Here is a 72,089-nt window from a genome sequence, read left to right on the forward strand (position 1 = left end):
TGCTTATATGGGCCTCACTACTGTATTCCTTATGAAAAGTCACCCAAAATAGACCCAAATTTCGTCCAATTTGGAGTTCGGGAGCCCAAGATATCTCAAGTTGAAGTTGGACTGCTCCAGAGCCTTCCAAATGGAATCTTTCGGCTGACAGAAAGATAACTTTTGATAATTATGATAAGGCCCTTAAAATCCGAACTTCCGCTTTACTTTATATCCGGCTAATTATCAATAATTATAAATAAACCCCTTATCCACGGAAACGGCCGTAACTTCTTCGTTCCAACTCGAAATCAAGTGTCGTTTGAACCGTTGCAAAGCTGACTCGATGGGCTACGCATTTATACTATTAACACCTCAAAATTATGCTAAGGGGTCATTGTATTCACATTCAAATTTGATTGATTGGCATGATTCTTTCAGTGCTCAATCCAAACTTGATTTTCTCGACTCCTGGGCACTTCCGTCTATTCTTAGCATCTTTTGCTCCATTTTCATAAGAATTCACCTAAAACCTGAAAAGCACAAGAAAGCATCGAAGTAACTCTGTCCAATGTGGTAAAATGTATGCTTTATGCCCTAAGATTTCACACATAAATGTGCTCATCATGCCTCTACCGTTCATTTTGTCCTCGGAAACCTTATTCCCCCTATACATTTGCTTTTAGTGTTGGTTGTTCTGTTGCTGCCTTTATTTACTGTTCCTTTACTTCGTGGTGCTTTGGGTTCTTTCTTTTATTTACTCTTGGTGTCTCATCCATGATTTTCTTTTCCTGGAATGCCAGGGGGACCAATGGATCCTTCACTCAAAAATGCTTAATTCATTATTTAAAAAAACATAAACCAAACTTTATGTTTCTTTGTGAAACTAAACGCACTGACTATGCCACTTTGAATTTTTATGGACTCCCAAAACACTTTAAATCTACTTCCCTTATTAATAGTGATGGACCGAAGGGAAGAAAAGGTGGTCTTTGGGTTTTGGTGGACCCTAATATCAAAGTGATTGATGTTTCAATTAATAAATGTTTCATTGGTGTTAAGTTTGTTGATCCTTTGATAGATGCATGCTGGATTATCTGTTTGGATGCTCCTCCCAATATTCATTACGTTGTGATTGTTGGCTTGCTTTATCAAATTTTGTTTCATCCCTCTATGAGATGTTCCTAATCCCATTTGGAGGCTTTAATGAAATCTTGTTACCATCCGAAAAATTTGGGGGGTCTCAATTCCACTTAGCTGCTTCTGCCCTTGGGTTGAAAGAAATGATACATGACTTCTCCCTTGAAGAAATTAAGCTCCAGGGTTCTTGCTACACTTGGTCAAAAAAGAAAAAACCACCTGGTTTAGTTCGGGAATGCCTTGATAGAGCTTTGGCCAGTCATGATTGGTTTTTATTCTTCCCTCATGCTAGATTGATTAAACTCTCGGCTATTGGCTTTGATCATAACCCTTTGGTTCTTTACAACCATGCCCCCAAACCTTCTTACAAAACAATTGTTTCACTATCAAGAAGCCTAGACTCATCACCCTGCTTTCACAAAATTTTGCTCCTCTAAATGGCGAGAAATTGGATCTGATCCACTCCCTTCCAAGTTACACTGCCTTGCTAACCTTCTCAAATCCTGGAACAGAAATGTTTTTGGGCACATTGATTTGATTAAAAATAATTTGATGGAGTGTTTCTCCTCCCTGGAAAATAATGCCTCCCCCCTATGTCTGAACTCAATCGCATTTCTAATCAACTTAAATGGATTTTTTATGTGGAGGAGGTTTTTTGGTTACAGAAATCCCACCATATTTATATCCAGGATGGAGACAGAAATACACGTTATTACCATACTGGTTCCAAATCAAATTTATGTAAAAGAAGAATTGATTTTTTGATGAATGAGGATAGGATTAAAATTGAGGACCCCAAATGTATGCCTATGCATTTGCTTCCCACCTCCAATAGATTTTTACCACTTTGAACCCTTTGGATCCCTCTTTCGTGGAGTGCCTTTTCACTCCTATTATATCTAACATCATCAGCTCTTCTATCTGTGAGTTACCTTCCGTGGATGAGGTAAGGAATATTGTTTTTTCATTTGGACCATGGAAAGCACCAGGTATGGATGGCTTTCAAGCTTGTTTCTATCAGAAGTTTTGGGATCTTTTGTCATGTGATGTGGTGTCTTTTGTTCTTAATTTTTTTTCTCATGCTTCTCTTCCTAATGGGGGTTAATCACACTCTTGTTTGTCTTATTCCTAAATCGGATACAGCTTGCAGAGTAGCTGATTTTAGGCCAATTAGTCTTTGTAATGTATCATATAAAATTCTTGCAAAAATTCTTGCAAACCTTTTAAAGTGTCACCTTAACTCCTTCATTTTCCCCTTTCAAGCTACGTTTTTGTCGGAGCGGCAGATTTCTGATAGTGTTATTATTGCACAATAAATTTTTCATTATTTGAATCACAAAAAAAGGTAAAGGTGGTTTTGTTGCAATCAAACTTGACATGTCCAAAGCTTATGATCAACTCGAATGGTCATTTGTTAAATCTATCTTCAAATTTTTGGGCTTCGGGGATAAATGGGGTCGCCTAATTTACTCTCGTATGTCCTCGACTTCTTTCTCTATAAAACTAGATGGTAGTCCCTTCGATATCTGTAGGTCTTTAAGGAGTATTCGTTAAGGGTACCCCTTAAGTCCTTATCTCTTTCATCTCCGCCATGGAAGTTCTTTCTAGATTATTAGTTGCATATAGGGAGCTCAATTTATTCCATGGAATTAAAGTTACTAGAAATGCCCCTGAGATTTCTCACCTTCTTTTCGTAGACAATACATTCAATTTTTTTGCAGGGCCACTACTGAATATCTGCGTACAATTAAAGCAATTCTTAATTTGTTCTCTGATTTATCTTGCCAGTAAATAAATCTCGAAAAAAGTGGGCTATGGTTTAGCAAGAACGTTTCCCCTAGGGAGAGACGGTCCCTATGCTCGGTCATTGGCATCTAGGAGATGTCAAAGCGATCTACCTATTTGGGTGCTAATCTTTTTCATTCTAGATCTAAGATTAAGGACCTTAATGTTGTTATAACTCGTGTTTCTAATAGACTTGCAAGTTGGAAAACTATTTTTTATATCTTATGCAGGTCGATGAGTTTTGATTCAATTGGTGCTTTCCTCCATTCCTGTTTACCTCATGTCCTGTTTTTTGTTTCCGCAAAAAGTCTATAGGAATCCTGATTCCATCTATCTTAAATTTTGGAACGGTAGCACTCTGAACTCCAAAAAGATGTCTCTGATTGCGTGGGACAAAATTTGTCTCCTGGTTAAATTTGGAGGATTGGGCATTCGAAAGGCTTTGGTCACCAATTCTGCTCTTATCCTCAGACTTGCTTGGCGTTTGATTTCTCAACCCAACGTTTTATCGGCTCAAATCCTCAATGCCAAATACTTCCCTCATCACTCTATCTTTCAACCAAAAAATTTGAGCAAGCGAGGATCATGGTCCTGGAATAGCATTGTCAGCGTCTTACCCACTATTAAAGGTATAACCTTTCAGCTAATAGGTAATGGTAAGCAAACCTCCTTCTGGGATGATCCCTGGATCCAAGCTATTAAGGACTTGTCAATTCCATCTTTACTTAATCAGGATCAAAGAAACGACATGGTCAGTCATTTTAGTATTTCTAACCCCTAGAAACGTCATTTACTTTCTTCTATCCTACCTAATTGCTTCATTCATAAAATCAACAATATTCAATTATCGGCGAATGATGATACCTAGTGGTGTACCCTTGCCAAAGATGGTCGCTTCTCAACTCATTGGGTTGCTCTTTATCTTACTCTGAATAGAAATCCTTTTTATTCCATATCTAAGAGTGTTAGCTGGTGGAATTTTTGGAAGTTATCCTTACATCCTAAATTAAAAATGTTTTTTTGACGTGTTTTACATACAGGACTTCCAACCAGAGGGATTATTTCAAAATGAATCTCAGTCGACCCTAGTTATGTTTTGTGTGGAGAATCTTCGGAATCCAGTTGGCATATTCTTCTCTCTTGTAGCTGGGCCAAGCATATCTGGGCTGCTGGCCCGCTAGGATTGAGAACAGAATTTCTCTCCCATTCATCTATGATTAATTTCTGCATTTCTTTCCTTTCTCATAAACAACTTGATAAAAGATCTCTAAAATAGTTCTTTTCTGTGTTTATAATTTCTTGCTATTTTATATGGGAGACTAGGAACAACATCTCATTTAGGAATGCCAAAGTTAACCCACAGAGAACAATCTCTCTGATAAACCGTTGGATCAAAGACCTAAATATATACCTACCCACTATTTCATCTGAAATTAATGTCGATATTACTCCTATTACTAATCCACATACTGTTATCAATTTAAACTTATCTCATGTTGATTATCCGGCATTAATACGTGCAGGACTCTTTCAACCAGCTGTAGACTCAACGGCATGGGCTTTTTATATTTTGGCACAAGGATGCATCACTTGGGCTGCTTCAGGGTTGTTATCAGCGAATTATTTTTTGGAGCCGGAGGTGAAGTCGATAGTTTCTGGACTGTAACAAGCGTCCAAACTGGATTTAAGGATTAAGGAGATTTGGGTGTCTAACAAGGAAGTCCTCCAACATCTCCCTCACCCTAACTAGAACTCTTGGTCGTGGGACATTTTGCCTTTGTTATTGGAACTTAAACTCTTGTGTACAGGTTGATACAATTTTTTTGCTAACCCCTGACACCAATTTAAATTTTTGGATGACAAAATTGGCTTGGAAAGCAATCCAAAGTCATCAAACCTTTTATGTTGATTTGAACAATGTAGACAATCTTTCTTTTTTTTTTGGTAGAAATGTAGACTTACTTCTTAAGTAATATATTTTCTTATTTCTTTAAAAAAAAAAAAAAAGGGAGGTAACGGAAGCTAAGGGTAAAAATCTAAATGTTAAAATAAACATTGAGTGAATAAATCCATGATCCCCGCTAGCATGCACCCTATGATTTTTAATTTCAATTTAAATAATTCGAATGATAGCTGGTGGTGCTCCTTGGCCAAAAATGGCACTTTTAGTACTGAACTTGCTGCTAATTTTCATCTTTCCTCCCCCATTGCTGCATATCTATGTTTTTCCTCATGGTGGAACTTCTTTTGGAAACTCAAAATTCATCCCAAATTTAAAATTTTCTTCTGGCATGTAATACATGCAGGATTACCAGTCAAGGCTTCCGTTTCCAAATGGCGTCAGATCGACCCATCATGTGCCTTCTGTGGAAATTGTATTGAATCCTATTTGCATATATTCCTTTCATGCGATTGGGTCAAACATATCTGGGTGGCTGGACCTCTTGGTTTACGTACTGAATCTCTGGTCTACAATTCCCTGAGTGACTTTTGTTTTAAAATTTTCTCTTCAAAACAGTTAGATAAGGCCTCTTCCATTTGTTTTTTTGAGGTGTTTATCATTACCTGTTACTTTATTTGGTCTGCCAGGAATAAAGTCTTTTTTGGTTCTAAGAAACCAAATGCTTTATGGGTAATAAATCAAGTAGCTCGTTGGATAGCGGATTTACATTTACAACCCCCCCTTATCTTCCAATGATGTAATTAAGATGCATGATAATATTTATAATTTGGTTCCTTGGTCATCTATTTCGCAATTTAAATATCCTATTTTAATGTGTGCAAGAACCCAGACTCCAGGAGTAAGACTGGGAGGCTGGTCGTACATTTTTTTGTTGGATGGAAGGTTTTTGTGTTTTGCTGCAGGAAATATTGTATCCTCTTCGGTCTGGGAATCAGAATTGTACAGTATCAGGACTGGTCTAGATCATGCAGCGCATTTAGGCTTGGAGATAAAGGAGATTTGGTGCTCAAATCAAACCATTGCCAATGCTCTTCCATCCCCTACTAACAATCTGTGGCCGTATCTAAAGATTTAATGTATATAAGTGATAGATCTCTAAACATTACCTTTACTAAGTTTATAGATAACTTCTGTCTAGCAATAGGCCTTAATCTTGCTACTTATGCGCAAGATAAACAATATGTATTCGATCAGGTTCCTTAAGTAAAATCCTTTTCTGTTCTCATAAAAAAAAAAAACATTGAGTGATAATCTGAAACCTAATTTTGACTAATCTTGTGAGAGTAAATTACATGCACCCCCCAGATATTTGTAACAATGTCAAACCCCCCTTAGTTTCACTATTTCAAAAGGCACCCTAATGACTCACGGTGTTAGTAAACTGTTAGTTTTGTAAGTAAAAAGACTGTTGTACCCTTTTAGTTAAGTGAGTATTTTAAATCCTCATTTTACCCTTATTCTACTTCTTCTCCTCAAAACCCCCCAAAAAGAGTTAGGGTTTTGTTACCAGTTGTAGGTCCAGCGATTTGAAGAGGACAACCCAAGCACAGTGGAGTTCCTTTGGCCCTAGTACCCTCCGACGAAGGTAAGTTCAGGTGAACTTACCCAAATCCTCTCTCTTCCTATTACTTCTGAGCATCCCAAACGGTTATGTCTGAATGCATTAGATGCATTAACCATACTGCTATGTTTTCCATAATCCCAATCGGCCATGTCCGAATGCATTAGATGCATTAACCATACTGTTGTGTTTTCCCTAATCCCAATCGGCCATGCCCGAATGCATTAGATGCATTATCCTATGTTTTCCCAAATCCCAAATGGCCATGTCCGCATGGACTTTGTTAGGTCAAATTTTTATGTGAGCTTTTTGAAAATTAGCTTATTGAAAACAGAACTAATGTGGGAGCAAAGCATGTATTTTTATTTTTCATGCTAAGTAGAACTTTCTGAACATGGTTTCAAAGAGTAGTCTGGCTGATCAAACTGAGTTATCCAGAAGCAATCACTTGCTAGTTTTTTTTATCAAACATGTTTGTTCTTGCAGGCAAAAATGTCAACATCGAGTGTGAATGAAAGCAACCAAGGTTCAACATTGTATTTGAACATACAATGTAGATGTTAACGAAGGGCATTAGTGAGGATATCAAAGTCTGCACAAAACAAGAACAAGTTATACTACTACTGCAAAGATGCACCTAATGGATGTGGATTCTTCAAATGGTGTGACCCAATAAATGGACCACCACTACCACCACCAGTATTGGCCACACCTGGAGACCTACCACGTGAGGTTGTAGACTTGTAGGTGAAAGAAGTCAAGAAGATAGACAGAGTGGGGAAGAGATGCGTGGTGTGAAGGAAAGATTGAAGGAATTGGAGAACTATGTTGGAATACTGAAGCTTGTAGTAACAGCTTTGGTTATGTTGGTCTTTGTACTATTTGTTAACAAATAGAGTTAGGAAAGCAAGTTTGTGGTGTCTTTGTACCGTTGTTTGTTGTTTAAACCGACAAAATTAAGTTGTAACGTTTATACTTTTAATTTGAATGTGACCAAAATGTAGTACTACTAACATGGTTTTAATTCTTTTAGATTTACGTATATGAACATTTATTTTCAAACGGACAGCATTTCGGCATATATATGACTGTTGTACAAACCTCTATGTAGTACTTAATTCCACATGAATATTCTAACTAAGTGTTCAAATGGACAACATTTATTCATGTATAAGACAATATTACAAACCTGTATTATACTACCATCATCAACCACAATAATTACCATCAACACAATACAAATTACTTATTCAAATTCAAAGCCATCATGCCATAAACATCCATACAAATATTACTTATTCAAATTCAAACCTATCATGCCATAAACATCCACACAAATATTACTTGTCATAATTCAAACCCATCAAACACATTCATTATTTCAAGTCCTAAACACCCTCTCAATACCCTCCAAATTCATAACCAGCTACATCTCTGCACCCATCGCCTCAGCTGCCCATCTTCCTAGCTGCTGCCCTTTGTTCATTCCTGCGTGCATACTTCTTGGTCAATTTGGCCACAGTCCTTTCGTGTATACTCTCTTGTATCATAGCTGTAGATGCCTGTAATCTGGTAATTCTTTGAGAGTTGCAGGTACCATCTTGGCTCTCATTCACCTTCTTTCTCTACATATGCATGACATATAACATAAGAAAGAGAGAGTTAGTAATGCATTTCCATGAAACAGTCAAGAAATTACTAAATTAGGCATATAGGTTATATACCTTCATACCACCTCCCTGACTGGTAGAAGTTCTAGTGCCCTTGACTGGAGCTAACTGGCATTTCCTCTTGTTGTGACCTAATTGCTTGCAGTTGCTACATATCATAGGCTTTGATCTCATATGATTCACCTCATCACCATCCTTCTTCCTACTTGTATGAGGTCTTCCTGGTCTCCTTTTAAGAATTGGAGGTTGTACTAGCTTGGTAGGATCAGTTGGTTTCAATTCAAATAGATCAGGAAGTGGCTGGATCATCCCACTATATACATCCATATATGTCTTCACACTGTAGAATGCATCACAATATTGTTTTATTGTTCCCTTCATGAAAGTGATAGCTGTTGCTGCATGTTTATATGGCAGCTCAGTAGAATTCCATATTTTACAAGTACAAGTGTGAGTTACCAAATTAACCACGAACCGACCTTGAAACATATCTTGCACCTCAAAGGTATGTGGACTAGATGGATGAACAATGCATTCCCTTGCCTTTTGTTGCACCATGTCCAACTTGGGATCAAGGGGTCTAAGACACTTGCAACCAAGTGTGCGGGAGGGTTCATGATCCCAGAACCCACGTGTTAGCTGGTGCACCTTCATGTTCATGCTTCCCATGAGTGGGGAGAAGATATCACAAAGTGACTGATTATCTAGAGCAAGCAGAACCAAAATAGAACAGAGATGGGGAGAGATGTGCAGAATCTTTGGGAAATTAGCAATCAAAATGGAACATATAGCACGGTTTGGGGATGGATTTATACTTACTATATGTATAAATCAAAATGAACTACAAGATCAAATCTATTGTCAAGAATTAATCTAAACTAAATCTAATTAGACAAACCCTAGCGCAAATTTAACAACAAATTTAGATTTTGATTACATTATACAGAACATGACAAATTAGTAATGGATTGAAGGGGTAAAAGTTACTTTAAAGGGCCAAATGTCCTCGAAGATTGCCGGAGAGAAGATGGATCTGCCGGAGAGGAAAGTGGAGCAGTGCATGGTTTGGGGATTTATAGCAGCTTCGATTTTCTCTCTACAATAGCATCAGCAGCAGCAACTGCAAGCTACTGGCAATGATTTCACGCAGCAACAGTAGCTCCGACGATGAATTCACGCAGCAACAACAGCTCCGGCAATGATTTCACGCAGCAACATCAGCTCCGATGATGAATTGTCTTCTACGTAGTTCTCTCGAGAAGAAAGGCATAAGTTCAGAAGATGGGAGAAGGGTTAGGGCTTACCCGGTAAAATGGTCCATGGGGAAATTTTAAGGGTAAAATAGGGTTTTAGAAAAGTTTAACTATAACTAACGTTTTAGAGTTGACGGTAGGGGTTTATTTGTAAGTTGTCCAAAATCTAGGTGGGTGCATGTAACAAGTTAAAGTATTTGGAGTGGTTTGACATTATTATAAATATCTAGGGGTGCATGTAATTTTCTCATCTTGTAATTTTCCCTTTTATTTTTCCCTGCCGCAACAACAACGAAACCATTCGTTTTTCTGGGAGAGGAAAATCGAATTTTTTCAGCTCTCCCAACTTCCATGGCGTATTTAACTGTTTCCACTCTTACTTGCTTGGATTTATGTTAGCTCTTATTCATATTCAATTCGATACTTGGGGTTTGAAGTTAAAGTTTGTTGTTCTGCCCCAGTTCTGGAAAACGAGTTTTCCTAGGGTTCTTTGCAGATATGGAGAAGCCATTGAAGCAGCTGTCATCCCCGGAGTGGGAGACCCTAATCGAGGATTTCCAGTCCAGAACTGCTCTTCGGGAGCGATGGCTTACACCGTACCATAGCCTTTCTTTCCTCGACCTTGCTCTCTCCGCTGTTCTCAGAAAGGATTTTCCGCTCAAGCTCCAGGTCATCGTATTTCTTGAAGAGTTTTTTGAAGTTTTGATCAGAGAATCAGAGGCTGAAGAGGCTTTAAGGAGATTAATGGAAGCTCTCCGAGCTGTTGTTCAAGCCCCAGTAGATGGAATCTCTGTGACGTATTCGCTGAAAGAGGAGATGATGGTTTCTTCAACTTCGATCATGATCTCTATCGATGGATTGAAGAATGGAATTCGCTACCTAGAAAGTTTGACAGAATTGCTCTTGACTGTCATTAACCGGCCGAACTACGGCGTGGATCGGCAGACCAGGGGTGTAGCCTGCGAGTGCTTGAGGGAATTAGAGAGGGCCTATCCTTGCTTGCTTGCTGATGTGGTCGGCCATCTATGGAATTTGTGCCAAAGCGAGAGAACTCATGCTTCACAAAGCTACATTCTGTTGTTAACATCGGTAATCCATGATCTCGTGATCTACAGGACCAACGTGTCGATTCTTACCACCTCGGTCCCTCTGTTTCCTTTCAATGTGCCACATTCCCTTGTTGCCGCAACTTCTTTGTCGACTAGAGAACTATCAGTTTCGAATGTCAGGGAGCTTCGTAGAGTGACGGCTTTCTTGCTCGAAAGGCCGCAGATTCTAACACCCTGTGGAATGATGGAATTCATGTCGATGTTGATGCGTGTCACTGTGGCTCTGGAATTGCAGGCATCATTGTTGAAGGTGCAATTCTCTGGCCTGCTTTACTCGTACGATCCTATCCTATGCCATGTTGTTCTGATGCTATATTCCCATTTCTTAGATGCATTTGATGACCAAGAGGGTGAGACTGCTCGGCGTCTGATGCTAATCTCGAAGGAAGTTCAGCATCATCTGGTTTTCCGCCTGCTTGCCCTCCACTGGTTATTGGGTTTTATTTGTTTGTCCGTGAAGAGGGAAGCAACAAAGAAGAGCTCTATTGCTAATATGGTTTTAAACTTTTATCCAACTGTCTTTGATCCACTTGCATTGAAGGCTATGAAGCTAGACTTGCTTGCCTACTGTGCAATCTGTCTTGACAAGTCGAGTTCAGAGAATCCAGGGGCTTGTGGTGAAGAAATGGGTTCTGGAATTTCTTTGGTGAAGCTCTTCGAAGATGGTCTCATCTCTGTTTCAGCATTTAAATGGTTGGCCCCTTGGAGCACGGAAACAGCAGTGGCATTCCGGGCCTTCCATAAGTTCTTGATAGGTTCAGCACCTCATTCTGTGTCTGATGATCCTTCTACCATCGGGTTTGTCATGGAATCTTCAAATTTTTGGACTTTACAGGTACTTTTCCTATAAGTGATTACTTTTTATAAGAAGTGAAAGATATGAAAACATGTTAGTGAACACAATCTTTCACACTTTCCAGGTTGGTGCTTGCAGAAATTACCTTTTGAGTAATAACTTTTTGTGAGTAAGGACTCAAAAACATGTTAGGGAATGCAATCTTTCACACTTTTAAGGGTACTTGCAGAATTTCTTCTTTAAGTGAACTTTTTAGAGAAGATAAACTTGCAGAATTTTACTTTTAAGTGACAACTTCTTAGATGAAGAGAGAACAGTTTATGCTAGCATGTGCAATTGAGGTGAATGCATTTTTATTTTTTTCTTCCAACTTTTTACAGAAGATAAATTTGCAGAATTTTCCTTCAAGTGACAACTTTTTAGAAGAAGATAGAACAGTTTAGGGAACAGATTAAGCTAGGATGTACAGTTGAGGTGAATGCTTTTCTATTTTTTATTTCTTTTCATATTATGGGGCAAAAGTGCACATTTATATTACAAGGAAGAGAAGGTATACCATAAAAGAAAAGAAGAACATATAATATAAGGAAAATGCATTCTAGTCATCATTTAGCTGGAGCTCTTTTTTTTTTTTGGCAGGGGGTGGAGAGGTGGATGTTGTTTGCTCATCCTTCAAATGTTAACCTCTTGACCTGGAATGAGTATTTATAGGGCTTCTCATTAATGATCAGTCAGGCCTAGATCGAAAGGTTGCCCCAGCCTGCAGTGATCCAAATCATCATCAGGTCAGCAACCAACCATGGCTAATGTAATTCTAGATGGCTGGAATACCAACTGGAACCAATAACCAGGATCTGCTAAGGGTTGGAGGGATTGGCTAGGTTAAAATAGGTGAAATTCTAAAATTAGGGTTAGGGTTAGATGGGATCTAGAGTTTGAAGGTAGGGTTGGGTTAGGTTGGTAAAGGGAAATCTTTCAGTGAAGGTCCTGAGATGTTTTATGGAGGTTGGGTATGTAAACAAAGGTGATTATTAAATTAGGGTTTGGGTTTGGGGAAATAGGAATTTAGGAGAATCTAGGGTTTAGAGTGATCACCTAGGGCTGGAACCAGAATCGAGTCTCCCTTATGGTGTGGGGGAAAGATTGGATTTTGATGAGGATTTTGGATTGGACAGGTTTTAGACTTTTAGGGTATGAGAATGGAGTTCAGTTATTGGGGGGGGGGACGTTAGGGTAAGATTTAGAGCATAGTTTTCACGGCAATCCAAGTCGGGGGAGGGGTGTCCGATCGATATATCGACACGTCGCCCGCCATGGCGATCATGTCGACTATGTTTTATTTTTTATTTTCTCTATTTTTTAATGTAATTTAGTATGCTACAATATATACCCTAGAACATAAAAAATCAACAGGAAAGTGTACTACTAATCTACTATGGTTTAATTCATGAAAGTGTAATATTTGTTAGCGTAGTACTAATCTACAAAAGTAACAAAACAAAAAAAAATTTAAAAGAACACCATTTATAATTTTATATTGAGTGAAATTAGTGAATAAACCTAATAAACAGCCCATATAAACAAAAAATAATGGGTAAACTACACGTCACCCCCTGGTTTTCAAACGAAACTCAGATCACGCCTTGGTTTTTGGAAAAACTCAAATCACCCCCTATACAGTAATGGTGTTAGTCTGTTGTTAGTTATTGGTGTGAAAGGACTATTTTACCCTTGTATTAAAACATTAAAATTAAATTTACAATACTACCCTTCCTTCATCTTCAACATTGGTCAAGGGTAGTTTAGGGATTTAAATTTATTTAACTGGCTGACATCATCACTTAACAGCATAAAACTTGTTGAAGTACTGTTCACGTGACACTGTTCACTTGAACAGTGACGTGAACACTGTGTTGATTTTTGTGTTTTATAATTAGGATTATAAACTCCTAGTTCTATTAGGATTTGGTCTATTTCTATTTTCTGTTTTATATTTGTGGATCCTATTGTGATTAGTAATCCTTCTTGTAATCTGAATATTTGAGTAATATAAATAAGACAATAAGGAGGGGGACTGTGTACTCCATTCTCACAACCAGTCCCTTCTCCTTCTCTCCATCACTTCTTCTTCTTCTTCTTCTTCTCTTCTCTTCTCTTCTCATTCTCGGTTTTGGTTCTTTAGCTTTATATTTTGTTACATAGTATCAGAGCACAACCATTAGGTTGTTATCTCCTGCGATTTTGGTTTGAGAGTCTTCTCAAAGTTTTAATTTCTTCTATGGGTGCAACACCCTCTGCTGCATATATGGATTAAGCCCTAGATAGAGTTTTCAATTGAAAACTAAGGGTTTATTTTTACTACTGCTTACCTGAAGAGTCTGATTGATTGAAGAACTTCAAGTTGGAGCTGCTCAATTATATTACTAAGGATCAACTACAGATTCAACAATTCTATTTGCCAAAATTTCTCTTCTCTATCCCCTGCGGTTCTCTGTTAAGAGTTTATTTTCAGGTGAATGTGTCTTCAATTAATCCAATTCTGGTTCCCTTCTTTAGGTACAACATTCGATTGTTATTTTACTTGGTTGAAGTGTGGGTTTCCTCAAAACCCTAACTCTGCCGATTATCTTGCTGCTATTATTGGTTTTTAAATCATACCCTTGCCTCCCTACTAGTACCGATCGGTTTTTTTGCTATTGTTTTGGGTTTTTCAAACCCTAATTTACTAATACTGCTAGAAATTGTGTTTTTTTGGAACCCTAATTCTGCCGGTAGCTTTATCCTGCCCTAATCTGGGTTTGTTAAGAAGCTGATTGACAGTTTTTATTTCTGCCACTACTATCAAGTGTGATACTGCTGCTACTGCTGCTGCTGCTGCTGCTGTTTTGGGTTTTGTATTACCCTAACCTGGTTCTACTTACATTACTACTGCTGCTATTTCTACAAGATGGCTGAGCCTAAACTACCATTGGACAATGTCCAAGTTCAAATTACTACTATCAAGCTCTCCAGAGTCTCCAACTATCTTTTATGGGTCCAGGCCGTACATGCATATATTCATGCCAAAGGAAAAATAAAATATATCATTAATGATCCTCCTACTGCTGATCCAAAGGATCCGGCTTCAATTTCAGCTCATGATGAGTGGATGCGTGAGAACTCTATTATTAAAATCTGGCTATGGAACAGTGTTGAGCCTGCTATTGTATCCGTTGTGATGTTTCACACTCTTACCAAGGATGTCTGGAATGATTTACGTGAAAGTTTTTCTCAAGAAAGGAATATTTCACGTATGTATGATCTCTATGAGAAGATTTTTACTTTTCAACAGGGGGATAAAACCTTAAGTGAATACGTTGCTAGCTATAAGGGTATGATTGAAGAACTTTAGATCCATCAGCCCCTTACTACCAATTTGGATCAGTTAAAACAACAAAGGGCTGAGTTTTATGTTGCTAAATTTCTGGCTGGATTACACCCTAAGTACCAATCAGTGAAAGGTCAACTACTTACAGGGGAGAAAGTTCCATCTCTTAATGAAGTATTTTCACGTATCAATCGACTGGCCAATCCATCTAAACCTGATACTGCTCCCAGGGAAAGTTCTGCCTTTGCTGCTAACTGTGGTCGCGGATGTGGACGTGGCCAATCCAGGGGTCGTGGCCGTGGTACTGGTGGAAGGAGTACTAGTTTCCAATCTTTTGATAAATCTTCCCGCCAATGCTCTTATTGTGGCAAACCAAATCATACAGCAAATACTTGTTGGGCACTTGTTGGGCTAAACATGGCAAGCCCGACTGGGCACATGAACTGGCCAATACGGCCATGATTGACAACCATTCAGAGAAACCTACTAGTGATATAAATCAGAGTTCCACATCAAGTACTCAATCCACTGTGTCACGTGATGATTACAATCAGCTGGTCAGACGGTCTTCAACAACTTGAAGCTGTCTCTGCCTCAACTTCCACTGCCACTTTAGCCTATAAAGGTAACTCGGTTTTTTATCCTTCCTCTACCTCTTGGCTTATTGACTTTGGTGCTTCATCTCATATGACTGGTAAGTCTAGTTTGTTTTCTTCTCTAAATCAAGTATAAACCTCATCTAATGTTATCCTTGCTGATGGGTCGACTACTTAGGTTACTGGTCATGGAACTGTTTCTCCCACTTCTTCCTTGACTTTTTCCTCTGTCCTTCATGTTCCTAAATTACCTTTAAATCTTATATTTATAAGTCAACTTACTAAATCTCTTAACTATGTTGTGACCTTTTATCCCTCTTATTGTGTTTCAGGACCTTCAGACAAGGAAGACGATTGGTGGAGGGCTTGAGCGTGATGGCCTCTATTACTTGGATGGCACTGGCCCTTCTACTGCAGCCACATCTACTACTATACCTACTCCCATGCAATGGCATTTACGCCTTGGTCACCCATCTCTTTCTAAACCACAGTTGATGGTTCCTAGTTGCAAGTCCATGTCTCCTCTTGAGTATAAAGCTTGTGAACTGGGCAAACATCACCGTGCCTCTTTTCGTGCTCGTATTACACCTAGAAGTTCTTCCTTATTTTCTTTAGTGCATTCTGACATTTGGGGTCCGTGTCGTGTCCATAATAGATTAGGTTTTTCTTATTTTGTTAGTTTTGTGGACGATTTTTCTCATTCCAATTGGGTTTATTTGTTGAAAGACCAGACTTAATTTCTTATTGTATTTAAAATTTTTTATCAGGAAATAAAAACTTAGTTTGACAAGTCTATTAAAATTTTTTCGTTCTGACAACGCCTTTGAATACACTCAAACTGAGATTTTTGCTTTTTGTCTCACTCATGGTATTGTTCACTAAACTAGTTGTTCGTACACCCCCCAACAAAATGGAGTGGTCGAACGCAAAAATCGACATTTACTTGAAGTGGCCCGGTCCATTATGCTTCACATGAATGTCCCCAAGCGTTTTTGGTGTGATGTTGTCCTCACTGCCTGTTATCTTATTAATCGTATGCCATCATCCGTGTTAAATAATAAAATTCCTTTTTCTCTTTTGTACCCAAACCATTCCTTATTCACATCTCCACCACGTGTGTTTGGTTGCGTCTGCTTCGTTCACATCCTTTATCTTGTCATTGATAAGTTGTCACCTAGGTCTATCAAATGTATTTTTCTTGGTTACTCTCGGACCTAAACAGGTTACAAATGTTTTGACCCTATCTCTAATAAACAGTTTATTAGCGCTGATGTTACCTTTTTTGAAACTACCCCTTATTTTACTTCACCTACGCCGTCTCCTATATCCATTGAAGAACTTCTAGGTCCCATACCTATGCCCATACCTATCTCCCCATCTATTAAGGTCTATCAATGTCTACGCTGTCGCCCACACATTTTACTCTCCACTACCACTGAACCAGCCTCCATTGCCCTTGGTCCATTACCCTTTGCTCCTAGTGTTCCAGAGTTGCCATCCACTGCTGCAGATGTCGCTTCTTCTGCCCCACCATCTGATTCTGATGCTGAGGGTTCCCTTGACTTACCAGTCGTTGTTCGTAAAGATACTCGCTTGTGTACTCAAAAATCTCATCAATCTCTCATTGTTTATCCCATTGAAAAATATGTCTCCATTTCTCATCTTCCATCTCACTATCACCAACTTGCTTCTGCTTTGTCTATTTTATAAGGCTTTATCTCATTCTGGCTGGAAGGCAACAATGGACACCGAAATGGATGCTTTACATTCTCGTCATACTTGGACTCTGGTTTCATTACCTATTGGGAAGGATCTTGTTTGTTGTCGTTTTGTTTATACCATCAAATACAATGCTGATGGTTCTATTGATCGTCTTAAGGCCCGTCTGGTTGCCAAGGGCTATACACAAACATATGGTGTTGATTATTCTGAGACCTTCTCACCTGTTGCTCGGTTGAATTCAGTTCGGGTTCTTATCTCTTTGGCCGTCAATTTAGATTGGCCACTTTATCAGATGGCTATCAAGAATGCTTTTCTTTATGGTGATCTTCAGGAGGAGGTTTATGTGGAGCAACCTCCCAGGTATGTTGCTCAGGGGGAGGATTCTACCAAAGTATGCCAACTTCGTAAGGCAATCTACAAGTTGAAACAATCTTCAAGAGCATGGTTTGATAAATTCAGCTCCATTGTTACTCAATTTGGGTTCTCACAGTGTTACTCTGATCATTGTGTCTTTGTTTGCCGCCAGGGCTCAATTGTGGTTATAATGGTAGTTTATGTGGACGACATTATTATATCTCGTAATGATGCTTCTAGTATAGCTCAAGTTAAAGCCTATCTTCATCAGCACTTCCAGATGAAAGACTTGGGTTTTCTTAAATATTTTCTTGGTATTGAAGTTTTGCGCAACAAGAAAGGTATTTGTTTATCATAGAGGAAATATGTTCTTGATCTCTTAGCTGAAACTGAAATGTTGGCTTCTAAACCAGCTGATACTCCCATGGATCCCCATCACAAACTTGGATCTAGTGAGAGTGAAGACTTTACAGATGTACATCAGTATAGAAGACTTGTTGGCAAACTCCTCTATTTGACTGTTACTCGACCAGATATCTCCTTTGCTGTTGGAGTTATTAGTCAGTTTATGCCAGCCCCGAAGAAAATTCATTGGGATGCTGCTTACCGTGTTCTACGCTACCTAAAAGATGCTTCTGACAAAGGTCTAATTTATCATTCCAATCACAATATTAATCTGGTTGGGTTTTCTGACATTTTCCCAATTCTGTTTGGCCTGCGGTAAAGTGTTTTGACAGCAGCATCTATTGAATTTCAGTATTTGATTACAGAGTATCTAATCAGCAGACAATCTGAGTTTCTAGTATGTTGTACCCTCCCCTTGTTGTTGCCTTCGATCCAAATCTGGAATTCATCAGATTGTCGACTTGAAAGCTGCATTAGTTTTTTTCATCCCTTCTATTTTCTTATTCTTAACTTTCTATTTGTGTTCCTGACTGTTTCTTTAAATTTGTCCATTGGATTTGCTTAAAATTTTGCGCACATATTCAGCCCAACAGGACCTTCCTTTGACTGTAAAATTAGTCCCATCTTACGGTTTGATCTTGAGTTATTTAACCTTCTATATTCTGTCCATAGATTCTGTGTGAAGGTTCACTGTGTTCTAACCTCTGTGGATTTGTTGCCTACTAATCTTTCCTAAAGGTTATTGGACTACATCAAAGCCATTGCAAAACTGTGCTAAAAATACCTACTTATCCCACTCAAAATCAGATTGAGTGGCTCAGCAATAAAATCTGGCCACATACTCCTCAATAGTCATGTTGTCTAGTCTCAGCTGTGCGAACTGGGGGGGGGGGGAATCTCTGGTCTATGGCCTCTCGCATCTCAGCCCAAGTGGTGACTAACCCAATGCCTCGAGTCCGATTTTGTTGCTGGTGTTTGACCCACGTCACCCACCAGACTCGAGTTGTGCCTTTCAGCTTACCCTCAACAAATAAAGTTTCCGGGCCTCAGTCAATCCATACCATCTGAAGAATATCTCTAAGTTATGAACCATGCCAAGATACTATTCCGGGTTGTTGCCCCCATAAAACTCAAGGACGTCCAGCTTCACTCCTCTGTCAGCTCCATAAAGAGGATCATCATACCAATCAGTTCCATATAACGGTGGTGGTATGGAAAGAAAACTCGCGAGCTCTCGGTTTTTCCCAGAGTTGAGACGAGATGGCATACGAAACAAAAAAGTGCAATATCTCGTCGAGATCTTGGGTCGACCTAGATCTCGGCCCAACTCAGCTTATAAAACTTCCAGATCTCGACCTGCCTTGAGCTATCTCGACCGAGAGGCTGTTCCATGGGCTGCTGCCTCTGGTTTTTTCACCATTTTTGAGCTGGATTTCATCGGAGAAGCTGCTGCCGGCATCATCAGCTACTCCACGGCAAGATTAGTGCATGATTTGTGGTTCTATCCGGCTCTTCTATACCCTAAGATAGTGGACTTGGCATATGTTGATGACAACACATATATGAGTACTGTGGCAAAGTATGTGCAATATTACAACAACATGATGACATGGGAAGAATATATGGACCGACTCGTTCTGAACGAGTGAATGCATCACATTTTATGAGATGATAGATCATAGATGTAATATGTTAGACAGATTGATGTATTGTACACTTTAGCATTTCTAATGCTTATTTAAGTTGTTTTACATTAATTGAATGCTTTGATTGCTTTTTATTACTAAATTATGTGTAGAGTAGGGTATTTTAGTACGTCGTCACCTACCAACCTAGGGTCCGAAGTGGAACTCCTATTTGGATTTTGTTTTTGCATAATCTGATAGTGCCATTGTGTTTAAATGGCTTAAAATAGTCTGAGTACCAAGTTTCAGACCCAAACTAGGTCTAAAACCCACCGAAACCAACCTTCCAGTTGAAAAAAAAAAATGCACCAACTCGAGATCCCGAGTCAACTCGGTTTTTCCCAGGGTCGAAACCTGGTCGAGTTCCGAGTTTTAGTTCTATGGGTGGTGGTTGTGTATGATGTGGTGGTGGTGGCATACAATGAGGGTGTTGTGGTGGGGTATAATGTGGTGGCGGCGGTGGTGGTGCAACGTGAAATGGACCTTGTGGTACAGAGTTGGAAGAATCCCCAAACTGAATAGGACTCTTTCCCTTATATGAAGCTGTTAATTTGTCAATAGAAGCTTGTAATGACTCCATCATCGACTGAAGGGAATTGACTGTGGAGTTCAGACCATCAACACTAGTCTGTGAGACGAGATTGATGTCGGCTTAGGTTTCCTCCTTGTGGGAGTTGAGATATTGAATAACCTCACTGTTGGCCACCATGATTCAGGGTATGGAGAAGGGTTATTCGGTTCTGATACAAATTGATTCTAGCCTGGGTTTGAAAGCCCTAATTTAGGGTCACTGTGGGCCCACCAAGTGATAAAGATCCAATATCAAAAGGACAATGACAATTTTGTAATTAACTTGAAATACCAGACCATAAGAAGAGACATGGAGTAATGGACTCAATCGAAATCAATTGATTGAATATGGGATTGGTTTTGGAATTGATCATAAAAAGTAAAGGATAAGAATAAATTAGAGGCCAGAGGGTATTTACGATAATTGGGAATATTGAGGTTAAATAAATCGAAGGAAGGGGGTCGTCTCCTACCTTTTGATGGCAGACCAGCGGGGGTTCACCTCGAGAAGATGATCTCATGATAGGAAGCATAGTTCGAAAACTCATCTCGTTTCAGTGTCTCGACCTGGTCGAGACAATCGAAACCTCAAAATTTCGCCGAAACATTGTATTTTTCTATGAGTTTTGCTTGGCCATTTTGGGGTGCAAAAGGCCGAAATTAGCAAAATACAGAAACAAGTGACTGAAATAACGAAAATTTCAACTAAACGGTGCATTTTTTTAGATTGAAATGAGCAAGATTCTGAAACGAAATGACAGAAATCCCGAAATTTTGGTCAAAACAGTCTGTTTTGGGTTTCGTCTTGGGGGTTCAAAAGTACTGAAATTTCACCAAGTTTTTGAACTATGATAGAAAGAGTACTGGAAGAAGAAAAGGACTTGTGCTAGTAACAGCCCTCACGCAAGGCATCAATGATGGACTTAGGATTAAGTTCACAGCTTCCAATCCTCTCAAGTCTCAAGAACTTCTGAAATCATAGTAGGTGATGCCTAGGCGACGAGGCTTTTGTTTTTGGGACCTAGGCATTCCTACACCTTATTTTTTTTTATTATTGCATAAGATTAAATGCCTTTTCTAATGTTTTGATTGGGTTTGTGTAGAATGTTTATATATGTGTGATGCATGGGTTCATGCTTTTCTATTAAAAAAAAGAAAAAAGAAAAACAAAAACATAAGAAAGAAAAGGAGAATAAGATTTCGTCGTGGGACGAAGGAACCAAAGTCGGAATCCTTCTCTACTACTTGCTTCCTTGGTCAGTTGGTTGTTTTACCTAAATTATTTGGATTTCATATAATGGTGAAAACCATTAACAAAGGAACAAGGAAGGAAAAGAGAACATAGAGTACAGCTGGTGGGTGATATTTATCCAATTGTGCCCACGTGTCCTTTTCCAAGCGGCAGTCTCAAGAATGTCTCTGTGTGTCGCATAGTTGTCAAGGCATCACCTAGGCGTCCAGGCGGTTTTGTTGGGGCCTAGGCGACCTCCGCCTTATTGCAAGGTGCCTTGCACTAGTTTTTGTTGGTATTGAACCCGGTAATCTTAAGTAAATGTTTTTACATTTGGTATTTCATTTACTTCAGATGTCATTCATAAATAAGCAAATACCCCCTATTTGAATCCAATAAAAATAGTTAAAAAAACAAATTCCAAAAGGATAAAAAGTTAACCCCCCAGTTCAAGAACAAAAACTGGATTTTCAATGGTAGGTAAAATTTTCAACTTTCTAATGCTGGGTTTTTTCTAAAATCTAAAAATTTTATATCTTAATATGGTAAAACATTGCTAAAACCAAAAGTGTGGTAAATGTTCATTTGTTTTGATATCTGCAAAAATATTTTCATCCGGAGCAAATTTGAGAACATTCGCACATACCAAATAAGGTTTGACCAGATTTAAGAAATTTTGGATTCGTTGGAAAGCTGGTTTTGTGCTCAACCTAATACTAAAAGTCTCATGTAAAAATAAAATCGTCTGACTAGTCAAACTTCTTAGAGAACAAGAACATTTCTCCAAATCGAAAACAATTTAATTACTTATAGATAAGATCATATTTTCTAAGAATAGTATAAACCAAATGTGAGACTAGTATAAACCGAATGTATGTTTGAGTGTTTCAAACTTCCAATGGCTTGCTTCTTCAGTTTTGTTGTCTTCTAGTTCTATGTTGATTTTTGATGACTTGATGTGGCTGCTTAATATTGATTTTTGATGACTTGATGTGAGTTAATGTGGCTTAATGTTGATTTTTGATGATATAAGGTATATATTGTAGCATACTAAAATATTGTAGCATACTAAATAATGTTAGAAAAGGAGGAAATAAAAAATTTCACTTGGGTTCGCCATGGTCTCCTAAGCGCTTAGACACCCCTCCAGCGCCTTGGGTCGCTTTGCCGCTTTGACAACTATGGGGTGTCGTGTGACTCCTCCTGTCCCTTTTGGTTTGAGAAATGGGAATGGAACTTTATCCATGTTTTAAAATCGTTCATGCACGCTTAGGTCGCCTAGGCGCTGTCTAGTGGCCGTCTTATCGCCTAAGCGCTTACGAAGTCCCTCAAACGCCTTGAGTCACCTAGCGCTTTGTTAACTATGTCTGAAATCCAGCCAAGCAACCACCCAGCTATTACCTGTAACCTGTCCAGGCAGAAGAGTAGAAACACACCTGAGTTTCAGCTTGAGAATCTGTAATCAGTAAAGCTCTTCAACAGGATGGGATTCGGGAAACAAGGTTAAGGGGCTTGGGTCGCATAAGATACTGATTTAACCCTAGAGTGATTAACCGTTTAATGACGAACTGAAAGAGCTCGACGTGTTTCTTACTGAACCAGTGCGGTGCCAGGACAAAGTGAATAGAGCCGACAGGGACACAAGGGTAGGGAAAATAAGAAAGGAAGAATAAGAAGAGAAGAACAGATCAGCTGAAGATTCGAAGAGGAAAAAAGGAAAGGAGGTAAGGAGGACCTGAACAGAGAAGGCTCAGGCTTGCAGAGAAGTAGGAAGAAGAATGAACAAAGATGGAGACTAACCTGCGATAAGGAGAGGGAAGATGAGAGAGAAGGAAACGACGGCCATTAGCCCCACGCCACACCATAGCAACTCAAAGCAAATTCTTCAATACCATCATTCAATCTTCTCCATTGTAGTGTTACATGCAGCAACTCTTAAACTAGGAAACTGAAATAAACTCAAATAGGGAAACCCAATATCTTATGTAATCTTCCCAAATAAAATAAAAGATTGCATGTTATCTTTTTTATTTTTGGTAAGGAAGATTACATGTTATCAATCCCAATAAAGAAAATAAATATCTACCAAGCCCCTTTGGACCAAAATGTTGGGTTGGGCCGGTTCCGTCTCGGCTTGGGCCCACAGTGGGTAGTGCCAGTCCAACCATGTCATCAATACTACTGCATCAGAGAGTCTTACCCTCTATTAAATTGAGCCAATTCACTTACTGACTGGCTCAGGATTTATCTCGTTTCTTTCCCAGTAACTTTGTTCAATATCTAGAGACAACACTTTTGGCAGCTCCTTATGCATAGGCTTCCTAAATATAGTAGAATTCTAGAAGTTCTTGTGTTATTTAATTAAATTTCAGTTGACTGAAATATATAAGATTCTGAATTTTGGATGTTAAATGCCATCTCCAAGAACCACCTGTCAAGTTGTAAGCCATTTCATATTTAATGGGAAACAAGTCTTCAACATCTTTCTCACTTATAAAATGAATTCTCTAGTAAACAGGTAGCTTCTTTTTTAAGTCATGTGATATGTTCCTTTTATGGTCTCTTCGTTCCTCTCACAACTGTTACACTGCCTATGGCCATCTGCTTACTTTAGTAAATAGCCAAGGAAAGAATGTTTTCACACCATATTTCACTTATCACTGTCTTCTTGTTTTTCTGTTAGTATTCAGCAGTACTGATATTTATTAGATGAGTTCATTAGTATTGCAAAATGATGCAGTTAAGGGTGTCCATTGGGCCAATTAGGCCTTGGAAGACTTCATTTTAGCCCATGGTTGGTTTCTATGGGCCTTAGGCTTTTTATCTTTGGATTTGTTAATGTAATTGACCTCCTTTATAAGCCCAAAAAGTTGGGATTTAAAAGTGTACATGAAATTAAGTAGGGATAAGGTTGTATAGGTCTTAAGTAGTCAAACCTAGAAATTGTCCTTTTTAATTTTAGTGTTATATGTCAATATAAGTTTGTTAAACTTATTAGGAAGGTTAAGAGTCATTGGTGGAGTCAATTACTGTTTTTTGATCTTTATATTTGTAGAAACCCCACTTTACGATTTGGATTGGGAAGGAATATTATTTTCCTCGCTCCCTCTCTCACATGCACTGGCTGATCAGTATTAATTGCTCAATCTCATTTCTCTCCTCTCCTCTCCATGGTAAAGCTTCTATTGTTGTCATCTCCTTTTCCTTCCTATTTCTCCCTTCTATATAACTCATAGGTTTTCGCTTTCTTTTCTCTCTCTTTTTTATCTATTTTTTAGTTTCAAATCCTATTTTTTTAGGAATTCATTCTCTTCATTTTTTCCGTTGCATCTTATTTGCTCTCTTATTTTCTCTCTCATGTGTGGTTATCTATTTCTTCATTCATTGGACAGCATAATAGTTTCTTTGCCCTTGATTATCTATGCTTTCAATATGCTTTAAAATTTTATCAATTTATTTCCTATTTAGTTTGGATTTCAATTATTTAAATCTGTTGTTAATATCTTTTAAATTTGACTGTTAGATCTGACATTTGATGTGGCCTGTATATCTTGCCATCAGATTGGGATCTTTTTCCTCCAATCCTTAACTGAGCCCATCACTTGCAACTCTATTGTTCGATCTGATTATTTGGTGTCAAAGCCAAAAATCATATGGCGATTGATTTTGATTTGCTTGGACCTCCAATTCTTGCGCTTCAATTCACATGGAGAGAAACACAAGAGAGATCTGTGGAACTTAGTAATCTCCAAATAGGGTTTCGAGAGCTTGCCGATAAAACCAATTCTCTGTGATAATGTATTGAGCATGTTGGAAACTTCAGAAAACAAATCAGAGTGGAATAAGATCCAACGGCAGAAAAACTCAATGATCTTCAAGAGATGATTCCAATTGAGGAAACACAATTCGAAGAGATTGTGACCATTGATTTGCTTCTTCCATAAATTTTGGAAGTAACGAAGCTGATTGTTACTGATTTTGATGGTGCGATACACCTGGATCATTGTACCATCAAAGCTGACGGTGTTGGTTCTCCCTCACTATAAAACTCAAGGAAGATGTTTTTTCCAACATTGGGGTTGCAGTTAAGGGTATCAAATTGGGTCAATTAGGCCTTGGAAGACTTTATTTTAGCCAATGGTTTGGTTCTATGAGCCCTAGGTTCTTTTATTTTTGGGTTGATTAGTGTATGGACCTCTTTTATAAGCCCAAAAGTTTGGATTTAAAGGGTAAAACCATATTAAGTATAGCGATAAGGTCTTAAGTAGTCAACTCTAGAAAGATTCCCTTTGAAGTGTTCTATGTCAATTTAAGTTAGTTTACACTTATTAGGAAGATTAATTGTCATTTACTGCTTTTTGGCCTTTATATATGTAACAATCCCCTCTACGATTCGGATTGATTGGAATAAATTACTTTCCTTGGTAATTGCCTTCTTTCTCTCTCTCGCTGGCTGATCTGCATTAGTTGCTCCATCTCAGTTCTCTCCTATCAATGGTATGGCGTCTCTTGCCTTCATCTCCTTCTTTTTCCTCCTATTTCTCCCTTCTCTATAATTGATGGCTTTTTTTTTTATTTTCTCTATCTTTTACTTATTTAGTTTCAGATCCTATTTTTTGGAAAATCATTCTTTCCCTTTCTGCTGTCGCACGTTATTTACTCTCCTATTTTCTTTCTAATGTGTGTCTATCTATCTCTTCATTCGTTGGACAGCACAATACTTTCTCTTCCCCTTGATTTTCTATACTATCGATGGTTTAAATTTACCAATTTATTTCTTGTTTAATCTGGATTTCAAGTATTTAAATCTGTTGTTAATGCTTTTAAATTTGACCGTTGATCAGAGATTAGATCTGACCTGTATCTTGCCATCAAATTTAAATCTTTTTCATCCAATCCTTAAAGTGAGCCTATCACTTGCAGATCCATTATTTGATCTGCATTACAAAACCACTGTTAGGAGTTGCAAAGGCAATCTATGTTAATTTGTTTTCCAAAGAAAGCAGAATTTGCAAAATTTTCTTATTTTTGTTGGATATTCCAAAGATAGCAACTGATTTTCAAATTTTTTTTGAAAATTTAAAAGATTGATGCTTGTAGATATACAGTGATACACATTGGCGGCAAAATTCTAAGTTATCCTTTTAATTAATCTTCAGTCCTAGGCCTAAAAGAATAGTATATCTAGTACCACAAGTTAAGAATCTAATATAAAATTGTTAGACATTGACCTGAAACTTGAAACCATGTAATTTTTTGCTTGATGCAGCATCTTTAATCCAGCATGTTCTTGTGAAAAGAGGGTGTCCAGTAGTTATGTGGACGTAATTAAATGTACGCGGGCTTGGTAACTAGTGTGAGATCAGGGCAAGGAATTCCCAATTACGATTGGGTTACATCAGGGATCAGCCTTAAGCCCTTACTTGTTTGCGCATATCATGGATGATTTAACCAAGAGCATCCAAGACGAGGTCCCGTGGTGTATGCTCTTCGCTGACGATATGGTTTTGGTGGATGAGACAAAAACAGGGTTTAAGCTAGAGCTATGAAGATCTATCCTGGAAACAAGAGGCTTTAAGATTAGTAGATCAAAGATGGAGTATATGAGTGTCACTTTAGTCACACTATGACAGATAATGACGTAGTGAAAATTGAGTAGAGAGAGATATCACAAAGTGACTATTTTAGATACTTGGGGTCAACCATAAACAAAGAAGGTGACATAGAAGATGAGGTTTCACAAAGAGTTAAAGTGGGATGGATGAAGTGGAGAGGTGCGACCGGAGTGTTGTGTGACCGTCGTATCCTTTTAAAGTTTAAAAGAAAGTTCTATAGGACTATTGTCCGACCGACTATGATGTTGGGCAATTAAGAAGTGTCATATAGAGAAGTTATGTGTGGCAGAGATGAGGATGTTAAGATGGATGTGCGGCTAAACTAGGAAGGAGAAAGTGAGGAATGATCGTAGTAGAGCTGATTTGGAAGTTGCCCCGATCAATGACAAGCTTTGAGAAAGTTGTCTATGGTGGTATAGGCCTATGGCCACGTTCAGCGGAGGCCTATGGACTCCCTAGTAAGGAGGAGTGATCTAATCCTGATTGAAGGAGCTGGAAGAGTTAGGGGCAGGCCTAAACTGACCATAGAAGTAGTGAGGAAGGACATGCATAGTCTAGGCCTTGCCCTGAGTATGACCTCGGATGGAGCCTATTGGAGGGCAAGGAACCATGTAGTTGACCCCATTTAGCTCAGATTCTCCTGACGTGATGGGCTGTGCCTCTTCCCTCTCACTCTCACTCTTCATTTCTCATCTCTCATTTCTTCATTTCTTCATTCGTCTTAATTTCATTTTTTTTGTAGACCCATTTTTCCATACTTTGTGTGCATGGATCCATGTAGCCGACCCCATTCAATTAGGAAAAGGCTGAGTTTTTTGTTGTTATTGTTTGTAGCACCTTTTTCCATTAGTATAAAAAATTTCCCTTTTTCATGTCTTCCTTTCAGTTGGGAGTCCAGGGGGGTTACGGCTTCGTAAGACACTTTTGTGGATCTCAGGGATGGTAAATAAAAGTTAAGAGATAAGTATTAATCTTTTTACATAGTTGTTTTTTGTTCTTGATCATAGTTGTCATGGCGACAAGGCGATCCAAGGTGGTGGGGGAGAGAAAAAAACCACGGTGACACCAACAAGGTGCCTAGTCGACCCCTTGACAACTATGTTCTAAATTTGTTCTTTGTGGTTTGCAATCTCTGTCACACCCCGTTCCCCAACACCAGGCGGTGTGACTGGAACACCCCTTGTATTCCACACCAACACCAGGATCTACTCTTTGCAATGCCAAGAACACTGACCCAACCATATAATCTTAATCAGAGTATCAGCGGAAGCATAATAACATAAACATAGATATCAGAGTATGAAAGCTGATAAGGTGATATCATATAAATAAGTTGAATCTTATTCCAGCATCACAAAGTTTATCAAACTGTATTAAGTAATTATAATGTAGTTCTAGATAGGTAGGAGACCTACTAGGAGCCAAACAACAGGATCAAATAACAAAAGGGGCTGCTGGTTCGAATGGACAACACTAGGATTTAGGTCAATTCCTAGGGTTAGGGTAGGGTAATGGGAATATAGTTTATAGGATTAAACTAGGCAGGTTTTGGGGAGTTTAGAAAGCTAGGTTTGATTAGGTTTAGGTAAGGATTTGAAATTTTGGAATTTTAGGGTTAGGGTTTTGGGTTCTAGAAAATAGGTTGAAATTAGGGTTTGGAATGGGATTTTGGGGCTGGGTTTCGGGTCGAGTTTTCCAGGTAGGGAGGGGAAGGTTCTATCCAAATATGGGAGGGTTTTAATGGTTGGAAGTACTGATTCTGGAATTTAGGGTTTTAAGGGTTTAATGGAGTTGGGGGGATTTTAGGGTTTGAGAGATGAATAGGGACAGGGCTTAGGATTGAGTGTAAGGGGCAAGGGGAAGGAGCTGTGGTCCAATTCTGGTGGGGTTTTGGTGAGGTAATGATGTAGGACAGAATTAAGAGTGTTTAGGGTTTAAGAAATTTAAACAAAATAAAAAAGGGGAATAATGGGGTAGGCTGTAGAGGACTAGGAGAAGAAGGGGCTTGCAGAATTCTGTAAATAACTTACTGGTTTAATGATCAGCAGCAGTAGCAGCTTGAGAATTGATTGAAAATTGATAGAAGAAGACCTCCTGATCATGAACAGATGCAAGGAGTCACTGGAGTCCACCAGTCCTTCACCTTGAGATCCACAAGGCAGCAACACTCACGAATGGAGCAGAGGAGCAGCAGCAAAGGCAGCAAGCTTCAACGAAATATTTTTTAAACTGAATAATGTGGGGGAGCCTCCCACGAATCTGATATTTAATAAAGGCCTAAGGGCCAAAATCCTAATACAAATTAACTTCCTCCTTCCTAAATCGTGGAAGGGAATGTGAGTTAGCAAAACAACTCAAAGTTAAAAGACATGTCTACCCCTAACAACTTAAAACACTTAAAAACTCTTAAAACACCTGAGATTCCTAAGTAACCAATAGGATATAAGATCCTACTAGCCAATAGGAATACTTCACTTAAATTAGACCAAATTGAATCAATTGGATGCAACCAATTTGAACTGGTTCAATTTAAAAATACAGAAATAAAACTAATTATAAACTATACTATGACTCCTACTATGACCCTATGCTTAGGGTGGCTTCTTCAACTTAAGGAGGCTTGGATCTACATCAAAATGCAATTATAAAACCATCAAAAGTATATAAGTGTAATTAATTACAACCTGGAAATCATATAATGTTCAAAGTTCAATGGGCCTCAAGCCCCAATTTTTACTGTGCTCCATAGACACAGGCTTTACAAGTACAGTTCAGGCTATGCCCCTTTCTCGCTGGAAGCAACCCAAACATCTAATCCATCACCATACTGATAAGCGGGTCTACCTCAACTGGGTTCACCAAACCTTCATCCACATCTAAAAAGAGAGGACCCTCTAGGGATGAGCTTCACTAAGCCCAGTGAGCAATTAGATCATACAAGCATATACAGACAATCATGAATGCACAATCCAGCAGGACGCAAACCAAAAATGATAGACGAATCCCACAACGTTCTATACCACTAGGACAATTCGTGCATCAGATCCAGTTTACAATCATGCAAAGAATATATATTGAGTTCATTTTATTATTCTCCACCTAACAATCAGAATGCCAAAGTCTTTGGGGTAAAGTGCTACTACAACACCATAGGTTGCATCCCCGGCCTCCAGAGTCAATACACGGATGACTATCCGGCGATAGTAACTCGAGTTGCGATTGGAAGCCTGAGGCACCGGGCCTCTCCTTGGGTTGTTTGCAAACCCTCGATATAACCTTAACTCTCACCCGGTTTCAATACCTAAATCAGAATCGCCAGACACCGGTCTTTTAAGAGTGGCACCCTAGTTCGTCGGAAGTTACTACGAGTTACCTAACACCTTACCCCCTGTTGATAAGGGGGTGTAGCACTGGGGAGGTATGATCCTAATCATATGCATCTAAATAAATGAAGGTGCATGCATACATATAGGCCAGAGGTCGAGTCCATATTACCGAAATAACGGTCGGCCTAGTTATCCTCTCGCCCCCTCTAGCTTACACGTACACATATAAAGGTACGACGGATGTGATACTGAAGTTACGGTCGGCCGGTTACAAACCCGTTGATTAACTCATGGTGATCCCAAGTCTGGCACCCACTCACGACACTTGGATCCCACCTCTCACACTCATCTCATAAACAATGTATAGCCAACACAACCATCATTTACATCTACATCTCATTGCATAACCATCATAAAACCACATCTCATATTCATGTCTCAACACATAACTAGTATCCACATTCATGATAACAGTTCAAGTATAATTGTAAATCCCTATGCAACTAGCATTCAACATGGTAGGTGTCTTAGCATGCCTCACCTATTCTGGCATTCGATAAGAAATCAAATCCATCTAACATTCATAATGAAAATACCTTATAAACATGTTAAGCATGACATATGCATGAATGACATCCACAAGCAATGAGAGAAACATTCCGAAATTAAGTTCAAGTATCTAATCCACTCACCTTGTTCTTCTAACCGGTGATTCTAACCAAAATCCGATTCCCGCGCGTACCCGTACGACCTCCCCGGACGGTTGTAGTTGCCTAGTTTAATATGTTTAGAAGGTGTTAATAGATCTAGACAACCCTCATTAAAATACCTCACCACCCCTACTTAAATATCCTTGAAGTAGGCGAGGTCACCGGAGTAATTTCAGTTCTAGTAAAGCTGTCAATGCACAACAGTCAACTTTGGACCTACTTTCGAGAGCCTTCCCCTCTGATTGTGTCAAAGGTTTCTTCATAGGAAATGTAGCCCTTTAAGTCTAGTTTACAACGCATTTTGAATCGCATCGTTTGCTTATGTATCAACTGAGTTATGGTCGAAACAGTGGGTAGAGGTCAAACCCTGAAACAACAACATTTTAGTCCCTGTGGACAATGTCTGCGGACGATGTCTACACAGTCCGCTCAGGCCATTTTTGTTGTATTTCAGCAATGGCTCGAGCTGTTGATGGTCCAACCTTAGGGGAACTCAAGGAGGTTGTATGGGAGGTCTTCGTACACTCCTAGGGTCACGTAGAACCTTGGGATTCAATCCCGAACATGGTCCTTCACCTATGTTGGGTTTCAAACCCAAAATTCCCCAAATTCAAGGTGCTTTAATGGAGATTTAATGGTGGTTAGATCAAGGAGTTGGGAATCAAACATTTGTGGTCAACAATTGGTGTTATTAGCATCTAATTAAAGGTCTAAACACAGTAGGGCAAGAAGCCCTAAGATCTAAGCTTGCATTGAAGAACGAACATCTAGGTTCTAGAGTAATTGAATGGAATTTAGGTCAGAGGGGTAGCTTACAATGAGGAATTAGCTAGGACAGTAAGAGGGGAGTCTTCCAAGCTGGAGTTGGGCTTTACTACTCTTCTCCCACGAGCTCTAAGCCCAAGGATGAGTGCACAATCAGCTGAGGTGAGGAATTAAGCTCAAGTATAGCTCCAATGGAGGTTGGGGTCTTCTCCTCCTTCACCTTCTTCCTCTTCCTTTCTTCTTTCTTTCTTAGCTCTCCACGTTCTCTCTTTTCTTAGGTGTTGGAGATGGGAGAAATGAGGAGGCTGGGGTTTTACCTAATTTGGCTAAGGATTCAAGGGTTTGTTTGGTTGGGAGTTGATTTAGGGCTTTAGGAGTGTTTAGAACAAATTAGAGTTCAAATGGGTCCTAGGTTAATCATCCTAGATATTAGGTTAGGTCAATTAGGGTAAAAGCAACCTAGAAATACTTGGGGTTGAGCCCCAAGCTCGGGCATGAGTGAACCATGAGTAAAAATTTCAATTCTGGGCAAAATTCCCTTTGCAGATGATGTGATGGATCATCCGTAGGATCATAAGCATGATCCGCAAAGGCCATAAGTTGCTGAATTTTGCTCCGAATGGCATTGGGTTTTCTCCGGGGTTTTCTTAAATGCAAGGGAGTTTTGTCTAAAAGGTTTATATGATCTAAATACATGTGTTGCAAAGTATAAAATATTTAAATAGGCAATGGACAGATTTCCCAATTTTATTTCTTAAAGAGGATTGGCGACTTGTTGACCCATCCATGACACACCTGAGGAGGGTCCTCAAGTATCCAAGGTATGGTATTCAAGTATTCATTTCAACTCCGATTGACTAGGGATTTTCTCCGGTACACTTGTACATACTCATAGGCATAAATGCTATGATTTATATGCATCACATGCCATTACTTAACATACATGGTTAGGTGAATTTACTTACCATCACTCACCCGAAAGGGGCTTCGGGTATTTCCTACGGTCTTCGCACCATGGCATGTACATGAGGAATTGTCATTACTTTCAATTGACCTCTTGAATGTAACATCTCACAAATCATTGGTGCCAACAGTCACCAGGGCAACACCCATTATGAAAGTTCAAATTAGCTTCGGATTTTGGGCACGGGTGTAACAATATCTTTTTATCTTTTTTAAAAATACCATGCAATGCAGTTAGAATTAATAAAATCCAAATAACCTACACAAGTGGAAAATCATCTGATTCACACTGAAGAGCGGTTCTAATCCAATTAGGTCTCTTTGGAAGGAATCCTGTCTTATGAGGACGTTGAAAATGATGTTCAAAGCTAATCTGGAAATGATATGAGAGTGCTCTACTTCAATTAAGAAATCAGAATCTGATTTTGATTAGTAGGCTACAATCCCAATCCTAATAGGAATCCCAAGTTTTTATTGAGGACTAAAAGGACCAAAATAGGAATATGAATTCACATTCTGTATATAATTAAGAATCAGAATTAGATCAGAAGTCAAAGAGGGGAGTGATAAAGAGAGAGCACTCAGAAGTAAAAGAGTGAAATGATAAAGACAGAGGACTCAGAAGTCAAAGAGTGGAATAATAAAGAGGATTCGTAATCAGAATATGATTAAGAAACTGGGAGTTAACTAGAGTAGTACTCTTCTGTCGAACCAGGACACTTGCAGAGGCAATGGGATAGGGTCTCCCTGCTTCAGACATCGAACGTCATTTTATACCAACAGTTATGGCATCTAGCATCTAATGGATCCAAATTGGAGGCCTACAAAATTAATCTTGGCAGAAGGTCCACAGTCTCAATTTTCTTCTGTTTCTATAGTGATCATGTGTTTTATGATAGTTAAAGGAACATGGTAGTCCCGATGGTTGTTTTTCAACCCAACTGGTTTTATTTCTATGATGCAGTCCAAGGAGGCATCTCAACTCAATTGGGCTGGATGGGTTCAATTTCAGGTCTTCAACAGGTTATATAGGTGTTGGGCTTCTAAATAATTGATTTTTATTGTAAATGGGTCAATTTTATAAGCCCATAGTGTGAGTTACCCGATTCTACAGGGGATTAGGTGCTAGCTTTACTTTCTTTATTTGATTTGTTTGAAGATTTAAGCTAGATTTAGTCTATATTGAGTTTCTATTTTGTTAAAGAACTATTGAATTTGATTCTAGTAAACTCTAGAAGCTCTAGAAAGTTTCTTTTTTCAGATTCCTTGGTTCTCAAGTCTAGAAATTTAGACAAGCTCATAATTTTTGAATTATGCTTAGAAATAGAAATTAAGAAGTCGGCAAGTCTATAAATATGTGACTTGATAAGTTGTGTAATGCATAGTGATTTTAATAAATGAATGAGTGTTTTGGGGAATTGCAGGATAGCAATCAATTGGTTTCTGTGGGTAAAGTCCCCGGGTCTTGGTCTGACTTGAGGCATAGCCCAGCAAGTCAGGAACTAAAAGAGCTAGGGGCATGCCTAAAATGACCATAGGAGAAATTGTGAGGAAGGACATGCATAGTCTAGGTCTCATTCCAAGTATGACCTTGGATAGAGCCTATTGGAGGGCAAGGATCCATGTAGCAGACCCCATTTAGCTGAGTTTCTTCCGACTTGCTGGGCTGTGCCTCTTTCCTCTTTCCTCTTTCATTTGTCATTTGCCAATTTTCATTTCTCATCTCATTCCCCATCCCTCTTTTCTCATCTCCTCATTTCTTTTTTTTTTTTGTAAGGCATCAATTTTCCTTACTTTGTTTTGTTTGGATCCATGTAGCCGACCCCATTAAGTTGGGATAAAGGCTGAGTTTGTTGTTGTTGTGTGAACATTGAATCTTTTTTTCTGCTTCTGATATTTGCTGTGTGACTAACTGCTGTTCACAAGTCAGATCATCACGCATTCTACTGTCTGTTATTAGTACCTGCAGATCCCTGCCAGAATATTATCATAATATCCCTTCAAATACCAATATTCTGTTCTGGCTGACACCCTCTCTAGTTCAATTGCACCCTTGTGAACTTCCTGAGATCGCTCTCGGTTTTCAGTCACCGATTGTTCCTAACCAAGGGTCGCTCAACCAAAGTTTCAGCGTCAACTGAGCCTTGGTTGTTGAGCTATCAAAATTCAACCTAATATAAAACAGAAAATAAAAATATAACAAATCCTAATAGAACTAGGAGTTTATAACTCTAATTATAAAACACAAAAAAAACACTGCTCACGTCACTGTTTATGTGAACAGTGTCACATGAACAGTACTTCAACACTCCCCCTCAAGCTGGAGCATACAAATCACCTAGACCTAGCTTGGAACAACTTTGATGGAAGGCAGGTCCAAGCAACGGTATGACTAAGTTGATTGGTGGTAGAGACAAACTGAGTAGCAATCAACTTCTTCATAACAGCATCTCGAACAAAGTGACAATCAACCTCAATGTGCTTGGTCCTCTCATGAAATACGGGATTACTAGAAATATAGATAGCGGCTTGATTATCACAAAACATCTGCATAGGCTGAGTGATGAGAAATCCCAATTCCTGGAGTGAGGATGTTACTCACATCAACTCAGTTGTAGTATGTGCCATTGCTCGATATTCAGCCTCAACACTAGATCTAGCAACAATGGTTTGTTTCTTACTTTTCTAGGTGACTAAGTTACCTCCCACAAAGGTGCAAGACCCAGTCGTGGAGCGCCTATCACCATCAGCACCAGCTCAATTAGCGTTAGAAAACCCAACCAGATTAATATTGTGATCGGAATGATAAATAAGACTTTTGCCAGGAGCACCTTTTAGGTAGCGTAGAACATGTCAAGCAGCATCCTAATGAATTTTCTTTGGGGATTACATAAACTGACTAATAACTCCAACAACAAAGGAGATTTCTGGTAGAGTAACAGTCAAATAGATGAGTTTGCCAACAAGTCTTCTATACTGATGTACATCTGTAAAGTCTTCACTCTCACTAGATCCAAGTTTGTGATGGGGATCCATGGGAGTATTAGCTGGTTTAGAAGCCAGCATTTCAGGTTCAAATAAGAGATCAAGAACATATTTCCTCTGTGAGAAACTAATACCTTTCTTGTTGCGCAAAACTTCAATACCAAGAAAATATTTTAAAATACCCAAGTCTTTCATCTGGAAGTGCTGATGAAGATAGGCTTTAACTTGAGAAATACTAGAAGCAGCATTACCAGATATAATAATGTCATCCACATAAACTAGTATTATAACCACCATTGAGCCCTGGCGGCAAACAAAGACAGAATGGTCAGAGTAACACTGTGAGAACCTGAATTTGCATTACGAAGTCGGCATACTTTGGTAGAATCCTCCCCCTGAGCAACATACCCAGGAGGTTGCTCCATATAAACCTCCTCTTGAAGATCACCATAAAGAAAAGCATTCTTGATATTCATCTGATAAAGTGGTCAGTCTAAGTTGACGACCAAAGAGATAAAAACCCGAACTGAATTCAACTGAGCAACAGGTGAGAAGGTCTCAAAATAATCAACACCATAAGTTTGTGTATAGCCCTTGACAACCAGGCGAGCCTTAAGACGATCAATAGAACCATCAACATTGTATTTGATGGTATAAACCCAACGACAATGGACAAGATCCTTCCCAGTGGGTAATGAAACCAGAGTCCCAAGTAAGGCAAGAATGTAAAGCATCCATTTCGGTGTCCATTGCTGCCTTCCAGCCAGGATGAGATAAAGCCGCATGATAGGTTATAGGAACAAAGTTAGTAGACAAAGCAAAAGCAAGTGGGTGATAGTGAGATGGAAGATGAGAAATGGAGACATATTTTTCAATGGGATACCCAATGAGAGATTGATGAGATTTTTGAGTACACGAGCGAGTACCTTTACGAATGGCGTCTGGTAAGTCAAGGGTGTAGAAATAAGTGAATGGCTTGATTGATCAATGAGATCAGTCAAACTCTCTATTTATAATAATAATAATAAAAGAGATTACAAAGGGAAACACTGTTCACGACATTGTTCACGTGAACAGTGTCACAGCCCAAATATAACTCTAATTCTAACTAGTTAAATAGAGCTAGAATAGAACTAGGAAAGGGAAAATAACTAAAATAGAAATAACACCCCATAAGTCGATCTTATATCATGGATCGACCCATGTCACACGTAATACCCAAATACCCATATTCCAACACTCCCCCTCAAGTTGGTGCGTAGATAACAGTCATGCCCAACTTGCACACTAGAGGTTGAAAATTTTTTCCACTTAAGCCTTTGGTGAACACATCAGCCAACTGTTCCCCAGATTGCACATAAGGAACACAAACCGTCCCATTATCCAGATTCTCCTTGATAAAATGACGATCAATTTCAATATGTTTCGTCCTATCATGCTGCACTGGATTATGGGCAATGCTTATTGCTGATTTACTGTCACAGTAGAGTCGCATAAGCAGAGTAATAGGAATACTCAAATCTTGTAACAACGTCTTGAGCCACAATAGTTCACAAATACCAAGAACCATAGCTCTAAATTCAGCCTCTGCACTAGAACGGGCCACCACTATTTGCTTCTTGCTGCGCCATGTAACACAATTTCCACCCACAAATGTACAGTAACCTGTGGTGGATTTTCGATCATGGGAACCAGCCCAATTTGAGTCAGTGTAGGCCTCAATCTGTAGATGATCATGATGAGAGAATAATACTCCTTTACCAGGAGCCGACTTCAAGTATCTCAAAATCCTGAATACTGCTTCCAGATGATTAGACCGAGGATTATGCATAAATTGACTGATAAGACTCACAGCATAGGCAATATCAGGCCGAGTGTGAGATAAATAAATTAGTCGCCCAACTAGCCTCTGATATCTCCCTTTGTCCACTGGTTCACCATCAGTGTCTCGGAAACGAGCATTTGCCTCAATGGGAGTATCCACAGGAGAACAACCTAACATGCTAGTTTCAGAAAGAAGATCTAGAGTATACTTGCGTTGAGATAAGAACAGCCCTTGAGAAGAATGGGCCACTTCAATCCCTAGAAAATAGCGAAGTATGCTTAGATCCTTAATCTCAAATTCCTTGGCCAAATAATTCTTCAACTTGGAAATTTCAGCAGGGTTATTTCCAGTTACAATTATATCATCGACATATACTAGGAAGACAGTAATAATGCTGCCCGATGTCTTGACAAATAAAGTGTGATCTGCATTGCTTTGTTTATAACCAAATGTCAACATCGTTGTCTGAAAACGACCAAACCATGCACGTGGTGATTGTTTCAGACCATACAACGCACGCTTAAGTTTACAAACCTTGCCATGAGTTGCAGTAGATGAGAACCCAGGAGGGACATCCATATATACCTCTTCCTCTAATTCACCATGGAGGAAGGCATTTTTAACATCAAGCTGTTGTAGACTCCATCCTAAGTTCACAGCACAAGAGAGAATTACCCTGATAGTGTTCATTTTGGCAACAGGTGCAAAAGTCTCCAAATAATCTATCCTATATGTCTGAGTAAATCCACGAGCAACCAGCCTTGCTTTAAAACGATCAACAGTTCCATTAGCTTTTTGTTTAATTACAAAGACCCACTTGCAGCCAACAGTCTTCTTTTGTGGTGGAAGTGTGACAAGATCCCATGTACCACTCTTCTTTAGAGCTAGCATTTCTTCGATCATGGCCTCCTTCCACCTAGTATCTGTAAATACCTCCTGCCAAGTCTGTGGTATGGAAACAGAGGATAAAGAGGAAACAAAAGCATGAAATGATGGGGATAAAGATTCATACGAAACAACCTGTGATATTGGATGTTGCGTACAAGACCTTTTTCCCTTTCTAAGAGCAATGGGTAGATCAAGTGATGGATCAGAAGTAATAGGAGAAGTAGCAACATCTAAAGGATTAGAAATATTACCAGAGGAGGTGTCATTCGATCCTGGGTCAAAGGACAACTCTTGGTCTGGTAATGCTGCAGTGGTGGGCTGTTGTTGCCCTTTTTTCTTTCGATAATACTGCTTTGTGTGAAATCTTTCACTGGTTGTACCTGCTGCTCCCCTTGAACATCATTATCTAAAGGTACATGATAGTCATAAATAGGTTCATGTAGAGGAGGAATGGGAATCGGCACTTCTTCTAGAGTAGGAATGGACTCCCCCTGAAGAGGTGCCGAAGATGGAAAGAAAGCCATGGCCTCATGGAAAACGACATCCATGGAAACAAAAACACGACGAGATGTAGGATGATAACATTTATACCCCTTTTGGGTGGGAGAATAACCAATGAAAATACAGCGGAGACCGCGGGGATCAAGTTTGCCATGGGCATAGTGGTTTCGAACAAAACAAACACACCCAAAAATTTTGGGAGGAATAATATAAGAAGAAGACCCTTTCAAAAGATCAAGAGGAGATTTATAGTCAAGTACCCGAGAGGGCATCCTATTGATAAGATAAGCAGCTGTTAAAACAGCCTCTCCCCAGAAATGAGAAGGAACATGCATTTCAAACATAATGAAGCGAGCTACATCAAGAAGATGTCTATTTTTGCGTTCAGCCACTCCATTTTGGGGTGGAGTGTCAACGCAACTGGTTTGATGAATAATACCCTGAGTAGCAAGAAATAATTGAAAGGCTCCATCTAAATATTCATGACCATTGTCACTCCTGAGAGTTTGAATGGTAGCTTGAAACTGAGTTTGAACCATGCTATAAAAGACTTTAAAACAGGAAAAAACTTCACTCTTGTGTCGCATTAAGTAAACCCAAGTGGTGCGTGTGTGGCAATCAATAAAGGTGACAAACCACTTAAAGCCAGAAATAGAAGAGGTACGTGAGGGACCCCAGACATCAGAATGAATCATAGAAAAAGGCTTAGAACATCTTTTATTTGAACTAGAATAAACAGAACGAGTTTGTTTTGCAAAAACACAAGCCTCGCATAATAAAGAGTGAGGGTTACAATGCTAAAATAAAACAGGAAAAATCTTAGCTGAGGTTCCTAAAGGTGGATGGCCCAGTCGACGATGCCATCGGTGCAATTCAAATAAATGATGTTCAGCAGAAGTAGCAGTAAGAGCCTGGCTAGACATAGTAACAGCATTAGAGATAAGATCATCGTCAAGCAAGTAGAGACCACCACGCATTTTACCAGTTCCAATCGTTCTCCCTGTCCCCAAGTCCTGAAAGACAATGTGAAGGATAAAAAATAGCTTTGCAATTGAGATCAGATGTCAAACTACTGATAGAAAGCAAATTAGAAGTTAACTTAGGAACATGTAAAACAGAGGACAAAGATAAAGAAGGAGAACAATGGATGGCTCCCTTCCCTGAGACAAAGGAAAGAGAACCATCGGCTATTTTAATTTTATCTTTGCCTGAACAGGGAGAATAACGAAAAAATAAATTGGATTGACCAGTCATGTGGTCAGTGGCTCCGGAATCGATTATCTAAGGATGAGATAATGCCAAAGCACAATGACCAGCAAAAGAAATACCTAGTTTGGAGAAAACAAGGTTCGATTCAGAAGAGGGAACCACAGTCGAGGTAGAGGCAGGTGCAGATGAAGAGGCGAAGGTAGTCATCATACGACGAAAGGCAGCAAGTTCCTCTGTAGAAAGTGTGGTAGTAGGGGCTGTTTCAGTAGCTTCAGAAAGATGGGCCTGTGTGCCACCACGACCACGGCCACGGCCTCGACCACGACCACCACTACAACCATCAGAAGAGTCAGATGGCCGGCCATGTAACTTCCAGCAAAAATCCACAGTATGTCGTTCCTTTCCACGATGAGTACATTTAAGAGGTTCCTTCTCAGACGAGGAACATGTACTAGTACTAGAAGAGCTACCTCTAGAAGAAATTAAAGCAGATCTCTCTGGCTGTGTAGTTGGTAACATGGTGGAACGACGAGTATCTTCCAATTGTATCATAGAGTAGGCTTGCTCCAAAGTGGGAAAAGGTGAACGACTCAGAACTTGAGACCGAAGCTGATCATATTCCACATTAAGGCTAGTCAAGAAAGTGTATACTCTGAATTTATCCTCCCTAAGCTGAAATTTGGTAATATCAGAAGGACAATCAAGCTGAAAGTTATCATAATAGTCAAGCTCTTGCCACAGGCTACGGAGTTCACAGTAGTATTCAGATAAAGTAAGTTCACCCTGTTTGGTTGCATGGATTTTTCGTTGAATATCATAAACTTGTGCATCATTCCCTACCTGAGAATAGGTACCTTTAGCAGCTTTCCAAATTTTTGCCGCTGAATCAAGTAGTGTATAGCCACGGGCAATGGATGGAGTCATTGCACTGAGAAGAAAAGCCATAACAAGAGAGTTGCTGGAACTCCACTTGTCTTGTAATGTACCAGCTTCACTTGGTTTGACAGTTGTACCATGTATATATATATCCCTTATAGCCCCTTGAATCAATAGAAAGAAACATTTGTGTAGACCAAAGTAAATAATTAGTGCCATCGAGCTTTATCGGGCTGACTGGAAAAGAGGGATAATCATGATGGGTCCCTTGTGTAGAAGATTGGCCAATGTTGGTGGTAGTAGTGGATGCAGCTGAATCATGCATACTAATAGAACTTCAGTAACCGAGAAGTGCAGGAAATTGCAGAATATTCTGCAATAGGTAAATAGGCAGCAGTGCTTCAAAATAAACTCTGCAGGTTGTATAAATAAACAACTACAGTGTTGTCAAACAAAGAGAAGCTGCAGATCTGTATACAGAAAATCTGCAGGTCTTCAAAAAAATACTGCACTCCTGCAAAAAAATCTGCAGGTCTTCAATAAAAAAACTGCTGCAGGTGTTTTAAAACAACTGCAGGTCTTCAAAAAAAGGAGGAAAGGAGTCTGCAGATCTTCGCACAATATGGATTTGCAGGTCTCGAAAAAAATTCTGCAGGTCTCGAGGAAAAAATCTACAAGTCTCGAGAGAAAAAAAATTTTCAGGTCTTAAAACATCTGCAGGTCTTCTAAATAAAATTCTGCAATGCTTCAGTCTTCAAACATGGAGAAAAAATACTGCAGGTCTTCAAGAGAAATAAATCTGCAGGTCTTTAATCTTCGAGAAAAAAATCTGCAGGTCTTCTAAAATAAAATCTGCAGTTCTTCAATCTTCAAACATGGATCTCACTGTGCATGGAGATCATAAAATAGGATAAAGTAAAGGAGGTAAACTCTAGGGCAAGTACTAGATCATATTTAGATCACCTTAAAGTACTGCCCCCATGAAATAATGGAAACGAGAGAAGGGAAGAGAGAAGGAGGGTCTCGGTTGATTTAGGGTTTTAGGGTAATGGGTTAGTTGATCCAGGAGAGATCAATTATGGAGGGAAACAATGGAGGAGAGCAGAATTAATTTCTCAGATATCGAGTTTAGGCTTTGATACCATGTAGAAATAAGTGAATGGCTTGATTGATCAATGAGATCAGTCAAGCTCTCTTTTTATAATAATAATGATAAAAGAGATTACAAATGGAAACACTGTTCACGACACTGTTCACGTGAACAGTGTCACAGCCCAAATATAACTCTAATTCTAACTAGTTAAATAGAGCTAGAATAGAACTAGGAAAGGGAAAATAACTAAAATAGAAATAACACCCCATGGGTCGATCTTATATCATGGATCGACCCATGTCACACTTAATACCCAAATACCCATATTCCAACAAGGGGACTCTTAGCATCAGAATCAGATGGTGGGGCAGAAGGAGCGACATCTGCATCAGTGGATGGCAGCTCTGGAACACTAGGAGCAGAGGGTAATGGACTAGGGGCAATGGAGGTGGTTGTAGTAGAGGGTAAAATGCGTGGGCGACGACATAGACGTTGATAGACCTTAACAGATGGAGAGATAGGTATGGGCATAGGTATGGGAGGACCTAGAAGTTCTTCAGTGGATACAGGAGACGGTGTAGGTGAAGTAAAATAAGGGGTAGTTTCAAAAAAGGTAACATCAACGCTAATAAATTGTTTATTAGAGATAGAGTTAAAACATTTGTAACCTTTTTGGATCCGAGAATAACCAAGAAAAATACATTTGATAGACCTAGGTGACAACTTATCAATGACAGGATGAAGGATGTGAATGAAGCAGACAGCCAAACACACGTTGTGGAGATGTGAATAAGGAATGATTTGGGTATAAAAGAGAAAGGAATTTTATTATTTAACACGGATGATGGCATACGATTTATAATATAACAGGCAGTGAAGACAGCATCACACCAAAACAGCTTGGGGACATTCATGTGAAGCATAATATACCGGGCGACCTCAAGTCTATTTTTGCGTTCAACCACTCCATTTTGTTGGGGGGGGGGTGTACGAACAACTAGTTTGGTGAATAATACCATGAGTGAGACTAAAAGCAGAAGTCTCAGTTTGAATGTATTCAAGGGCATTGTCAAAACAAAAAATTTTAATCGACTTGTCAAACTGAGTTTTCATTTCTTGATAAAATTTTTTAAATACAGTAAGAAATTGAGTCCGGTCTTTCAACAAATAAACCCAAATGGAACAAGAATAATCGTCCACAAAACTAACAAAATAAGAAAAACCTAATCAATTACAGTATTACAGACACCCCAAATGTCAGAATGCACTAAAGAAAATAAGGAAGAACTTCTAGGTGTAATGCGAGCAGGAAAAGAGGCACGGTGATGTTTGCCCAGTTCACAAGCTTCACACTCAAGAGGAGACATGGACTTGCAACTAGGAACCATTAACTGTAGTTTAGAAAGAGATGGGTGACCAAGGCGTAAATGCCATTGCGTGGGAGTAGGTATAGTAGTAGATGTGGCTGCAGTAGAAGGGCCAGTGACATCCAAGTAATACAGACCATCACGCTCAAGCCCTTCACCAATCGTCTTCCTTGTCTGAAGGTTCTAAAACACACAATAAGAAGGATAAAAGGTCACAACACAGTTTAAGAGATTTTGTAAGTTGACTGACATATATAAGATTTAAAGGTAATTTAGGAACATGAAGGACAGAGGAAAAAGTCAAGGAAGAAGTGGGAGAAACAGTTCCATGACCAGTAACCTTAGTAGTCGACCCATCAGCAAGGATAACATTAGATGAGGTTTGGACTTGATTTAGAGAAGAAAACAAACTAGACTTACCAGTCATATGAGATGAAGCACCAGAGTCAATAAGCCAGGAGGTAGAGGAAGGATCAAAAACCGAGTTACCATTATAGGCTAAAGTGGCTGTGAAAGTTGAGGCAAAGGCAGCTTTAAGTTATTGAAGACGTTTGACCAGCTGATTGTAATCATCACGTGACACAGTGGATGGAGTACTTGATGTGGAACTCTGATTTATATCACTGGTAGGTTTCTCTGAATGGTTGTTAGTCATGGCTGTATTGGCCAGTTCATGTGCCCAGTCGGGCTTGCCATGTTTAGCCCAACAAGTATCTACTGTATGATTTGGTTTGCCACAATAAGAGCATTGGCGGGAAGATTTATTAAAAGATTGGAAACTAGTACCCCGTCCACTAGTACAACAGCCACGACCCCTGGATTGGCCACGGCCACATCCACGTCCGCGACCACGGTTAGCAACAAAGGCAGAACTTTCCTTGGGAGCAGTATAAGGTTTAGATGGATTGGCCAGTCTATTGATACATGAAAATACTTCATTAAGAGATGGAACTTTCTCCCCGTAAGTAGTTCACCTTTCACTGATTGGTAATCAGGGTGCAATCCAGCCAGAAATTTAGCAACATGAAACTCATCCCTTTGTTGTTTTAACTGATCCACATTGGTAGTGAGGGGCTGATGGGTCTGAAGTTCTTCAGTCATACCCTTATGGCTAGCAAAGTATTCACTTAAGGTTTTATCCCCCTGTTGAAAAGTAAATATCTTCTCATAGAGATCATACATACGTGAAATATTCCTTTTTTGAGAAAAACTTTCACGTAAATCATTCCAGACATCCTTGGCATGAGTGTGAAACATCACATTGGATGCAATAGCAGGCTCAACACTATTCCATAGCCAGATTTTAATAATAGAGTTCTCACGCATCTACTCTTCATGAGCTGAAACTGAAGCAGGATCCTTTGGATCAGCAGTAGGAGGATCATCAGTGATATATTTTATTTTTCCTTTTGCATGAATATATGCATGTACGGCCTAGGCCCATAAAAGATAGTTGGGACTCCGGAGAGCTTGATAGTAGTAATTTGAACTTGTACATTGTCCAATGGTAGTTTAGGATCAGCCATCTTGCAGAAATAGCAGCAGTAGTAATGTAAGTAGAACCAGGTTAGGGTAATACAGGACCCAAAACAGCAGCAGCAGCAGTATAACACTTGATAGCAGTGGCAGAAGTAATAAACTGACAATCGGCTTCTTAACAAACCCAGATTAGGGCAGGATAAAGCTATCGGCAGAATTAGGGTTTCAACAAACCACAATTTCTAGCAGTATTAGTAAATTAGGGTTTGAAAAACCCAAAACAGTAGCAGAAAAACCGATCGGTAGTAGTAGGCAGGCAAGGGTATGATTTAAAGGCAATAATAGCAGCAGGACAATCGGCAGAGTTAGTTTTTTGAGGAACCCACACTTCAACCAAGTAAAATAACAATCGAATGTTGTAGCTGAAGAAGGGAACCAGAAATGGATCAATTGAAGACACAATCACCTGAAAATAAACTCTTAACAGAGAACTGCAGGGGATAGAGAAGAGAAATTTTGGCAAATAGAATTGTTAAATCTACAATCAATCCTTAGTAATGTAATTGAGCAGCTCCAACTTGGGTTGGGGTAAGGCGGTATGTCCCCCCTTGTATTCGTTATTCTTTTTTGACTTAATAAAATTTAGGGGCTGACCCGGGTCCCAAAGAAGTTCGGGTTAAAAAAAAAAAAAAAAAACTTGAAGTTCTTCAATCGATCAGACTCTTCAAGTAAGCAGTTGTAAAAATAAACCCTTAGTTTTCAATTGAAAACTCTATCTAGGGCTTAATCCATATATGCAGCAGAGGGAGCTGCACCTGTAGAAGAAATTAAAACTTTGAGAAGACTCTCAAACCAGAATCGGAGGAGACAACAACCTAATGGTTATGCTCTGATACTCTGTAACAAAATATAAAGCTAAAGAACCAAAACCAAGAATGAGAAAAGAGAAAAAGAAGGAGAAGAAGTGATTGAGAGAAGGAGAAGGGACTGTGGTTGTGAGAATGGAGTACTCAGTCCCCCTTCTCATTCTCTTATTTATATTACTAAAATATTCAGATTACAAGAAGGATTCCTAATTACAATAGGATCCACAAATATAAAACAGAAAATAGAAATAGATCAAATCCTAATAGAACTAGGAGTTCACGTGACACTGTTCACGTGAACAGTGTCACGTGAACAGTACTTCAACATCCTTAATGGAAGCCATTGAGCTGTATGTTCTACCTACTTGTCTATATACTGTTTTTAAAAATATACTTATGGTCTACATGGTGAGTAACTTTGATTTCAGTTCTATTGACTTCAAAAGGTTTGAAAGCATACTTCATTATATGCGCGTTGTGCAATTTTATATTTGCAGTTAACTTCACAAGCTGTGGAATCATGCTTACTTCTTTAGTATATGTTCCTTCTATAAGTTGCAAAGAGAGGTTTAACTGTTAATTAGTCTATTATCAATTTCTGTTGTGCAGAGAATGTTAGTGAACATGGCATTGGAGTTCCGGAGATTAGTTTCGGTGATTGTTGCTTTCATTGACCGTTTGTTGGCCTGTCACTCACACCATTGGTTGGGAGAGCGATTGCTTCAGACATTTGATGAACAATTGCTTCCAAAGGTCATCAAGTACTACTATTTGGCTTCTTACTTTCCGGTCTTCGAGAGGATTGCTGAGAATGCTACCATACCTCCTCATGGGTTGTTGGAGTTGCTCACCGCTTTTGTTGTTTCCCTTGTGGAGAAACATAGTCCAGAAACAGGATTAAATTCTTGGTCTCTGGGAAGTAAAGTTCTTTGCATTTGCCGAACAATGCTCATGCACCATCATAGCTCTAGAGTCTTCCTTGCACTCTCCCGTGTCTTGGCATTCACTTGCCTGTGCTTTCCTGACTTGGAGGTTCGTGATAATGCAAGGTATACGAAGGTGGTGTTTCTTTCAGTTTCATAAATTTTTACTGTACTGCATCAGGTCTTCATTTTGTTCTTCATAAGGCGTTTTTCATTTTAGGTGTTGCAGTAGGTTAGGCTGAAGTTGGGTGTGATTGTAACATGCTGTAACTGGCACATACTGGTCCACTTATTGGGGTTTCTATATACTTGTTCAAAGGGCGTACCCAGTGCACGAGGCTCATGCCACTGCGGGGTCTGTGGAGGGTCATAATGTACGCAGGCTTTAACCCCGCTTCGCAGAGAGGCTGTTTCTAGAGACTCAAACCAGTGAGCACTTGGTCACAATGGAGCAACCTTACCGTTGCACCAAGGTCCACCCTCTTCGATATACTTGTTCGAACTATGAAAAAGCTCCAGTTTGCTGGTTCTGTAGTCAAATGTTGGGTGATGTCAGTTTTTTCTCTGGTTAGGGAGGTTCTTGGTGAGCAAAATGTCCAGCCTTACCCTGAACTAATTGTTAAATTAACTAAGCTGAAATTGACAAAATTAGGGAAAGGCAGGGAAGAAACAGATGGTTTCCTGCAGGTTACAAATGTTAGAGCATCAGTTGCCACTTTTAGGTGATTAGAATGTTGGTTTCTCATTCTTCTCACTTTTGAGGCCTGGATCTTTGTGTGCTCCCTCAGAGCAGGTTAAAGAACTAGGAAAGGGAAAAAGGAAGAAGATGAAGTAATGTAGTTCTAGATTGGTAGGAGACCAACTCGAAGCCAATCAACCAGGATCTGATCTGAATAGGTGAATCGGTTGGTCAAAATAGTGTTTTTGGTCAAATTAGGGTGTCAGGGTTTGGGTAGGGTTAGGGTTTGATATGTTGGTTATGTCAAGTAGGTGTAGGGGAGTCTATCAGTGAAGATTCTGAGATGTTTTGATGGATGGAAGTGTGTAAACTTGAAGGGGCAGCAAACTAGGTTTAGGGTTTCGGGTTTTTGAAAAGTGGAAATTGAGGGAATCTAGGGTTTAGAGTGAGGGGATTGAAACCAGGTTTGGCTTGAGTATTCCGTATGGGAATAGAGCACTCGGCCAGCGTTGAGTGAGGTTCTAATGGTTAGGATGTGCTGGGCAGAAACTAGGGTTTTTGGGTTTTGATTTGAGAAGGTGGGATGTTCGGGTTTTAATGGGAGAGTAATATAGTCCTAGGTGGCAAGGAGACCAGCTAGGAGCCAAGCAACAGGATCTTCTATGAACAGGCAGTCCGATTGGACAGAAATTGGGATTTTAGTCCAAATTAGGGTTAGGGTTAGGGTTAGGGTAATGGGGGGGGGGATGAATCTTATATGGTAAATCTGGGCAGGTTTAGAGGAGTCTAAAAAACTAGATATAGTGAAGTTTGAATAAGAATTTCAAAATCAGAAAATTAGGGTTTCGGGTTTTTGAAAAGATGAGAGTGAGGGGATTGGATTTTGGGCAGGGGGTTAAGATCGAGTTCTCCAGGGGTTGGGAGAGTCACTCGGCCAAGGTTTGGGGGCTTAGTGATGGCTGGATGTGGTTGCGTAGGATTTTAGGGTTTTGGGTCACTAATAGGGATGAGGGGGGAATTAGAGTTTCGAAGGGAGAATGGGGCTGAAGCTAAGGTCGAGTGGTAGGGAGGCTGTGGGGGTACTGTGGTTAAATTTTGGAAGGATGTTGATGGTGGAATAGGTCTGTGAGTGAATGTGAATGAATTAGTTAAGGAAATCGAGGGAAATAAAAGGGGGAGGTTAGGGATGAGTTGATGAGGGTTTAGAAGTAGAGTATTGGGGATGGGGGGCTTCAAACTTACTTGGAGATGCAGGGGGGATGATGGCAACAACTAGAACTTAAAGAAGAGCACTTGAAGAAGCTTGTCGAATCACCCAGGCTTCGCACCGCAAGGTGTCGATTGGATCAAACACCAATCCCACCTTGCCTTGATCAAACACAAAGCAATCTCACAAGGAGAAGAGAAGCAGCAGCTTGCAAAGCAATTTAATTTCAGAAAAGTGGGGAAATGAGCTCCTCCATGATTAGCATTAATTTAAATAGGGCTTAAAGCCTAAGAGACATATTCAGCCTAGGAGTCAATTTCATCATTAAATAGAAAATTTAATGATGATGGCCGACCTATTCTAATCCACACTCCTCTCTAAATCGTGGGAGTGTGGTGTGGACCCAAAAAAACAGAAAATTACATCATTAACACTTAAGTCACTTAAACTGAACCAAAGGTTGAACCAGGTTGGACCGGTTCAACTTAAAACTTAAACAAAACACTTAAAAAAAAAACTAAGTATGGATCCACCACTACTAACTATATCACTTGGACAACAGCTTATTATTCTTCTTCCTCTTGCGGATGTAGGGCTGTAGCTCTGCATCAGAGAGGGTGGCTGGGTTTTGGATCGAGTATTCCAAAGGGGTAAGGGAGTAATTGATCCAATTTTGGACAGATTATGATGGTGGGTTTGGTCTGGACAGAATTATGGTTACTGGGATATTGAAAATAAATAAAGAGGAAAGCTAGGGTTGGGGCTGTAGAGGATTAGAAGAAGAATTGGGGGATGGGGAATGTTTCAGACTGACTGACTTGTAATGGCAGAAAGTTATTGGCAGCAACTTTTTGATGGAGGAACTTGAATAAAAATCAAATCTTTGACTGAAACTAGAAAGTAGAACTTAAAGAGAACTAGTCGGGCTTCACACCGCAAGGTGTCGATTGGATCAAACACCAATCCCACCAACGAACCACCCGGGCTTCACACTACAAGGTGTCGATTGGATCAAACACCAATCCCACCAGCCTTGATCCAACACAATAACAACCTCCAAGGGAGAGAACAAAGTTGCAGAGCAGCTCGAGCAGAATTTTCTAAAACAGTGAGGTAAAAAGGAGCCCCACAGTTTGCCTTTATTTATAATGGCCAAAGGGCCAATTCATAACAGTCCTAGGAATCATATTCAGCCTAGAAGAGAATATCCACCTCTGGCCCAATTTATTAAGAGCCTATAATAAGTCAGGTGACTTCTTTAAGTGGTCACATGACAACTTAAAACAAATTAAACAAAAAAAAAGACTACTTAAATTGAACCACTGATTCAACCAGCTTTGGACCGGTTCAATTTAAAACACTAAAACATGAAATAAACTAAGTAGAGTTAATCCTGCCTATGTACCTCTACTTTAGGTCCATAAGAGTGACCTATTACATTGAAAACCCATGGGGACCAAAGACCCAACATGTATATAACCTAACCCTAGACTTATTCCCATCAACTTAAGCCTCTTTTGGTGATGTATCTGCATTATGGAGGCAGAGGAACATAAAATGACTAAAAAATCTAAAGATATTGGACCGTTCTGTGTTACCTCATTATTTCTCTCATTCGACTGTTAAATTTTACAGGATCTACTTGCGGATGCTGGTATGCATACCGGGAAAGAAGCTCAGGCACATACTAAGCCTTGGGGAAGAGCTTCCTGGTATTTCCCCATCTCCGCCAAGTAGCTCATTCTTCCATGCACAGTCTCCTCGGCTTTCTCATGATCTTAAGAAGTGCAGAAATATCTCTTCCTATGTTCACATTGAGCGGGTGGTACCACTTCTTGTTAAACAATCATGGTCCTTTTCTCTATTTACTGTGGGCATTGGAAGTGAATACCCTGGGTATTTAGAGGGAATCAAAGACAGTGAAGACCCTGTAGATGTGCAAAGGGATGTTGATGGCAGTTCTGATATCCAAATTATCTCCGAAACAGAGAGAATTGATCAACCACAAGAGCCACTACGTGTGATGGATTCAAAGGTTTCAGAGATTTTAGCGATACTGCGGAAGCACTTCTTATGCATTCCTGATTTCAGACACATGCCGGGACTGAAGATTCGAATACCCTGTACTCTTAGATTTGAATCTGAGCCCTTCAGTCGCATTTGGGGAGTTGATTTACCTGGTAATAATTTGGATGGATCAGATGCACTGCCTGCTATGTATGCAACAGTCCTTAATTTTTCGTCCTCATCACCATATGGGTCTATTCCATCACTCCACATACCTTTTCTACTTGGTAAACCTTGCAGAAATGATTATGCTTCTGCCTCGAAGGATTGTCTTGATAAAGTACCTGCAGAAAATGGGTCTGTGGAACAGGAAATCTTCAGAGCCCCACTGATGATTGAACTGGAGCCAAGAGAACCAATGCCTGGTTTGGTTGATGTTTCCATTGAGGCTAACACTGAAAATGGTCAGATCATTCATGGGCAGCTTCGGGGTATCATGGTTGGCATTGAAGACATGTTCCTCAAGGCTAGTGTTCCATCTGACATTACAGAAGATGCAATCCCTGCATACTACTCAGATTTGTTCCATGCATTATGGGAGGCTTGCAGTAGTTCCTCAAAAACTGGACGGGAGATATTTCCATTGAAAGGACGCATAGGAGTTGCAGCTATTAGTGGAACCCGATCAGTCAAGCTACTGGAAGTCCCTTCCGAAGCTTTGATTGGGGTTGTTGAGCAGTACTTGACACCCTACGTTGTTAGTGTGATTGGTGAACCTCTTGTTAACAGAGTGAAGGGAAGAGGGGTCATCCAGAACATTGTCTGGAAGGATGTAGCCTTGAATATTGCCCTTGATGTTTCTACCTCCTTAAATGATTTTGATGGAGAGCCACTTCAACTTGAGTACATTGATGCAAATGACAAAGAGATCAATATTGACGTCACTAAGAGAAACATGGGGTGCTTTCTTGTTCTAATATTTCTCCCACCAAGGTACCATCTTCTTTTTCAGATGGAGGTATGCGATATTACAACATTGGTTCGAATTAGGACCGACCATTGGCCATGCCTGGCTTATATAGACGAATACTTGGAAGCTTTATTTCTGTTGTAAAAGGGAATTATTTTTACTTACCAAAAAAAAAAAAGGGAATTATTTTTTGTCTCACTTTTATCAATTTCATATTTACTACATAAGTTGTGTTCTTGGCAAAGCTCTCACCTCTGTTGATCCATGCAGCTGTAAGTTCTATGCTTCTCGTGTTTGTAGTTTTTTTTTCTCCTGCGAGAATAAACATGGTGTAAATATTTCAGGATCAGCAGGGTCTTCACCTTGTATTGGGTTTATGTATCTGAAATTCAATAAATGCTGTTTCTTTTGATTCTTTTAATTGCAATGGCAATCGGAACAGTAACCGAGTTTGAAAGTTATTTGTTCATATTAGATTATAAGGCACAGATAGGATGAGTATCTCATTCATTTTCGTTATATGCAACTTCCAGATCGTTGTTCTTGTGTTTCCCTTTATTTATTTATTTATTTTTAATGAAAGTAAAGATAGCATTAACTAGATAAATAAACTACAAATATCTGAGTATGTCAAGCTATGGTTTAGTTTGTCCACACGGCTTTCCACCAAACAGTGAGCTAGGATAGTGTGGCGCGGCGCACTGTAACAAAGTTTACAGATTTAGGGTCTTTTGGGTATCATTTTTTGTTTTTGTTTTTGGTCTATTTAAAAAAAAAAAAAAAAAAATTCATTACCGAACCATTTTGATCAATGTTGTACTACCTATGTGTAAATATCTTTTATAACATTTTTAAACAAATGGGTTCAAATCATGGAAATTCAGAATTGAAATTAGGGGTTTTTTTTTTTTTTTTTTTAAGAGAAATTGGTCCAAAGTCCATATATATTTTAATAGTAGATGAAGAATTTCTCTCATCACTCATCTTCTTTCCCAAATCAACACTAAACCATGAAGGGTGAGAATTCTGCTCCCTAAATGCAAGTTCTAATCCCAATCAGAATGATCTCCGATTTGATTCTTTGGGCTATATAAATTACCGCCCAGAATAGGGTATTCAATGGTAAGAAGGAAATAAACAAAAAATAACAAGAAAGACAAACCAATTGCATCCCTTGTAAGAGAAAGAGAAGCATGAATCCCTCTCTCCCCTGTTTTTCTTCTTTCTTCTCCTTCTAAGCTGGCCTGACTGAACAGTCATCCTTCCCTCCTAAGTTGCACCTGCTCAACAGTAGTATGACCCATTCACTCTTATCTAATTTTCTCAATCCTTCTCCTTCCCCTGCCCTCTCGTTTCTTCCTTGTCTCGATATCTACTATCCCCCTTTTTCACCTTCCAATTCTTATATTCCTTTCCCTCACTAATCTTCTTATGTTTTTCTTTTAATATTTATTTCCCCTTCGCTTAATCGTAGTTGACCTCCTTTTTAAAGTCAAGCAATCCCTTTTATTCCCTGTTTCTTAGCACTCAGTCTCTCTCTTTCCTCTGGGGTTTGTTATTTCTCTTATTTCTCTGGGTAACTTTGATTTTACTACTACTTCCTTCTTCCTTGGAAGCAGTCGACTCAAGACTGAAGATTGGCGGCCTCTCTGCCCCGAAGTGTGTTTGTTAAAGAATTTTAATCTCCAGCAGAAAAATGGGAGAAAAGTTAAAGGGTAAGTACCCTTCTACAGATGAAGCAAAGATAGGACCTTTTAAAGGGCCCTCGATGACAATCCATGATCCATATTCACCAGGTATTGCAACTCTTTCTGGGTACGTCATTGGCAAAGTGGCAATTGTTCCCCTGATAAAGATCTCCTTCGTCAATTCTTAGTGAATGAATGGACGAAGATGGGAGCGACAAAGTTCCATATCTTTGAAGAAGGCTGTTGATACAGCTAGCCGGAATTGCTGATCATGCAGTTGATGCGATTGTGGCACCCAAAACACACACCAGGCATTGGACCGGACCACGTTACCTGGCAGATTATGTTTGTGGTGATCCCAGGAACGTGACTAGCACATGAGCCATGATGATGACCGTTAGAAGCAAGGCAATAGAGCCTGGACACCTGTAAGGAATCTGCAAAAGTGAGAGAGAGAGAGAGAATATGTTACAAAGCATGTACAAAGAGAAGGAGAATAAATATAAAGATAACCCTAGCCGTTTGAGGCAGGAAGAATTTTTATCGCAAATTCTCTGTTCCATCTCCTTCCCCAATCCATCTTTCTAGGAGGTAGCTCTTTCTCGAAAAGTGTAAGGGTATTTATGTAATATTTTTTCATATGTTCTAATATAATTCTACTTGTATTAATACTCAGGCTGTGAGGGACAATCTAGTAATTAACCCATCTGACATAAATCCTAGTTTCCTATAAATACTAGCTGGAGGCAGCAGTCTGGGTATTCCAAAATAGATACTCAAGGTGTAATGCTTTAAGCAACCTTGTGTTTAAACCCTAAACCCTAACAATCTTAAAGCATTATTATTTTCGTTTTTCTGCGATCAAGGTCAGCTTTGGATTTTTGGATTTTGGAATCAAATTTGTGGTTGATCGTATGTCACGATTCTGTAGGTTTTTTTTCTTTTGAGAGATTGGCTTCGGCTTCGGCTTTTGAAACACATCTATAGAATTGCATTGTTTGATTCTTACGATCGTGCGTCTCTGGTTTTTCGAATCACCGCTTCTATCAAACACATCTGCAGGTTTTTTAACTTTTTGTCTTTGTCAAGGCTCGGTCCGTGCAAGGCTTTGAATTTGATTGATTATTACAAAAAAAAAAAAAAAAAAAAAAAAAAAAATCAAAAAGAACAACAGGCTTTGAGTTGACATTGGCAGAATTTCGTTTTCAAGAGGCTTTTGTAAAGCTCTTGATTCCTTTGTTTTGATTGATTCAATAAAGACAAAAAACATTAATTGATTGCTTTTGTTTATTGATTGATTCAATAAAAACAAAAGTGTAAAGACAAAAGCATTAATTGATTACTGATTAATTCAATAAAGACATTGTCAGCCGCAAGTGACTGTACCAGCAGCTAGTGCTAGCCGCTAACGCCAATAGTCAGCGACCTGCTCCAACAAGCACCACGAGTGTCGATGCTGTTGTATCGTTTCGATCCTTTCCTCTGCCATCTAAATCCAGGGTTCTCCATCTCAGGTGTGATTGTTCCTTGGAGCATTTATTTTTATTTGAATTTTTTCTTAGGCATATAAACAAATCACATAACAATGGAAAAACATGTTGTTCCAATTGAGATGATCAAATTGGAAAGCTTTAGTGGCTCTAAGTTCAGTTATTAGAAAATGACTCAGTTTGGATTGAAGTACCTCAATATTTTCTACACTGTGGTAAATACTTTTTCTGATTGCACGAACCTAACTGAAGCCCAATGAATAAGTGATGAAGACTTTTGCAAAGACTACCTATTGAACTGCCTATCAGATAGGCTGGCAGAGACCTATAGTAAATATGAGACTGCAAAAGAGATTTGAAAAAACCTAGAAGCTCAATTAGACAAGGAGGAGGGCCTATCAAAGACTCACTTGGTTGATAAGTTTATGGATTTCAAGTTTCAAGAAGACAAAGGAATCACTCCTCAAGTTACAAACTTTGAGAACTTGAGAACAAAACTGAACCAAGAAAATATCCCTGTTGTTGATGCATTTTTAGTGGGTGCAATTATTTTTAAGCTACCCTCTACCTAGCATTCCTTTAAAACTGAGATGCATAGGAAAAAAATACAAGTGGGACTGGATGATCTCAAATGGTTCATTATAATCGAAGATGAGAACAAGCTAGATATAACTTAGAGATGGTGAAACAACAATAGGCATCTATCAATTTAGTTTCACAACCCAAGAAAAATCCTAGGTAATCCAAGTCACTTAAGAAAGACCCCCAACTGTTGGAGGCCAAAAAGACTAACTTTAAAAAGAAGGACAAGTGCCGCAACTGTGAAAAGTGGGGTCACTATGCATCTGAGTGTAGGGGTTCTAAGAAAGGGAACACTGACACACCACAGAAGGAAGTTCACATGATAGTGGACAAGACTGAGCCTACTAACTTTGTTGTCATGGTTGGCAAGGGTAAGGGGTTGGCCGGTACATCTTCAGATTGTTGGTTAGACTCTGAAACGACTTGTCATGTTTGCAATAGCAAGAACTTGCTAACTGATATTGTTCAAGTAGCAGAGACTGTCACTATTGCAAATGGAGACGTCGTGAAAGTGACTCAACAAGGGACAACGAACTTGGTTATTTCATCAGGTAAAATACTTACTTTGAAAAATGTTAAAGTCTTTCTTGATTTTGAAAAAATTTAATTTCAATTGAATTTTGCTTGATGCTGGTATGTCTATTACTTTTAGTAGTGGTAGAGTAACACTGCCTGTTAACTCTTTTTATTTTGGATGTGCTTACAATTTGAATGGTATGTTTGGGTTGATTTTAGCTACTGAGATAATAAACTAGATTAACCATATTTCACTTGATCCCAAAATACTACACTGTAGGTTAGGATATGTGAACTATAGGAAAATGCTTAAACTAGCTAAAGCTTATAATTTACCATTAGACACTTCAATTAGATTTAATAGATGTGAAGTGTGTGCTCAAACCATAATAACTAGAAAATCTTTCAGACCGGTTTCTAAGAGCACTCAACTTTTTGAACTTATACATTCTGACATTTGTGACTTTAAAAGCTACACAACTAGAGGAGGTCGGAAGTATTTGATAACATTTATAGACGATTTTTCTAGATATTGTCATTTATACCTGTTAAAATCTAAAGATGAAGCATTTGAAAATTTAAAATTTTCAAGAGTAGGGTAGATATCAGTTGAATTTGAAAATTAAAAGATTTAGAAGTGATAAGGGAGGAGAATACAAATTGACAGAGTTCAAGGAATTCTGTGCTTCTGCGGGCATAATCCTTGAAATTACTGCTCCTTATTCACCTCAATCAAATGGCATAGCTGAAAGAAAGAACAGGACGTTAACAGAGATGTTAAACTCCATGTCATTGACAGCTGACATGCCCTCTTGCTATTGGAAAGAAGTAGTGTTGACTGCAAATCACATTCTAAATGGACTACCACATTCAAAACTGACTTCTACACCTTATGAACTATGGCATAACCATCCCTGTAGATATGACACTCATAAGGTTTGGGACTGTATAGCTTATGTTAGGATACAAGATCCTAGGACACCTAAGGTGGGAACTAGAATAAACACTTGCGTGTATCTAGGTTGTGCATAAGACAGTGCTGCAGACTGGTTTTTAGATCTATCAACTAATGTGGTGATAGAATCTAGGCATGCTATATTCTTTGAGGATAAATTCCTCAAAGATAAAGGCCCGATCTTGCCTGGTCTGACAGAAATGGTTACAGAATTACCTTTGGAATCTAAACCAATTGCTTCTGACACTACTCCCACAATGCTCCCTGAATCAAAATCTAGAAGAGTATCTACTAGAGATAGAGTACCCAAGAATTTTGGTGAGAATTTTGTGACCTACCATCTAGAGGCCGATCCATCTACCTATAAGGAAGCGATGAGATCTAGGGACTCACTGCTATGGAAAGAAGCCATTGATGAGGAAATGAGTTCTTTAATGTAGAATGAGACCTAACACCTTGTTGATCTGCCTAGAGGGGCTAAGACAATAGGATGTAAGTGGATACTAAAGAAGAAACTTAATCCGGATGGGTCTATAGCCAGGTATAAGACACGGTTAGTAGCTAAGGGCTATACCCAGGTGAAAGGGATAGATTATTTTGACATCTACTCCCCGGTCTGCTATTTGGCAACGATAATGATTCTTCTTGCTATAGCATCTATTGAGTACTATGTTGTGCATCAAATGGATATAAAAATGATTTTCCTTAATGGAGACCTAACAGAAGAAACCTACATGAACCAACCTGAAAAAAGAGTTTGTAAATTAAACAAATCTCTTTATGGTCTTAAATAAGCACCTAAATTGTGGCATGAGAAGTTTGATAAGACAGTACAGAGCCTTGGTTTTCGGACCAGCAACTCGGATAAGTGCCTTTATTTGTTATCTGAGTCAAATAAGGTGGTAATTATTTGCTTATATGTAGACGACATGTTGATTTTAGGTTATGATCTCTCTGTAGTGAGTGACATTAAAAAAACCTTATCTAAAGAATTCGACATGAAAGATCTTGGTATGGTAGACACCATTCTTGGAATGAGAGTAAGCTTCAGTGAGCAAGGGATCACCCTTAGTCAATCTCATTACATTGAGAGGCTACTTTCTAGTTGGGGATACAGTGATTGTAAATCGATTGAGACGTCCTATGACTATAACAAACAGTTGAAACCTAACACAAATGACACCGTGAATCAGTTAGAATATTCTAAACTGATTAGCAGTCTCATGTATGCAATGAGTTGCACTAGGCCAGACAGCCTTTACGGTAGGTATGCTGAGTCGTTTTACTAGTAATCCTGAAAAAAAGCATTGGGATGCCCTGACGAGGCTGATGAGATACCTTAAGGGTATTCTAGGTTATGCTCTATGTTATACTGAACATCCTCCAACTTTGGAAGGATATTCTGATGCATCTTGGTGCTCAGATTTGGAAGACAGCAGATCCACCAATGGTTATGTATTTATACTAGGAGGAGCAGCTGTAGCATAAAAATCCAAGAGACAGACTGGTATTGCTCTGTCATTTATGGAATCGAAACTTTATGCTCTAGCTTCTACGGGAGATGAAGCAGAGTGGATAAATGATCTGATCAAGAATATTCTATTGTGGAGTTTTAAGTTAAACTCTATATCTATATTCTGTGATAATCAAGCAACAAAGACGATAGTGAATAACTCACTCTTTAATGGTAAGAGGAGACACATCAGGCTAAAACAGGTCATGGTGAATTATCGAACAGAACAAGGGATTATCACTTTGATTGATGTGAGATCAAAGGATAATAAGACAAATGCCCTTACAAAGGGATTGAACAAAGATCGAACATTCAAAACTACGGGGGAGATGGGGTTAAAGACCATTTAGTCAGGTCTTAACATAACCCGATATTATTTTGAATTTTTAGAATCTCATTTAGCCTTGAAAAGCATTCAGGGCAGTTTACATGTTTCAGATAACTTAGTTAGGTTACTAAGTATGGGGGTTTGTGAAACCATTCCAAACTTGATGGTGTAGCAAAATTTTCATGTGAAGTTTCCTTAAAGTTCTTATTAATGAACTAGATACTATTGTATAAATGATTGAATTCTTATTATCTTAAGAAATTCATATTTGACAAATTATAGAGAATGACGAAGATGGAGGAGAATGGTTAAATCTGGATCTCGATGAGGATGACTTACTTGATGAGTAAAGTCACATGGATTGCAAGAACTTTTCCTTTTGATTATTTCTTTTGGTTTAGCCACTTGCATGTGGAACTTCGGATTTACTGTTGGGTTTAGTTTTGACCTAAAATCTAGTTTTATTTCTTGAAGTTTACTTATTACTTACTTGATTTTTTGGATTATTGATATTCAACTTATTCAATTTATATTGATTCAATTACTGATTGAACAATGATTTCTATACATGTGTGGTGGATATATATAGAACATAGGAGGAGATTGTAAGGGTATTTATGTAATATCCATTCATATGTTCTAATATAATCCTACTTGTATTAATACTCAGGCTGTGAGGGACAATCTAGTAACTATCCCATCTGACCTAAACCCTAGTTTCCTATAAATACTAGCTGGAGGTAGCAGTCTAGGTATTCCAAACTAAATACTCAAGGTGTAATGCTTTAAGCAACCTTGTGCTTAAACCCTAAACCCTAACAAAAAGAGCCTGCCGTACTTTCCCCTATCAATTGGTGCTTTCATTTCCTTCTCCCTCCATGGCAGAAGGTACCCGTTTTCGCATCATCGAAGAATCCATCTCCGCCCTTTGCGAAGCCTCCACAAACCAAGCCACCCACATTTCTACCATTAACGCAACCTTGTCTTAGGTCATCGCCACCCTCACCTCCATCGAAGGGAGACTCGACCAGCCCCACCTTGTCGTAGGCCACGGCACACGCCACCCTTCTTCCTCCACTTCCAATCCCTTTCAGGTCTGACCACCACGCCTTGATTTTTCCCACTTTGACGGCACCGACCCCCTTGGTTGGATTTTTAAGGCTACTCAGTTCTTTCAATATCACAGCACCCCCAATGAGCAACTCTTCACCATCGCCTCCTTCTATATGGATGGCTCCGCACTCGCCTGATTCCAGTGAATGCACACCAACAAGCAACTCTAATCGTGGGACACCTTCACTGATTCCCTGCAAGTTTGCTTTGGTCCCTTGGCATTCATTGACCATCAGGGCACCCTCTCAAAGCTCACCCAAACCACGTCCGTTGATGCCTACTAGTCTTCCTTTGAAACCTTGGCCACTTGCACCTCCAGTCTACCCGATTCCTTCCTTCTCAGTTGCTTCATCTCTGGTCTCAAACCTGAGCTGCGCCGCGAAGTTCAGGCATTCTGTCCTACCACCTTTTTTGAGGCGTTGGGCTTGGCTAAGCTACATGAGGATAAGTACTCTGATGCTCGCCACTAATTTCAAACACCACTAGCACCCTATTCCCCACCTTTGCTCCCCACTCCCACATCTCTACCTACTGCCCCACCCCTTTCCCCTTCCCCATTGACGAACTACGTGTCTCACCTCCCTATCCGTCGCCTGTCGCCGGACAAGATGCAAGCCTATCATGAAAAGGGCCTCTGTTATAACTATGACGACAAGTACGTCCGTGGCCACCGCTGCAATCCCAAGTTGTTTCCCCCATTAATGTCCGCTCTACCACTACCCTCATTACCAGAAAGAGGAAATGGAACAGCTGATCTCCACTATGCTCAAAGATGGCATCATCCAACCAAGCACCAGCCCATACTCTTCCCAGTTCTCCTAGTCATAAAAAAGATGGTACCTGGCATTTTTGCGTTGACTACCGCGCTCTTAACACTGTTACCATTAAGGATCGTTTCCTAATCCCACCCATCGATGAAATGTTCGATGAGCTTCATGGTTCGCATTTCTTCTCTAAGCTCGACCTCCATTTCGGTTTCCACCAAATCCGAGTTCACCAGGCTGATGTCCCCACTATTGCCTTCCGTACCCATGAGGGTCATTACGAGTTCCTCGTAATGCCATTTGGTCTTTCCAATGCCCCCTCCATCTTCCAAGCTGCCATGAACACCACCTTCAAACCCTTTCTCCACCGCTTTGTCCTCGTATTCTTCGAGGACATCCTCATTTACAGCCCCACCTGGGAAGCCCACCTTGAACATCTCCAACAGGTTCTCCAATTACTCCTTGAATCCCATTTCTTTGTTAAGAAATCCAAATGCCAATTCGGCCAGAGTACATTGGAGTACCTGGGCCACGTCATTTCAGCCAACAGGATCCAGGTCGACTCTTCCAAAATTGATGCCATCCTCAAATGGCCCCCACCCACTATCATAACAGCACTCAGGTGCTTTTCGGGCCTCACAGGCTATTACAGGCGCTTCATGAAAGGCTATGCATCCATTACCTCCCTCACTGACCTCTTGAAGAAAAATGCTTTCTCTCGGTCACCCACAACGGAGGAGGCATTTCAGGGGCTTAAAATGGTATTCACACAAACCCCAGTCCTACAGTTACCAGACTTCTTTGCCCCGTTCACCATCGGCAGCGATGCATCCGGGCTGAGTTTACATGTTGTCCTCTCCCAACATGGCCACCTCTAGCTTTCTACAGCCATAAATTATCTTCCCGTTTGCAAGCCTCGTCCACCTATGCTCGCGAGATGTTCGCCATCACGGAGGCAGTCCGTAAGTGGCACCACTACCTCCTTGGCCGAGAATTCGTGATCTATATAGATCACTGTAGCCTCCAACACCTCATAGCCAAATCCATCCAAACACTAGACCAACAGTACTGGCTGCAAAAACTCTTGGGATTCAACTACCGGATTGTTTACAAACCCGGTAAAGATAACATCGCTGCTGATGCTTTGTCCCAGTGTGCCAAACCTTCCTATGTCGCACTCTTCGGCCTCTCCATGCCACAGTTCAAGCTCATTCCACAGCTTCACAAGGTCTTGTGGGAGGACGTGGCTTCCCGGTAGTTACCTTACTCCATTTCCACCACCCCTACGAAATACCCTTCTCACAGGGTCACGAATGGTTTGGTTTTTTTCAAGGATTGGCTGGTCATCCCACCATAATCCCTCTTGTGTCAAAACATATTCAAGGAGCTTCATTCCAATCCCATAGAAGGCCACTCAGGTTTCACTGGCACACTGGCACACATCCAACAGAGCTTCTACTGGATTGGTATGCGCCGTGACATTCTCCAATAGGTGGTTGAGTGCTCCACCTGTCAACAAACAAAAGACTTGGCCAGCTTACCTGCAGGACTCCTCCAACCTATTCCAATATTGGACCGAGTTTGGGAAGACATTGCCCTATACTTCATTACTGGACTCCCAAATTCTCATGGAAAGATTGCAATTTTGGTCATGGTCGATCACCTCTCTAAGTCTGCCCATTTCCTCGCTCTCCCACCGAATTACATGGCCACAAAGGTGGCGGAAGTTTTTGCACAATTCATTCAGAAGCTCCATGGACTGCCACGCAACATCATCAGCGATAGGGACTCCATCTTTCATAGCTCCTTATGGACCAAACTATTCCATCAACAGGCCACCACCCTTAAGATGAGTACTACCTACCACCCCAAACCGATGGCCAAACAGAGGTCCTCAACCGTTGCCTCGAGCAGTTCCTTCGTTGCTTTGTCATGGATCACCCTGAACACTGGTTCTAGTACTTACATTGGGCAGAATTATGGTACAACACCTCATACCACATGGCGGATGGTACGACTCCTTTCAAGGCCCTCTATGGCTGCAAACCACCGACAATCCCCAATTACATTCGCAGGACATCCAAGGTGGATCTTGTTGATCGTGAGTTACATTTCAGGGACAACCACCTGCATCAACTGAAAACCAACTTAACTCGTGCCCAACTCCGAATGAAACAACAGGCCGACAAGAACCACGTGGATCGGGAATACAAGGTCCATGATTGGGTGTTCCTCAAGTTTTAGCCCTACCACCAATCCTCTGTTGCCAGTCGCTCCTCGAACAAGCTTGCTCGATGCTACTACGGCCCATTCCAAGTTTTAGAACGCTTCAGCCTTGTGACCTACCTGCTCGGGTTACCAGAGGGCTCCAAAATACACCCAGTATTCCACGTCTCCCTACTCAAGCTATGCCACGGCAACGTCACAGCCCAGACCATTCCTTTGCCCCTGCTGGCCATAGACTCTAGTCCTCTGCAGTAACCGGCCCACGTTTTGGACAGTCGTACAATCACCTGTGGCCTTCACACTTGAGCTCAGTCACTCATTCAGTGGTTTGACACCTCTCCAACTGACGCTACTTGGGAAGACACTGAGGACATTCATCGCTTTTACCCCTCTTTTACCTTGAGGATAAGGTTACTTTCGATGGGGAAGGAATGATACAGTCGAAATTACTGATCATGCATATTAGTGTGAATGAGATTCCATAATTCATTGATAGTCCAAAGAGGACAATATATACATAGTATACAACACAACCAAGACTAAGCATGGTAACCCAATATTGGGTGATACAAGAATATTGGATGGAATATTATGTGACTGTAGTGGATGCCCAACCGATTGTGTTACCATAGATATTCTGATCCATATCACATGTGATAATGAACCGAGAAAGGCAGGTGTATCGTGGTCTTTCTCTCAATACACCCCCTCAAGGTGGAGAGTTGGGTAACCGAATCTTCAACTTGTCCTGTGACGTCTCAAATCTGGAATGTGCCAGTGGTTTGGTTAAGGTGTCAACCAGTTGATCGTGGGAAGAGATGAACTGGACTTGCAGCTGTTTCTGAGCCACCCGATCGCGAACAAAGTGAAAGTCCACCTCCACATATTTCATACGCGCGTGGAATACAGGGTTGGCTGATAGGTATGTAGCCACAAGGTTGTCGCATCATAGAATCGGTGGTCCAGATAATGGATGGCCAAGCTCCATGAGAAGTGATTCAAGCCATACTAGCTCTGCGGACGCATCTGCAAGGGCCTTGTACTCGGCCTCAGTGGAAGACCGGGCCACAGTTCTCTACTTTCGGGAGACCCAAGAGATAAGGTTTGGGCTAAGAAATATTGCAAAACCGCAAGTGGATTTTTGGTCAGATCCATCACCAGCCCAGTCTGCATCTGTGAAGGCCTAGAGAGAACGTGAAGGAGACCGTTGATCAATAGACTGGCTGATTGTGTGCTTTTCAAATAACGAATAATTCTCTTGGTTAGCTGCCAATGCTCCTTTGTTGGTGAATGCATAAACTGACAAGCGTGATTCACCGTAAAGGAAACATCCGGTTGTGTCAAAGTAACATATTGTAACGCACCCACAACCGAACGGTACTTTGTTGCATCAGTCATCTATGCACCCCCTATGTCAGAGAATTTGGTAGTGGTAGCCATTGGAGTTTTGACAGGTTTACAGTCAGTCATTCCCGTGTGTTGCAATAAATCTGAAATGTAACGTGCTTGGGACAATAAGATCCCCTTGGGGTGTTGTTGGACTTCAATGCCCAGGAAGAAATGAAGATCGCCTAGGTCCTTGACTGAAAATTCACTGGATAGGCGCTGTAACAGAGAGTGTATCATAGAGGGATCGCTGCCAATGATAATGATGTCATCCACATAAATGAGAATGTAGCAAATATGGACCCCAGATCGGTGAATGAAGAGGGATGTATCAGTCCTTGACCCAGTAAAATCCAAACCAATCAAAAACTTTGACAGTCTATGAAACTAAGCACGTGGTGATTGTTTGAGGCCATACAGAGATTGATGGAGCCTGCAAACATAATCTGGATAGGACGGATCAATGAAGCCCTGTGGTTGGGACATGAACACTTCCTCATCCAACGAACCATGCAAAAAAGCGTTTCGGATGACTAGCTGCCTAATCAGCCAATTTTAAGACACTGCAATTGATAACACACATCGGATTGTTGTAGGCTTCACGACCGGACTGAACGTCTCACTATAGTCCAACCCATGCTGTTAGTGGACGCCCTTTGCCACCAAATGCACTTTGTACCACTCAAGGGAGCCATCAGCCTTCCGTTTGATTCTATAAACCCACTTATTTCCAATGAGGTTCATGGCTGGAGTGCGGGGCACAAGAGACCATGTGCCATTTCTTAAGAGGATCTTTGCACAATATTTGCAGTCATCTGAGTGGAAGGGGTAGCAGCCTCGGTGAGTGTAAGCTTCTTCAAGGACATGCCATGCAAGAATTCATGGCTCAACAGCATAGCATGTAAATCATCATAACCGATAGGATCAGTTCTCGTAAGCAGGGAGGACACCTTGGATTTGAATTTAGGCTTCAATCCATGGTAAACATGTAGGTTGAATGCTCCAGGACGCAGAGAATGACCCGCAGCAGCGAGTTCATCTGCAATAGATTTGGCACGCTGCAAGAATAAGGACATTGATTCATCGGATTTTTGCTCCAGATCTGTGAGGGCCATGTTTAGTGCCATCAATCGGCTCTTAAATGGGGACAAAAAAGTAGTCTTCAGATTGTCCCAGATATCATAGCTGGTGCATTTACCAACAACTAGCAGAAAAGACTTCTTCAGACAAAGAAGATACAAGCATACTATGGATCAGAGAATCCTGACGACGCCATGCAACAGCCTCATTTGGATCGGTGGGACATGGAGTGGAACCATCAATGTGTCCAAAAAATTTGTTCATCCAAGAAAGGTTCAACTTGCGTTTTCCAGAAGATGAATTTTTTTGAGGTGAGTTTCAAAGAGATATAGTGATTAGCATGGTTCAAAGAGGGAGGAGAGATCAAAATAGAGAGGGGAAGAGGGTTGGGTGTGTCTTGAGTGGCAACAAGGTTGCTGCCATCGTTAGTGGGGCTGGTGCCTTCGACCATGTTAAAGGAGAAGAGGAGGACCGAGAAAAAAAAAATTAAAGATTGCTCAGGGGAGCTGTCACACCCCAAACCACCCCAAACCAGTCCCGGGGAGGATTAGGTAGGTGACCCGAATTGCATAACGGCAATCCGCCAAACCCCACAGATCTAGAAACTGTTAATACATTCACGGTCCCACATTCATCACATTACTACAAGTAAGATCAGAGTGCTGCAGATAAACTACATTTATAATGACAAAAGAGAAAGCGTAGCGATACGGGAATGCTGGTGATATATATATATATATACATACATATGTTCTGAAACATTCCCCAGTACAACCCACATCTGAAAAGTAAGACTGACATATACATAAGCAAAAGAAAAGTACATATATATACATGGCGAGATAACTCAACCCCAAAATGAAAAAGGAAAGACTACACCAGAAACTTGAACGGGGATAAACTCCTGTCAAAAACAAAAAGGAGTCCCCAAGATAAAAAGCATCAGAAGCGCCCCTCACTGGTCTTCATCAATAACCACTGAGAACGCTCACATCATCGATACGACTCCGTCGGGGACCACACCAATATCATCATAATAACCAGGGCTCTCCTCCTCGTAATGAGTCGCTATGCCACAGCGGCATCCACCTACAGAATCATCTAGAAGAAAAACATATATAACAGAGTGTGAGACCCACCGAGCTCGTGAGCAAAACTTATTATCATGCATGCATATACAACCACATTCCACATGATCCTACATGATATGCAAGTCCAGATTATTTATTAGCTACCTAACAATACAACTAAGTCAGGTTAGTGCTACTACAATCCCCAATACCTGTATCCCTGGTGTGGGCTTGGTTACCCTTTCCCGCGATACACCCATTGAGTTGTCGGAGAGGACCAGCCGGCTCCAGCATCTCCCCACCAAGGTCAGCCCGACCGACCCTCTCGATTGAACTAGTGAGGTAACCGACTCAATATCATTCCACCTTACCGGTGCATAAACTTTCTTTGGCATATAGCCATAATTTACCTTTCGGTGCTTCCCAAGCTTGTAGCCCGAGGCTTCCCAAAAAATTTGCCTTGGGGCATCTCAGCTGTGCTGAGGCTTCCCGGCGTAAATGCCCGAGGTTTTACGGTAGTCCTTACAATCATCCAACACCTTAACCCCTGTTGGCAAGGGTACGTAGCAAGGGTGATGAAACTCTAGCCCCATGTCTGTATGGCATCGTATGAGTCGGGCGGTGTCAACCGTATCCCATACTACGGGCTACCACCGGCCTCATTTCCAAGCCGACTACGGCATCTAGTCTAACATTCACAGTCATCATGATATAATCACAGAGTTGATCAACAGACATTCAATGTGTATTAATTTTGAGTAATTGAACTGAATTAAATAACACAACCTTATAATTAAAGAATTTAATTGTTGGCATAATAATACTGTTACACGTACATACACGATAATATTCCACTCACCTGGGTCTGGTTCTAAAAATTCAGTTATAGTTTCAGTTCCGGCTATAGTCTGGCTGTAGGCCTCGAGCATGGGATCAAATCCTAGATATATATCAAAAATTTGTCATTTAATATTCCAAACTATTTTTGGATGTCCTAGGGTTGATCTAAGCTCACTGGGTTGACTCAGTGTACAATTGATCATTTCTTGGAATTCTCTGGTTCTTGTACTGGGCATTAGGCCTCTGTCCGGGTGCATCATCTAGAGATAGTGGCCTAGGGAAAAATGGTCATTTGTCACATTGGTACATGTCCCTAGGTCATACTAGCTTCACAATACTGTCCCCAACTTGACAGTGCTACAGGGCCATCATAGTCAGGGTTTCCAAGTCTTGCGGGGCCCACTTGGGTTTCCAAAGCATTCCCTCTCATGGACAGATGTGGGGAGGGGCATTTTAGTCATTTTACACCTCCCTACACTGTATTATGGCCTATAGGTGAAGTTCCCCAAGATAGATCAGCAAAACAGTGAAGTTTTATTCACTGGGCGATGTCTCTGGGCAATGTCTGCATCGTCCAGTGCATCGCCCAAAGATTGCAAAACCAGAATCAGGCTGAGATTCCAAGGTTTTGAACCATGGGCAGTGCATAGACCCTCTTCCCTTGCATGTTAGGTCATCTTGGACCCCCAGGGGCACACTTTGCACTGGTCCTTATGGATTTTCAATTGGGCCCACCACTTGGCTGCCCAGACAGCCTAGTGAATAGTAACACAGGGTGTCATCAATTACAAATCACTATTTTGACTGCATGCAAAGCTGGATTTAAGTGTAAAATAGTGATTCAAAGTTGTTACCACCTAGGGTTAGGTCCTATGCAGCCAGGGCATGCAATCAGGACTCCAAACAACATGCTTTCAGTGTAACATAGCAGTGCAGCCAAGCACAATCTGGGTTTCGGTTCCAGACTGTAAAACAGATCTGTAAAACTTCATAACAACCTCAGATCTTCCATGCATCATGCTTGCATGGTAGATCAAAGGTGGTCCATGGCAGTCCCCAGCTGTTCTGGGCTGCCAGTGGTAAAAAATCCATCAAAACACCAAGGAATGAAGTGATGAATAGTAGCAGTACATGAACAACATTTCAGGGGTTTGATTTTATACCTGAAGTGATCAGAAGCTGCTCGAATCAGAGCCTTGGAAGGAAGGTTGTTCTCCTTCCCTCTTCCTTCCTTCCTTTCTCTTCGTCTCTTTCTCCGTTCTCTCTTTTCTTTCCTCTCCCTTCCTCCACGATTTGAATAGTAGCCAAGGGTCTAAAATGAACCCAAGGCACTGGTATTTATAAGCCAGCCCATGACTAGGGCCTGTTTGGTTGCTAAGGCCTATTGTCAAAATGCATTTTTGGCTGCATTTTCAGCCATTCTGGGCACTCTAGTGGGGTCCACAGTGATCCAAGGGTATGAGGTGGTCCCTTAGACTTCCCTCAACCTATGGAGGGTGCCCATGTCCAATATGGGTGGTCCCCACAGATCAAATCACAAAAAAACAGCAATTTCCCACTCTGGGCGATGTCTCTGGGTGATGTCTGCATCGCCTAGAGATTTCAGCAAGGCTGATTCTCTGTGGGCTTGCACAGGGGTTTGCCCCAGTGTCAGGGCCTTGTACCCACATGTCATTTAGGGTCTTTTGCACTCATTTTCAAGTGTGGGTCCCATATTTATGGACAGGAGAGAGAATACCTGGAGTCCAGGCAATACATTATGCTGTGAGTTGTGCAATTGCAGGGATCAACTGTCCATCTTCTGACAGGTATGTAGGAAGACATGCATAGGGTTTCTTCATCAAGTTCAATCACTGGAGTGATACTCCACAGTGTGCTTGGATGCCATGTGGGGTTCCTATCCTTTAGTCAAGATTCCAGTCAGTCAGGGGCAGGGTTTGACAGGAGCAATTGTGGCTCTTGATACCATATTAGTGTGAATGTGATTCCATAATTCATTGATAGTCCAAAGAGGACAATATATACACAGTATACAACCAAGACTAAGCATGGTAACCCAATATTGGGTGATACAAGAATAATGCTAAACATGGTAACCCAATATTGGGTGATACAAGAATATTGGATGGAATATTATGTGACTATAGTGGATGCCCAATCGATTGTGTTACCATAGATATTCTGATCCATATCACATGTGATAATGAACCGAGAAAGGCAGGAGTATCGTGGTCTTTCTCTCAATAATGCAATTGATGCGATCGTGGCACCCAAAACACACGCCAGGCATAGGACCAGACCACGTTACCTGGTAGATTATGTTAGTGGTGATCCTAGGAACGTGACTAGCACATGAGCCATGATGATGACCGTTGGAAGCAAAGCAATAAAGCCTGGACACTTGTAAGGAATCTTCAAAAGTGAGAGAGAGAGAGAGAGAGAGAGAATATGTTAGAAAGCATGTAAAGAGAGAAGGAGAATAAATATAAAGATAACCTTAGCCGTTTGAGGCAGGAAGAACTTTTATCATAAATTATCTGTTCCATCTCCCTCCCCAATCCATCTTTCTAGGAGGTAGCTCTTCCTCGAAAAGAGCTTGTAGTACTTTCCCCTATCAGTTGTTTTGCTGTTGATTTATCATCTCAAACATCAAGAAATGAAGTGCTGAGATTAAGTCCATGGTGGTTTGGCAATTGTATTCTTCAACTTCAAAAGTGTTATCTTGGAAAAAATTGGAGTGCAAAAACCTCATATGTCATTATGTTATGGGTCCAACTTTCTGGTATACCCCTTAAATGTTTCCATGAAGATCTAATAAGCAGAGCAGCCTTTGATCGGTGAAGTAATTGACATGGAAATCTCGCCTGATTCTTTAGGGTTTCCACCAGAGTTGTCAAAGTTAAACTAGGCTACCAGCTCAAAGCACCAATTCAACCAATCACTTAATTTTATAAACCCTAAGTTACCCACGACCTTTCTGTTGCCGTGAAAAACTCGCCCTAATGATGCGGCATCCTACAAGAGGAAGATATGCAAGAGATTACCCAGAGAGGTCTCCGGGGAGGGAATCACCGACGCCCGAGTTAGTCCTAAGCAGCAGTCAAAGAGAAGGGAACTGAGAGGGTTGTGAGTTTGGGACCACCCACCTACTATTTATAGTGGGTGTGTCCTTTGAAGCTGTCACGCCCCCATCCCGATGTAAGATATTTTTCCACATTGGGGGTGACTGGGACAACACACATCATCCCAAAACCTACCAGGATCATAGATACAGTGTCCTAAGCCACAGTCCACCCTGTCATCAATCGTGATAACAATAAGGAATGCACCCAAATGGATTAAATCGTTCCAATCACAGAGTTAGCAGAAGCAAAATTTAATTAAAATCATGTGAAATTATAGAGCATCGGTTCTCTAATGATAACACATAGTACAATCTCAATATTCGTAACCATTCAATCTCTCCTTATAAATAAACATACAGTTTATACATGAATGTGGAATGAATACAGAAATTAAATAATAAGTAATCGCCACTAGGGCACCATTCATGGGTGTACATCTACATCCAAATCACAACCACTGGCTCTACTTGATTCACATCCAACGGTGCTCATCAAGAGTAGTACCTCCTGCATATAAGCTACAAAGGGGTTGTGCAACGGGGTTAGCTACACTAGCTAGTGAGGGAGCAAAAGGGAATGCACACGTATACACACAAATAATATCAATATCAGAATGATGCAAGTTAATGTTAGATTCATTTTCCACCTAGCACACAAACCTATCGATCAAGTGTATGCTACTGTGATAACTCGGGAGACACTGAGGGTCACTTAACTTATCACAACAGTGAAACCTCAATTATCACAAGGGAGCCTACGCCAGTAGAAACCATCCGATCACCCAATGGCAGACCCAGATAGTCATCACTACCCCTATCCTAGCCTCTCCCACCTCCACAGACCACAGGTGCTCAAACTATCCAACACATAAACCCCTGTTGGCAAGGGTCGTAGCATAAGGGAATAAGCATCCTAGCCATAGATATACTATATGTAGGTCCTATCGTCTCGAGAGGTATTCCGGGTGCATCAACGTCCCATTCCATCTAGTACCCGGGTACCAGCACGACATGGCATATATAGATCAGGATGGCATATAACAATTTTTATAATTAAATAAATTGGGGTTCTAGTACCGGCACACCCAACACTGTAACCCGATACAATGGTGAGAATACTATCACATTCATAACAGTTCACATTTGGAATAATAATGCAATGTGCACAATGTTTATAATTATATAGTAGCATGCTTAAGTCTGCCAAATATATATATTCAAACCCAACAAAGTCACCTAGAACCCACTCACTGAACTCAAGTGTCACCCTGCGTGGTTGACATGAATCTCACCGATGCACCAGCTATCCATCGAGTTGGGTAGCTTAAACATATAAAAGCAATCATTAAAGCATGTATAGAAGGGGCTCATGCTAAGCCCTCAAGGTTAAAATTAAGTTTCAACCAAGACAGCACGAATGGACTCAAAGACGGTTGCAGCAGAGGTGAGTCCATCCCTAACTCCGTTCAGGCCAAAAGGTAAAAATAGAGGGAGCGGATCCATGGACGGAACTTCTTACTTGGATCCGGTCATGCATCCATTTGACTTCTGAGACACACCCAAGAGCAAGCAGACCCACGGGCGGATGTGTTTCCTTAGTCCGCCCCTGCATCCGGTCGATCCCTAAGACATACCCTAGAGTGAACTGACCCACGGGCGGATGCAATAGAGTGAATCAATTCCTTCATCCGTCTAGGTCATTTCATAGGAATTACACTGGGCGGACTGATGGATGGTACCACAGTTGGTGGATCCGGTCCTGCATTTACCGGCATTACCTTTCGAGATTTTAAAGGGCTTCTTCTCCAGCTTGATGCTTGGAGCACCCTAGCACTTCAGGGTCATGGAGGGGGTGTCTAAGCCTCCCTAGGGTCACTAGAACTTAGGTTCACCTCATGGATCCAAGATCCTATAAGGGTTTGGTCTCAATTTAGTCCAAGGGTTGGGTTTCAAGATCCAAAGCCAAAGGTTCAC

General features: G+C 40.3%; 1 protein-coding gene across 3 annotated transcripts; it reads left to right on the top strand.

Moving 5' to 3' along the window:
- Window positions 1–9,802: 9,802 nt before the first annotated feature.
- Window positions 9,803–51,736, top strand: LOC122664660. 3 transcript variants are annotated; one of them, XM_043860585.1, is made up of 4 exons: window positions 9,803–11,295; window positions 46,264–46,703; window positions 50,099–51,580; window positions 51,613–51,736. In XM_043860585.1, the coding sequence occupies exons 1-4, from the start codon at window positions 9,850–9,852 to the stop codon at window positions 51,665–51,667; spliced, it is 3,423 nt and encodes a 1,140-aa protein (XP_043716520.1). In that variant the 5' UTR covers window positions 9,803–9,849; the 3' UTR covers window positions 51,668–51,736. The 3 variants fall into 3 exon arrangements, with proteins under 3 accessions (XP_043716520.1, XP_043716519.1, XP_043716521.1); XM_043860584.1 differs by having other exon boundaries at window positions 51,620–51,736; XM_043860586.1 differs by having other exon boundaries at window positions 50,099–51,684.
- The last annotated feature ends 20,353 nt before the right edge of the window (window positions 51,737–72,089 follow it).

This window comes from Telopea speciosissima, chromosome 6, assembly GCF_018873765.1.
Source record: "Telopea speciosissima isolate NSW1024214 ecotype Mountain lineage chromosome 6, Tspe_v1, whole genome shotgun sequence".
NCBI classification, from domain to species: Eukaryota; Viridiplantae; Streptophyta; class Magnoliopsida; order Proteales; family Proteaceae; genus Telopea; species Telopea speciosissima.

Excerpts from the sequence above, each read along its gene's own strand:
- LOC122664660 (XM_043860584.1), top strand. The coding sequence starts at position 9,850 with ATGGAGAAGCCATTGAAGCAGCTGTCATCCCCGGAGTGGGAGACCCTA. Across the intron at positions 11,296-46,263 it reads CAAATTTTTGGACTTTACAG|AGAATGTTAGTGAACATGGC; the intron begins GTACTTTTCCTA and ends TCTGTTGTGCAG. Across the intron at positions 51,581-51,619 it reads TTGGAAGCTTTATTTCTGTT|GGAATTATTTTTTGTCTCAC; the intron begins GTAAAAGGGAAT and ends AAAAAAAAAAAG.